Here is a 70,691-nt window from a genome sequence, read left to right on the forward strand (position 1 = left end):
CATTAGAGTGTTTTGGGAGTTATTACAACAGTCCATATTGTCACAGCGACCATGTTTCATGGCCAGACATCACAATACCACACCACAAAACAAAGTACTACCGGTATCGTTTCATTAGGAAATACTTGTCAATATTAACATGTAAAATGTGTTGTCACTAACACAACAAATGAGGGACATTCCTGACTAGACGCCTGGTTACCTTGGCAATGAGACAGTGGATGACCTCAAGACCATGTCTGAGCCTGTCAATTCCTGCACGGTGTCCTGCCCATGACCCTTACGTGCACACACAGAGGGATAGATAGATATGTGCATGGACACATGCAACCACAAGCACAAGCACACAGACAAGGTCGTGCACAAGCGCGCACTTCACAAATCAAGGTCTGGTAGATTAAGGATGTTCTCTTTAAAGCGGCTTAGCACTGGATGTTATTCACCTGTCCTGGTGCCTAACAGCTGGATATGGAGGACAGAGGCTGGGATGTTATTCACCTGAACTGTCCTGGTGCCTAACAGCTGGATATGGAGGACAGAGGCTGGGATGTTATTCACCGGAACTGTCCTGGTGCCTAACAGCTGGATATGGAGGACAGAGGCTGGGATGTTATTCACCTGAACTGTCCTGGTGCCTAACAGCTGGATATGGAGGACAGAGGCTGGGATGTTTTCACCTAGAGAGAGGAAGAAGGCCAGATTTACTAGAACAAACTGTGAGAGAGAGCAAGAAACAGAAAGAGAGCGAGATATAGTGGAGAAAGATTGAGGAACAAAGGTCGAGAGAGGTATCAGGAGACCAGGAAGATGAGATGAGTAACCCAGACAGTTACCTGTCTGGGGGTGCAGGCTGCCAGAGCTCAGAGGGAGGGCCGGGGGAGGAGGCTGAAGGTGACATCTGTCTGCCTGGCTGGGTTGGTGGCTGGGAAATGGAGAAGGCCCTATGGCCCCATTATTTTATTTTACCTTTATTTAACTAGGCAAGTCAGCTAAGAACAAATTATTATGATGGCCTAGGAACAGTGGGTTAACTGCCTGTTCAGGGGCAGAACGACAGATTTGTACCTTGTCAGCTCGGGGGTTGGAACTTGCAACCTTCCGGTTACTAGTCCGATGCTCTAACCACTAGGCTACCCTGCCACCCTGACTATGAGAGGACAGTAGCAGCCAGGGCTACTTCTGCCATAAGAGAAAACACAAACAAACGCAGTACTGCATTCTCTAACAGCCACACCGCCAATACATGAGGTGAGCCAGCTGTAAGGTTTTATCTTACTGTACTCTGACTCACTACGAGTCCTCTGTGACGGTTATCTTACTGTACTCTGACTCACTATGAGTCTTCTGACGGTTATGTAGCTATATACAGAGAGTACCAGATCAATGTGCAGGGGTAATAGCTATATACAGAGAGTACCAGATCAATGTGCAGGGGTAATAGCTATATATAGGGAGTACCAGATCAATGTGAAGGGGTAATAGCTATATACAGGGAGTACCAGTACCAGATCAATGTGCAGGGGTAATAGCTATATACATAGAGTACCAGATCAATGTGCAAGGGTAATAGCTATAAACAGAGAGTACCAGATCAATGTGCAGGGGTAATAGCTATAAACAGAGAGTACCAGATCAATGTGCAAGGGTAATAGCTATAAACAGAGAGTACCAGATCAATGTGCAGGGGTAATAGCTATAAACAGAGAGTACCAGATCAATGTGCAGGGGTAATAGCTATATACAGGGAGTACCAGATCAATGTGCAGGGGTATGAGGTAGACATGTACATGAAGGGTAAAGTGATTTGGGGACAGCCCTTGCTTATTCTCAATAGAGTTTCAAATGAACGCGTTGTCAAGGACAATTCTGTAACAAAGTGTGAGCACCAATAAAATCCCTCTCTCACAAACCCTATGATTGTCAGACAACGTAAACCTTCAGAGCACGGGTCACCTGTTTAAATCAAGACATCAACAACCGGCTAATCCCTAACGTGGACATGAACCCTCCATGTCATCACTATATCACCTGTCCTCAATGTGACCCACCATCTTTGACCTCTGTGAAGTGGCTTGTTTGTGACGTTATATTACAGTTCATATATTGTGGTGGTGTGTCTCTGTCGGTCCTCGATACCGTTGTAAGATGTGGACACAGGAACTGTACTGCCGAGACGGGTTAGAGAACCCTAGACACAGATAGATAAAACACACACACATAAAATCTCTCTCGCTCAAACAAATTCCTCTTTTTTTTGTTCCCCTCTTCACAAAGTTAATCTGGACCGTGTAAGAGGGGCCTCAGATAACTGTCTGCTCCTCTAATAGCTCTTTCTAGGTTAAGTTTCTCTGTTCTGATGTCACAGAGGATAAGATAAGAAATGTTTGGAGTAAATCCCCCCCCCCCCCCCAAAAAAAATGTGAACTATTAAACGATTGGATTTTTTGACACAGAGATTGAATATGTATTTGAGCATTCTGCCTACACAGCAATCTGTCTAGCCATTTTCACCTGTATACTATCACTGGAAAAGACTGCTTGGAGCCCTGTGTTTTGGATTGAGGGCATGTGTGTGAGACATCCTTTAGTCTGTAGCCAGATGGCCTTCATAGAAAGCAGGAAGATAATAAGAAGTCTCAAATAAGGAAAATGTCTGTCTTTTCATTTCTGCTGATTCAAAAGCATTGCTCCGCTATTAAAATTGTCTCAGTGCTAGAGGCGTCACTACAGACAACCTGGTTCGAATCCAGGCTGTATCACAACCACCATGATTGGGAGTCCCATAGGGCGGCGCTCAATTGGCCCAGTGTCGTCCAGGTTTGAAATAAAAACAAAATAAATAGGGCTTCAAGAGACAATTCTGTTTACATTCCACTGTTTTGAGGGGGGCAAGTCTAGGGCGAGTGTCACTCTATTACCATCCCTTAACTACAGTCACCACTGCACAGCTGCGCCCCACAGTGGTACACTGGAGAATTACACACACTTTTTCTGACTAACAAGATATCGTGATTCATTTAATACAGTACATTTACAATTGTCATTTAGTAGGCACTCTTATCCAGAGCAATTAGGGTTAAGTGCCTTGCTCATGGGCACATAGATTTTTCACCTCGTTGTATCACTGTAGCAGTCAGTGATGACAATATCACCGTAGCAGTCAGTGATGACAATATCACCGTAGCAGTCAGTGATGACAATATCACCAAAAGCTTAAATGCTCTCCCTGGTTGTTCATTAGGTACCAAAATAAATAAAATGGGGTTAAACAGGAAAGAACCGCTTATTTTTGTTTTCTGATGAAAAACAATTTGCCACATTGTGTCCAAATGAATACAACCCCTGTGTACCTGGCCACTAGTCATGACTCGTGACCCAGCGGTCTGAGTCAGAGTTAAGCCAGACTTAAACCAAGGGTCCCTGAGATGTTAACATCCAAGGAGGAATAGGCATGGTCCATATAAGACCCATGCAAAGTCACTGTGTCTCCATGGACACCAAGTCACGACCGGCCCTTCTTGCTGATGTCTACTTTAGGCATCAGGAAATCTCCTTCGTCGATACGACAATACTGACACTTCCTGGTGTGACCACGAAGGTTAAATACACATTGATGAGCCACAATGTGATACTGATGAGTAAATCATCAATTAAATTATGGTACTAAAGGAGCAGCTATGTAGTTTATTTACATTTTGTAAATAGAGGAAGTCAGGAGCCTTGGCTTATACGAGCCAGAAGCACTCTTGGGTCCGAAGGCAATCTGTTTGGTCCTGGACAGGACACTAGTCTATCGCAGGGCCTGTAAATATAGTACCACAAACAAACTCCTATCACACCACATACAATTAATGATATGATCCACAATCTATATCTCAGTCGTCTCTGACGGAGTGTCTGTTCTGCCCTGTGTGAGCACAGGCGTTGGCATTTATAAGACAAATAAACGTGTCCTCATACATTATATCATAGCGAATTTGAGGGGTAGCCCCGACTGGGACTCAAACCAGGTCCAGCGACTGTCAACTCAACAACAACTGATACACCAAGAGGTCTGAACCTCGAGGTCTCTTGGTGTTGGCTTAAGGTCACTACAGTATAGCTGCATCAATACTGTAAGTACTGTATTCTCCAGAGACCAGAGCTGTTTTCATCTGATCTATAGATGCTGACCAAGCTACCTGGATATACAATACAGTAAAATATAGACAGGTGCATGAATTCAATATTTTCCAATTGATTACAGAATAGTTTCCCCATTTCAGTCACTTAGCAGACACTCTTATCCAGAGCAACTTACAGGAGCAATTAGGGTTAAGTGCCTTGCTCAAGTGCACCTCGACAGATTTTTCACCTAGTCTGCTCAGGAATTCAAACCAGCGACCTCTCAAATACTGCCCCAATGCTCATAACCACCAGGCTACCTGCCTGTTAATGGTTTGGACAGTGGTTTGACACAGAATTATGACGGGATTGAGAAATGGGCAGTAACGATCAGGATCTCAAAATATTCCAAGCAAACATTTCCTTTTATTCAACAGTCATTGGTGAACATTCACAACAAACCATTCTGACCACAAGCAATCTACATGATCTATAAGAACACACAGATGTGTTGTATTATATGCACCCTAACGACATTTTTAATAATAACCCATCATCACAAATGACCTTAAGTAATAATGTCACTTGTGATGGCCAGTGGGTCAGATTTAACTGCTGTTTGAGCACCCTCTAGTGTTCAGAAATAAGGCAAACAAAATGAAGGTACTGTACGTCTCTCTATCCAGGCTACTCAATCCAACCCCTGTTGTATCTAACCTGATTCCACCTATCAACCATGTAATTATTAGAATCGGGTGTGCTAGAATAGATTCAGAGTGAAAACCTACAGGATGGTAGCTCTCCAGGAAGAGTGTTAGAGAGCCCTGCAGTAGGCCCTGATAAAATGAAAACACAGAACGTCAGACAGGTCCCATTTCATTTATTGGGTCAAAAAGAGGAGTGTTAAGGTCATTGAAGTTCTCATTAAAAACAGTACAAATCTCATGTGAACATTGACACTAAACAGAGCTTCAAGAACTGTTCTAAGACTATGTTAAATAGTCAGCATTTCTAGGAATAACATCAGTTCATGGTTTCAACTCCATGATCAGAATATTTTAAAAAAAAGGTAGTTTAGGCACTTATCAACTCATCTAGATTCTAGCCAATCGTTCATCAGATCACCAACAGTAATATAGCAACAGAAAGCATGCAGTGCCATTTTAGGATTTGTCTCCTTAGTTAACTGCCACAATTAAGTATCATTCAGATACGAGTAGTTGAAAGACAGATTTGTCCCAGCTGATAAATTGATATGCTTTATTTATTTATTAGTGTACAATAAAAACACTATTAGGTATCGAAAGAAATTCAACAACCACAGGCCTACGCAAGAGCACTCAACCTTACAACAAGCCTTTGTGACCCTCATCACTCACCAACTCAGAAGTCTCTTCTCGACAGTGGCCTTCTGAACCGTCATCACATGAACCTCGTCCCCAGGCTCAATTGCTACCACATAGAGAGCCGGCTGTGTGGACGAGATTATGCTCACACACGCAATCCTTCAGTCAACATTCCATATCTTGCTTACAACCTCACCTAGAAGAGTCCTGGTCTACATACACAAACCCACCATTATACCGGCTGCACTCAAGTCTCCGACACGGAACCAGCAATTAAAGATTAAAAGGTCATGAGACATGTAATTACGATACACATGGTGCAACAGACAAAAACACACGACACATACGTGACAAGACCGGGGATCAATGACTCACACATGATTAGACAAAGACAATAGACAAGGATCAGATAGATTATCAACTTGAATTTGGAATAGTGATTAGTGACTAATCAATGGTTTGAATAATGATTAGTGACTAATCAATGGATGATGCAAGCAGGGAGAGGGTAGTGGAGGAATTTAGCAGTGAAAAATAGAAAAAAATTAAAGCAAAACCAATTATTGTGCAATATAGGAATCCATACAATAGTCATATTTAGAAAGTGCCAAGAAATCAAGACTATACTTACTAAAGCATCACCATGCAAAGAAAACAAAAAAAACATTTCACCAGGTGTTCCTCATACCCCTGCACCAGCTAACACAAAACTAAGGCAAAAACCTGAAACAGCCACTTACATACATACATTCAACACCATTCAAACATTAAATGACTATGTAATTGGTAACCCCTCCCATGGGTAAAATGGATTCTCCAGTATCAATCTAAGTCAAACATTCACCAGCTGCTCTATATGCCTGTGCCTGTTTACGGTCATAAATGATCAATTATTTATGTAACGAGCAAAACCACCATTGAAATATACTTCCATAGCGGAGAAGACACGTTAATCCTGAAAAGCTTTTTACGGAGAATTCATATGCCAATATTAAAATATCTAAAAACATGTGAAACCCCCAAAATGTAAAGTCCTCGTCATCAGAGCACAGGCTACTGAAGCAGGGAAGACAAGTACACTCATGCAGTGGGAGCATTGTGACAACGTGGCCATCCAGTAAACCAGCTAGCTATGCCATGAAACGACACCGTCATGTGATCCACAGGTCCCATTCTGGAGGTTAAAGGTCATTCTTAAACTCTGAGGTCCATAACTAACTCCATAACGTCCTCCCCACTGCCCGTCTGTAAAGGTTTCCATGTCCTTTTGACATAGTCAATGTCCTAAGAGCAAGTACCACAACCCTCCACTCCTCTCAGAACATAAGATTCTTCACAGAGGAATTGCAGCGTCCACTGGGTTTCAACTAAACTATGCCTCAGCACAACATTAGTATAGAAGTTACAATCCATAGAATCAACAGGTGAAATAGGGCCACGGACTCCAGGAGCAGACCCACAGGAAGAGATGCCTCTAGTTTGAATACTTCAGAGCCAGCTAGAGGAGAAAGAAAGTCTCATCATTTTCATATTCTAGCTCATTTCCCCTGAAATAAAAAGGTATTTTCTCTTTGATGGGCCACTTTAAAGCATTCTAGGGCCTAATAGTTTTAGATGACCAATGTCATCCAATTACATAAACATTTAATGAGTTAATTACCTGTGTATGTTCTCATCAATGAGAGTGTTACGCTGGTACACTTATAATGCCTCCTCTCCAAATGAAGAGTTTATTATGAGGATTGATTGGCTCACAATTACTGTAAAACCTAACGGTATGGGGGTGTTGGTAGCCCTCTGGCTCTCTCATTGGGTAGGTGTTCTAGACAAGGTCAACTACACAGCATAGTGTGGAATGATACACACTTCATAATACATGTTAAGTTGCTCATACGTCACGAGCATGGCTGGACCAAACGCAGAGGCTGAAATCAAACTTTCGCCCAACTGTGTGGTGTGTTAGCGTGTGTCTGTGGTGTTGATATTTAACAGCGCAACGTCTCACCTTGTGGGCAGTGTCTGCAAACTGCTGGGCTTTGTGCATCAGGTCTACTGTCTTGTCCTCGGCACGGCCCAGTCTCTCCCCACGCTCCTGCAGGGCCTGGCTTGCCCTCTTGACTACACTAGCCATACTGCCCCCTGGGGGGCGCTGTCCACTGGGACTTGCTCTGTGACCTGCTGCACAACACACACAGAGAAACAGAGAGAGAGAGACAGACAGACAGAGAGACAAAAACTGGTCATGACCACACACACCAAAGATAGGATAACAAACAGGTATAACATTATGTTACAACATCCAAGAGCCAGAATCAAAATGTCAATCTAGCCATCTTTGCTTTCTTTTACTCTAAACTAATGTTTGTCGAGAGAGAGGTAACAATCTGTAGGGGGGGCTAGATCATGCCACCTGGACTGGTCAACTTAGGAGAGAGACTGCCCTACATTTTCTGTTGGTCTGCATCTCTATGCCCTGCTACTGCCTGGCACCTCTCCCTGTGCCACACACACCACACACACACACACACACACGTCAGTTGGTTCCATGAGGAGCCGCGTTTCTTCTCAGTCTCCCTACCCCGCAGACTCAAGGCTAGCCTTTGTTATTTTAGCAGGAGGTTTGGACACAAAGTCGCCAGTCAGCTAGCCGCAACCTCATAGAAGAGCCATTCTCTACTGTAGCGGAGAGAGGTGTTACAGAGGACAATTGACAATCGCCTGAGAGAGGATTATAAAGGAGAATGTAAAGGATACAACCATAGGCCTGCCACTAAGGGTTGTCCTTATATTATTGAAGGTTGTTTTGTCCCCTTACCTCCAGCCTGAGGACTGCTTTGTTTTGAAGCCATCACCTTCTTCACGCGGTTGAAGAAGACCTTGCAACGGTAGATGACCAGATTCACAGTGCAGGCATCTGTTAGAATGACACCCAATGAGACTGATAAAAGCTGTATCATAATCATGATCAATAGGGCAAATAGACAGTACAGAATCAAACAGGAAATTGGAGTCCATGCCATATCATGAGGATAAACCACTCCTACGGTCTCAGAATAATGCAAACTGATAGCTGGTCAATATTGCGCCCTAACACTTCCCCTAGGTCAATGCACGTCGATCTGCAAACATGGAAGTGTTAGGACCAAGGGGAAGGGAGTGAATTGGGACTGACTGTTGACAGACTACGCTTCTCCTTTCACACCCCTTTACCTCCTGTGAGTTTGGACTGACAGTTGACAAATTCAGTCTGGCGGGGCCTGGGACCCACTGTGCTCTTCCGTCTAGCCTGGGCCCCTGGACTTCCTCTTTGGCCCCCTTGGGATCCTGGGCTAACCGGTGCCCCTGGACTAGCTCTCTGGTCCTTCTGCTGGTCTCCAGCTGGGCTACCCAGGCCACCAGGGACCCGCTCCTTGCCCTCCCAGTAAGTCTGACAGGCGTGGTACATGATCTGGATGAAGATGCACTTCTCTGCCGCTGAGCTGGCCACCCATTGGTCAAATGCGTTGTCAAATACCAGGTCAAACTCTGGGCAGTCCTGTGGGAGATTACAGAAGGGTATACAGATGAGGGATACGATAGAGAGGTCACAAGACAGTAGAGGAGAATAGTGGACCAAACCAATCGCCCAGAAACACATGGGTCAGAATCCTGGTGCTCCAATCCCAATTCAACCCTTTATCCATCAAGACCTGATTGGCTCTACTAGTCTAATTAGCCCCCAAACCGCACTGATTCTCATCCATTCTGCTTTGGGAAACTGAACATGGCAGAGGGGGCTAAGGCGAGAGGAAGGAAATGGATGATGAATGGATACAGGGCTTCCAGAGAATCTAGGCAGTACAGTACCACACAGAATATCACATCTATACCATCTCTATGATGACGTCACCTTGTTGGGGTCGATGCCATCGACCTGGCGGAGCTGCTCCACGCTCCACTGTGACCTCCTGGTGAAGGGGGCAGAGCCTCCAAACTGCTTGACCTTGGTGATGAGGAGCTGGGCTGGTCTCTTATTGGTCACTGGGGGATTAGGAGGGGTCATCGGTTAGAAATATGAAACCAAAGCACAGTCATATAATGTAAAAATAGCAAAGTAAATCTACACAGTACTACAATGAAGACAGGATATAAAGAAGAGATTTAGGATTCACTTTCCACAACTAAACGTGTGTTTATTTTATTTTTTACAAACATTGGACACACACCGGACCAGTCACCATCACAGATCAACAAACAGACCGCCAATGCCCATTCTTCTTCAGTGGATTCTCTTGTTCAAACGATATGAGGGGTTGTAATGGGGGAGACTGGCAGTGCCAGCTGAGGACACTAGTCACTCTTCTGTCTGTGGTGTAATTGGGACGGGGTGAGGAGTCCCTCGAGGGACACTGGGGCAGTGAATGCCCATGACTCTGGGTGACTTCATCACAGTAACAATAGCTACTATGGATGGAGAGTGAGTGACACTGAACATCTAAATAATATGCAAGTGATCCTTCCTGCTCAATTATAGGATCCATGTCCTCTGACAACGTCAGACTCAGTGGTATTAGATAGCCAGCATCACAATGTCCTGACTGCAACACAATGAATACCTCTGCATCCTTCCAGTCAGATAATTCCACCATGAGATGGTTAAACAATGTAGCCTTTTAATCCTGAACAAGAGAGTTGTATATACACACAGCAGATCAACAAGTCCTGGATTTAAAATTCAAGTCACAATGGTCCCAGCTGAGAGAAATATGTTACAGGAGCCTACCTGACAGACAGATGTACGTCATAGAGAAATATGTTACAGGAGCCTACCTGACAGACAGATGTATGTCATATATTCTCCCTTGCCTCCAGTGGGCAGAAAGGGAACCTTTTTCCTTTTTCTCCTCTTAACCTCCACAGCCACTAGTATCCTCTCATCCCGGGGGGCAAACACTTCCCTGTTGATAACTGACTGGATATTCATAGTGATCTGGGAGTAGGATAGCCAATAGACAAAACAGATTCATGAACGAAAATATTGAGTATGTTACTCTTGTGAGTCACATGCTTAGTGTATTGTCTTCCAAATGAATAACATCGTATGTGAAAGGTTAGCTACAGATTGTTACACCAGATAATGTTATTTAACCAAAGATTTGTTTGTATTCAATTACTGGGAGTTACAGGGTAGGTAGTGTTTAGTGTAGCGCAGAGATTTCTTCATGGAGCAAAACAAGAATTTATTAAAATAACATTTTCTACATTCAAAACCGACACCTGCAATGGGCCACTTACGAGACCCGTGTTTCCATAAATCAAGGACAAAGACAGTGTCGCCAAAGTGTTACACCAAAAAATACCGATCCTGTATCCCCCAGTAATGGATACCAAAACTCTTCGGTTAAACCACATTATATCTGGTGCAACAATCTGTATTGTAGCTAGTTAAAGGTAAACTTCACACCTGTTAGAGTGGGAGACGCATTAAACTGATTAAAATGAATGTGTCATGGGTCCTTTTTATTCGTTTAAATTTGATTACATTTATCATCATCATCAAAATCCCCAAATGCTTTATCGATTATTCTTTAGTAACCCTCGACATACAACTAAGAGAGAAGAAAGTTGTATGGTATACAATACCTTTTTTGTTGTTTTACTCCACCAAGATGCAGAAACAGCTAGGCTGATTACCAAACGACTCGACTGGCTTGTATAACTGTCAGGCTACCACCTCTAATCAACCGCCACAAGGTTTACAATCCGAGTTAAATTTCTACTCTAGAGCATTGCGGAGAAGGTGACTCTGTCTGGAGACCATCCCATTTGAACAAGTTAGAAGTCACGTGGGGAAAATGATTTATTGGGTTGAATCTCATACAATAATTATTTTAATCTTGGTTTACCATCATTCTTCATAGGCTTACTCTTTGCAGGTTGCTCTCTCAGGAATACATTAAACAGGAAATCAGCAGCAAAAACAATAGCAACGGCACCCTCACTCCTGTTTTGGTAAAAATATGAGGGATTGTGCTGGATAAATTAATTCACTCTCCAATCCATAGACAGCTATGCATGTAAGGATCCATCAAAAGTGTTGTTTTAACCATGTTTTGAGGCTATATAGTGTTTGTTTCCATTTTTTGTTTCCAAACATTGGAGTAACACAAGCTTATATTTTAGTGTGACAGTTGAACTAAGCTCATGAGACTTGTATAAGTTATATTCTTCAAGAATCCGTGGGTACATATCATTCATTTAAAAGTCTAAAAAAGGATGTAGTTACCGCTGATTGCCTCTTTAAAAAGTTGAATTTGCCACGACACTATTTCCAAAGCTCACTGATATGGCTCGTCTTTATTTACTCAAAAGTAGGCCTAATGTTGAATGCACGGAGACCACAGACAGACAGCTGTAGAGATATAGTTTAATGTAAAACAAATGGTTTACCAAGGTTAAGCACCACGTCATTCATTTGAAGAGGGAACGAAAAAAAATTTCCACTAGTTACCACAGCCCAAAAGTCGAAATTGGCTATCGTAAAAATGTATGAAAACAAAAATGTGCTTAATTTAAGGTTAGGTTTGGGCATAAGTTTAGCAGGGTGGTTCGGGTTAGGTTTTGAATCACATTTTAAGAAGATACATTTTTAGAAAAATGCCTTTTTTTACTTTGTGGCTGTGGTAACAAGTGGCGACCGTTAAAAAAGAGTGAGCATGAGTGGATCAGACAGTGAGTGGAGAGGAGACATGACAGAAAAATAGTGTCCTCTGGTGGAAGGCAAAAGGGAATATGGCTGAAGGGTGGACGACCCACAACACAATCACAATTACATTTCCTTAGCACAGGAGGTTGGTGGCACCTTAATTGGGGAGGACGGGCTCGTGGTAATGGGTGAAGGAGGACGGGCTCGTGGTAGTGGGTGAAGGGGGACGGGCTCGTGGTAATGGGTGAAGGGGGACGGGCCCGTGGTAATGGGTGAAGGGGGACGGGCCCGTGGTAATGGGTGAAGGGGGACGGGCTCGTGGTAATGGGTGAAGGGGGACGGGCTCGTGGTAATGGATGAAGAGGGACGGGCTCGTGGTAATGGATGAAGAGGGACGGGCTCGTGGTAATGGATGAAGGGGGACGGGCCCGTGGTAATGGATGAAGGGGGACGGGCCCGTGGTAATGGATGAAGGGGGACGGGCCCGTGGTAATGGGTGAAGGGGGACGGGCTCGTGGTAATGGATGAAGGGGGACGGGCTCGTGGTAATGGATGAAGGCGGACAGGCTCGTGGTAATGGATGAAGGGGGACGGGCCCGTGGTAATGGGTGAAGGGGGACGGGCTCGTGGTAATGGATGAAGGGGGACGGGCTCGTGGTAATGGATGAAGGGGGACGGGCTCGTGGTAATGGATGAAGGGGGACGGGCTCGTGGTAATGGATGAAGGGGGACGGGCTCGTGGTAATGGATGAAGGGGGACAGGCTCGTGGTAATGGATGAAGGGGGACGGGCTCGTGGTAATGGATGAAGGCGGACAGGCTCGTGGTAATGGATGAAGGGGGACAGGCTCGTGGTAATGGATGAAGGGGGACGGGCTCGTGGTAATGGATGAAGGGGGACGGGCTCGTGGTAATGGATGAAGGGGGACGGGCTCGTGGTAATGGATGAAGGGGGACGGGCTCGTGGTAATGGATGAAGGGGGACGGGCTCGTGGTAATGGATGAAGGGGGACGGGCTCGTGGTAATGGATGAAGGGGGACGGGCTCGTGGTAATGGATGAAGGGGGACGGGCTCGTGGTAATGGATGAAGGGGGACGGGCTCGTGGTAATGGGTGAAGGGGGACGGGCTCGTGGTAATGGGTGAAGGGGGACGGGCTCGTGGTAATGGATGAAGGGGGACAGGCTCGTGGTAATGGCTGTAGCGGAATTGGTGGAATGGTATCAAATGGTTTCCATGTGATTAAGCCATTCCATTTGCTCCGTTCCATCCGTTATAAGCCGTCCCCTCAGCAGCCGCCACTGTTCCCTAGGGTACAGTACTTCATTTTGTCTTCAATTACAACTCTATGCGAAATTAAGAGAAGACATCGATGTCACTTACACGTTATGGCACATGAATGGGTGAATTGTATCCTAAGGACGATGAACCTATCATCTCTATAAGTGTAACAGTGACAACATCCCACTGGGCACACACTGGTTGAATCAATGTTGTTACCATGGCATTTCAATGAAATTACGTTGAACCAACGTGGAATAGACGTTGAATTGACGTCTGTGCCCAGTGGGACAACATGTAAACAAGGCTATGCCGAACCAAGGAGAGAACCATGGGTAAGACTCACTAAGAGGTTTCTCAATACCCTTTCATACTACAGAACTAAACTATGCTGTGTTGTACTGGCCTGGTCTGGTTATGCATCCGCCATAGCTGTTAGAACCATGCTAGAAAGGACAATGTGAAAATAAAATATCTGTGCCAGCACAGTTTGATTTGGATCGGCCCTATAGTGGGAACCAGGTGTTAGAGCAAAGGCATGGGGGTGACAGAGTAGAATACCAAGGAATCTGACAGTCTGATCTAACAAGGGAGGCGTTCAAACACATCTGAGGAGAAATGAAATAGCTAACATTCACAAGACAGTAAAAAGTCATCCTAACAGATACTGTGTTTAAAAAAAAAAAACTCTGCTGTGTTTACACAAATCATATAAAAAAAAAAAACTCCTGATGGCAAGCTTTATTCTGGCAGAGATCTGATGTAAGTGATGTCATTCGATGTTAGTGTAATTACTTTGCTAAAAGCTTTTAACAAATGAGCCTGCGTGCTGTAATCCCTCACTAACAGCAAGACATGTTTTAAACCTTTATTTAACTAGGCAAGTCAGTTAATAACAAATTCTTATTTACAATGACGGCCAAACCCGGACAACGCTGGGCCAATTGTGCGGCACCCTATGGGGACTCAATCACGGCCGGATGTGATTCAGCCTGGATTCAAACCAGGGACTGTAGTGTCAGGTCTTGAGATGCATTGCCTTAGAACGCTGCTCCACTCTGGAGCCCAAGCAAAGCATATTCCTCCCTGTCTATGTACATACCGCATGCTATGTTTTCATTTTGACCCACATCATTATTGATTCTAATAAAGTATATTGTATTAGTACAGTTTATTGTCCTGTCCTCTCCAATGCAACTCTCTTTAGTTACTTGGATGTAAATAAAACATGTTGCATGGGTCCTTCATGCCTGTGTTCCTCTTGTTTTACTGATATGTTGTCTGTTTGTTGCCTGACTAGAAAGTTACTGCGTTATGTGCAACATGTCAGCGTTAGTAGTACAAACGGATATAGTAGTGCTCTGTTGGATCAAGACAATTCACAGCAGAACTAAAACAATTCTGTGGTCTTCTGATGGATGGATCAGCCAAGCGACCGAACCTGCCATTAGGTTATGAGACATAAGCAAATAACTGTATTTGGCAACTTTGCTCAAGTTGTCTACTCAACATAAGCATCTTTCCATCATCCCTTATAGAAATGTTCAGTTAGTTAGTTAGTGTAAACATGGTACCTCAACATATCATCATCCTAGCAGTACAGGTAGTCTATAGAGCTACATTCTATTTACTCTACCACATGCTCGGGTCCAATGACCTCATCCAAGCAGCATTAACCCTAGCCTGGTCAAACCAGACTGAACGGAAAAAAACTATGTTTAACCAGGCTACTTCAAACCTTCTGCAACAATCCACTTTGATCCACCTAACGGGTTGAAATCAAATGAAACCAAATGGGTTTCAATGTTCTGAGGGATGGATTTGGATGTAACGCTCTCAACAGGCTAAACATCTAAATGAGTGTTGATGCTGGGAGTTGTGAGAGGAGAGGTTGGGCTAGAGGCATGGCTACAGTTTCAGGAGTCACACAAACCCACTCAAAGCTGTGTCCGACACCAACACAGTCAATGCCAAGTCCAAGATAATGAACACTGACAGATGCTTGGTCCTAGAGGCATCATTTAGTCACAGGAAAGAGGAACAGTCTTCGCTGAGGTTGGTGCGTGCCTGGGGGGTAAAGTCTTCAATAAACCCACAGGGTGGGTATATGAGGAACAGTCACTATTAGGACCATAGGGTAAAGGGTACGGTCATTGACGGGATGACCACAGGCTGGCCACAGGCTGTGAAGTGGTCTCTGATACACAGTTATGTCTAATCGGTCTGGTCGCAAATCTTTGTGTGTACACTGGGATACTATTACATGTGTTGAGGGAAAGGGAAAAATAGTGTGTGTGTCTCCCTCTGTGTGTGTGCGTGTCTCTGTGTGTGTGTGTCTCTCTCTCTCTGTGTGTGTGTGTGTGTGTCTATGTCTCTGTGTGTGTGTGTGTGTGTGTGTGTCTCTCTCTCTCTGTGTGTGTGTGTGTGTGTGTTTTGGCTGTGGGTTAGGATAACTCTGGGTTATCCTCAGAGAGCTGAGTGGGATACCCCTGTCTATACATGAAGGTGAGAAGAAACAGTGCCACGTCGTGTGAACACCAATAGGCTGTGTGCGAGGTCACCGCCGACCAATAGCGGCTCTCCACCATGCCTTCTCGCAGCTCAAAGTCAATGCGCCTCTCCAACTCCACTGTAACACAAAGAAAGACAGAGTTAAAACACACACTTGTAATACTAGCCATAGATACTGTAACCAAACAGAATTAGAAAAGAGAATAGGAAAAGGACATAGATCATAGTAAAGTTCACTGCTGGTTTCCCATAACAATATGACAGAGCATACCTGGGTTTTTCAAACACTTTATATACTAACACTTGATTTAGCTTGAGTTTGTACTTTTGGTTGTGTTACAGGGCAGAGTTTCTACATTTCCTCATGATGATACAGGTTTGGTTATGTTACAGGGCAGAGTTTCTACATTTCCTCATGATGATACAGGTTTGGTTATGTTACAGGGCAGAGTTTCTACATTTCCTCATGATGATACAGGTTTGGTTATGTTACAGGGCAGAGTTTCTACATTTCCTCATGATGATACAGGTTTGGTTATGTTACAGGGCAGAGTTTCTACATTTCCTCATTATGATACAGGTTTGGTTATGTTACAGGGCAGAGTTTCTACATTTCCTCATGATGATACAGGTTTGGTTATGTTACAGGGCAGAGTTTCTACATTTCCTCATGATGATACAGGTTTGGTTATGTTACAGGGCAGAGTTTCTACATTTCCTCATGATGATACAGGTTTGGTTATGTTACAGGGCAGAGTTTCTACATTTCCTCATTATGATACAGGTTTGGTTATGTTACAGGGCAGAGTTTCTACATTTCCTCATGATGATACAGGTTTGGTTATGTTACAGGGCAGAGTTTCTACATTTCCTCATTATGATACAGGTTTGGTTATGTTACAGGGCAGAGTTTCTACATTTCCTCATGATGATACAGGTTTGGTTATGTTACAGGGCAGAGTTTCTACATTTCCTCATGATGATACAGGTTTGGTTATGTTACAGGGCAGAGTTTCTACATTTCCTCATTATGATACAGGTTTGGTTATGTTACAGGGCAGAGTTTCTAGATGTCTTCATTCCAAGGAGGTTTTCCGGGCCACTGTGCTCTGGCTTCTTGGTTGTATTGCCGGGTTACTGTTAAAGCACTTTGTGGCTAATTGAGGTAAGACAGTAATTCTGCTCATAGATGATGCATGTACAGTATGAACTACACATTGACACATCCAGCCCAAAGCAGGACGTTTAAAAAATACTTAGTAGTTGCCAAAGTGTGTCTTTAAGGACCTTGGGCACTGACCAGCCAGGCTAATAGACTGCAATTTTTACCAGCCCAGGTCCAAAATCTGTGCCATGCGATAATTGAAAAGACAACATTTCATTAACCGTTGGGCTAGTTGGACACATTTTCTACTAGCCTGCTCTGAAAAGTACTAGCCACGGGCTAGCTTGATTTCCATCCCTGATACGTACATGTGGTGTTGTCCAGGATAGCCGAGGTGGACCGAGATATGGAGGACTCTATTTCCCTTGTCTCCTCTACTACAGGTAACTTCTCTAACTCCGTAGCCACACCCTCCTCTCCTGATATGGCATTATCCACCTCCAAGACCCCGCCCTCTGAATCGGAAGGCTCCTCCTCCACGTTGCCCACCTGACCACTTGAGCGTGAGAAGCGGGAGAAGAAGATCCCGCCAATGCCTTTCCCGAGACTGGCCGCACCTGCCGACATGGAGAACACAGCGAAACTCAAAGACAGACAGACACACACACATACAAACACACGAACACGCACACACAATCACATTGAGCAGCACAGCACAGGACAGCACATATCAATCAACTAATGTGTCCTCACAGATATAGGCAGGAAAACACAACATTTAAATTGTCCATAGCACACCCACGCATTTACAAATAATTACCTTAGATTTGGTCCTACACTGCAAAGTGTTCTTTAAAAAAATATGATCTAATACTGAATAAAGGAAATATAAGGAATCAGAGGTCTTCTAGTGTCAATCCCTGTGATAAGACTTAATTGCTCTCCCTTGACTTGTTGAGGCTGTGTTTTCTGGACAGTGATTCAGCTATGCAAGCTACTTCTGTTTCAGCGAGATCAAATTACATCTTTCCACAAAATGACATATATACACCTGCTCGTCGAACATCTCATTCTGAACTCCTGGGCATTAATATGGAGTCTGTCCCCCGCTTGACTGCTATAAAAGCCTTGACTCTTCTGGGGAGGCTTTCCACTAGATGTTGGAACATTTCTGTGAGGACTTGCTTCCATTCAGCCACAAGAGCATTAGTGAGGTCGGGCACTGATGTTGGGCGAATAGGCCTGGTTTGCAGTCGGCATTCCAATTCATCCCAAAGGTGTTCAATGGGGTTGAGGTGAGGGCTCTGTGCAGGCCAGTCTAGTTGTTCCACACCGATGGACAAACCATTTCTGTAAGGACCTCGCTTTGTGCACAGGGGCTTTGTCATGCTGAAAAGGAAAAGGCCTTACCCAAACTGTTGCCACAAAGTTGGAAGCACAGAAATGGTCTGGCATCCGCCAAACCTAGATTAGTCCGTCGGACTGCCAGATGGTAAAGCGTGATTCATCACTCCAGAGAACGCGTTTCCACTGCTCCAGAGTTCAATGGTGGCAGGCTTTGCACCCGAGGACAGACAATTTTTACGCACTACGCTCTTCAACACTCAGTGGGCCCGAGGCGGAGCCTTTGTTGCTCCTAGACATTTCCACTTCACAATGACAGCATTTACAGTTGACTGGGGCAGCTCTAGCAGGGCAGAAATTTGACGAACTGACTTGTTGGAAAGGTGGCATCCTATGACGGTGCCACGATGAAAGTCACTGAGCTCTTCAGTAAGGCCATTCTACTGCCAGTGTTTGTCTATGGAGATTGCATGGATGTGTGCGCGATATAATACACCTGTCAACAACGGGTGTGGCTGAAATAGCCGAATCCATTAATTTGAAGGTGTGTTCACATACTTTTGTGTATGTGGGTGGGTCTGTCCTTGACTGAACCCAAACAGCCTACTCTCTCCACTACACAACAGCCCACTCTCTCCACTACAACCTAACAGCCCACTCTCTCCACTACAACCTAACAGCCCACTCTCTCCACTACAACCTAACAGCCCACTCTCTCCACTACGACCTAACAGCCCACTCTCTCCACTACGACCTAACAGCCCACTCTCTCCACTACGACCTAACAGCCCACTCTCTCCACTATCACCTAACAGCCCACTCTCTCCACTATCACCTAACAGCCCACTCTCTCCACTATCACCTAACAGCCCACTCTCTCCACTATGACCTAACAAAAGAAGGCGATTTCAGGAGTCCAAAATAAAAAACAACAACGAGGTAAACAAACAGTAAAGTCTAAATAGCAAGGAGATAAAAATAAAGAACCTGTCACAGAAAGTCCTCATGTCTCTCCCTTCCTCCCCCCTCTCTCTCCAGCCCCCTCTCTCACCCATAATGCTGGCTTTCCCCAGATTTGTGATGGACTCTCCGTAGTGTCTTCGGGTCTGAGGGGGGGAGGTACAGGGGCTGGGGAGGCTCTCCGTGTCCGAGATGGATGCTCTCTCCTTCAGTGCAGGGTTGAGCAGCGTGGGACGGATCTGGTCGTACGGTGTCGGACTACATGTGTTATACCTGTACAACCCGGTCACAATATATACATGTCATTCACAAACATGGAAATTCCTGATTCATACAACACTGCTCCAGGGGTGCTGCTCTGCCACCGATTATTTGCTGTTCCCAATCTGTGTGTGTGTGTGTGTGCTGACTGTGAACTAGTATATTCAAAATAACATATTAAATCCACTACTCACCAGTGTATTTGGACAGGTGAAATGTTACTGTAGTTCTTTAAGATCAGCGGCTCCAATCGGTAAGCCTGAAAATACAGCCATAGGCATCATTAAGCACATCCATCATGCCGTCAGCAATCTCGATACTGGAACCCAGAACCAAATCTTGCTGCGCTAGCTAGCTAGCCGCTTGATGTGATTCTGGAGGCGGAAATGGCAGCTGAGCCTCTACCAAGCTCTTCCCCTTTCACCTTCCAATCCTTTATAGGTACAGTATATTACAGTACCCCATCAGTGACTGACTGCATGACTGAATGACTCTACTGTCTGGTTCAGTTGGTTGGCTCACCACAGGGTCGGTAGGATGAAAGACGTTGAAGAGACGTTGGCAGATGGATTTGGGTAAGATGTGATCCTGAGTCACGTTGTTCCCCGGTCGGATCCCTCGTAACGCCAAGAACACGGCAAGGGGAGAACCCATGCAGAAAAAGTTCTCCACCTAGAGGCAAATAAACGGCGCAGAGAACATCAGAGGATGACAAAGGGTTCCTTCCCAGCTCAGGAGGTCTGTCACGACAATGAGAAGGAATGGAATAAAGAATATGTCACCTTAAATTTCAAGGCTGAAGAAGAACCTTCAGATGACGGGGATTGCAACCCAGCAAACTGATTTTCCAAATCTCGTAACCTTTTAGACATGAATGCAACACAACATTATCACACAACTATAAATTAACATAAACATTTAACACTGGGGACAACTTACAGTGGTCGACTGGGTGACCACGGTGTCGTGTTCATCCATTTGGTGCCTAATGAATATGACCCTGGCTAGTGAGTGTCTACCGACCTGAGTCGTGTGAGTCTCATCTCCTCTTGTAGTTGACGCCCCTGACAGCTTGGCCAGCGCTCTTGCATCTCCTCGGGGTCGGCCCATAGTTCTTCATGATGGAAGCGTACCGGATCCCAGCCTGTCATGATGTCGAAGGTTATGACACAACCCAGGGAGTGGGACACGATGGACACCTTGCCACTCTCCCCAAACTCAGGGTTCCGCATGCAGAAGAGGCTGTAGAGACGATTCAGCTCCTGAGTTAAACCCTTAGTGATCTACAGAGACAAACAGTGGGACCAATTACATTTTGTGTGTGGCTGAGAGTGCTTTCTGTGTGGGACTGTTCAATGCAACACATGATAAGTGTGTGTGTTTGTGTGTATATGTGTGTGTGAGGATCTCACCTCGTCTCTGTACAGAGGGCTGGTGTAGTACATGATGTCCATGGCACTGCTGTTGAGCATATCCCTGAGTCCACGAACCTTGTCTGGAGTGATGGAGTCCACTGTGTCTACAACCATCACACACACACACACACACACACACACACACAAAGTCATCAACAAAGAACACATTTCAACCCGTCTGGTGAAAAGCCCAGTCCAATACAGCATGTACAGTAAACAACTGTTTTATTGTTGTCATAAGGCTAAAGCACAAACAGACCAGTGGGTTCACAGGTTAAGTTGTTTGTCTTCATTACACAACAACAGCTGTTACTGCATTTACCTCTTAGAACAAATTGCAAGTGAGGTCTAAAGTAGATGTGGAAAAATATTACACAAGCACATACAATGTTACTCACATGATAAAAACAGACACCACACCCTGCAATCTATGCTACCACAGACAACGTTTCCACCACTTAGGTGTTCAATCTATGCTACCACAGACGTTTCCACCACTTAGGTGTTCAATCTATGCTACCACAGACAACGTTTCCACCACTTAGGTGTTCAATCTATGCTACCACAGACAACGTTTCCACCACTTAGGTGTTCAATCTATGCTACCACAGACAACATTTCCACCACTTAGGTGTTCATTTTTTTTTTCATTTCTCCTTTATTTAACCAGGTAAGCTAGTTGAGAACATGTTCTCATTTGCAACTGCGACCTGGCCAAGATAAAGCATAGCAGTGTGAACAGACAACACAGAGTTACACATGGAGTAAACAACAAACAAGTCAATAACACAGTAGAAAAAAAAAAAAGAAAAAAAAAATCTATGCTACCACAGACAATGTTTCCAAAACGTAGGTGTTCAATCTATGCTACCACAGACAATGTTTCCAAAACGTAGGTGTTCAATCTATGCTACCACAGACAACGTTTCCAAAACGTAGGTGTTCAATCTATGCTACCACAGACAACGTTTCCAAAACGTAGGTGTTCAATCTATGCTACCACAGACAACGTTTCCAAAACGTAGGTGTTCAATCTATGCTACCACAGACAATGTTTCCAAAACGTAGGTGTTCAATCTATGCTACCACAGACAACGTTTCCAAAACGTAGGTGTTCAATCTATGCTACCACAGACAACGTTTCCAAAACGTAGGTGTTCAATCTATGCTACCACAGACAACGTTTCCAAAACGTAGGTGTTCAATCTATGCTACCACAGACAACGTTTCCAAAACGTAGGTGTTCAATCTATGCTACCACAGACAACGTTTCCAAAACGTAGGTGTTCAATCTATGCTACCACAGACAATGTTTCCAAAACGTAGGTGTTCAATCTATGCTACCACAGACAACGTTTCCAAAACGTAGGTGTTCAATCTATGCTACCACAGACAACGTTTCCAAAACGTAGGTGTTCAATCTATGCTACCACAGACAACGTTTCCAAAACGTAGGTGTTCAATCTATGCTACCACAGACAACGTTTCCAAAACGTAGGTGTTCAATCTATGCTACCACAGACAACGTTTCCAAAACGTAGGTGTTCAATCTATGCTACCACAGACAACGTTTCCGAAACGTAGGTGTTCAATCTATGCTACCACAGACAACGTTTCCAAAACGTAGGTGTTCAATCTATGCTACCACAGACAATGTTTCCGAAACGTAGGTGTTCAATCTATGCTACCACAAACAACGTTTCCACCACTTAGGAGTTCAATCTATGCTACCACAGACAACATTTCCACCACTTAGGTGTTCAATCTATGCTACCACAGACAACATTTCCACCACTTAGGTGTTCAATCTATGCTACCACAGACAACGTTTCCACCACTTAGGTGTTCAATCTATGCTACCACAGACAACGTTTTGACCACATAGGAGTTCAATCTATGCTACCACAGACAACGTTTTGACCACATAGAAGTTCAATAGGTCACAAAGTGGGTGTGGCCACACATACCTCCATCCAGGCACAGTTTGGACCTCCACTCCACAGGAAGGAACTCCACGTGTCCTGTGGAACGATCTGAGAAATGCTTCTCCTCCATCTTTCTAGCAGCCTCCCTCATCCTATAGAAGAGTAATGGCACAGACACAGATCCACATTAAGAAAACATACATCTCCAAGAATATTTGGTAATATTTCCTATGAATACCCACTTTGTGAAGCATTATACATGCATTACTAATGCATCAAAATGCTAAACATACAGTTTGTGACTACCACATGAAGCAGGTTGACAGAATGCCAAGAGTGTGCAAAGCTGTCATCAAGGAAAAGGATGGCTACTTTGAAGAATCTCAAATATAAAATATATTTTGATTTGTTGAACACTTTTTCGGTTACTACATGATTCCATATGTGTTATTTCACAGTTTTGATGTCTTCACTATTATTCTACAATGTAGAAAATAGTCAAAATTAAGAAAAGCCTTGAATGAGTAGGTGTGTCCAAATGTTTGACTGGTGCTGTAGGTGATAATAGTTGCTCATTAACAATGGTTCTGTGAGAACCTTAGATTTAGTCCTCCAATGTTTGGTATACTTTCTCATACTCTGCTCACTTTCCCCATAATATGACTATATTATAAACATATTAGATTGTATAACACCCGTTGACAGGGTCTGAGAGAGTTTTATACCATATCGTCACTGAGTTCCTTGTTCCTGTAACTCACATGCTTGTGTTCCTGATGATGCGGCCCTGGTCCATCTTCTGGCCAATCCCGTGCACCACAAAGACGATGTGTGTTGTTTCGGGCGGGGTGTCCTCGGGCGCTGCCTCTTCCACATAGCCCCGATGGAGACGCGTCCCACTACTGCCAGCTGAGGAGGAATTAAACCAGCTCTTTTACCATATACAGTGCCTTGCGAAAGTATTCGGTCCCCTTGAACTTTGCGACCTTTTGCCACATTTCAGGCTTCAAACATAAAGATATAAACTGTATTTTTTTGTGAAGAATCAACAACAAGTGGGACACAATCATGAAGTGGAACAACATTTATTGGATATTTCAAACTTTTTTAACAAATCAAAAACTGAAAAATTGGGCGTGCAAAATTATTCAGCCCCTTTACTTTCAGTGCAGCAAACTCTCTCCAGAAGTTCAGTGAGGATCTCTGAATGATCCAATGTTGACCTAAATGACTAATGATGATAAATACAATCCACCTGTGTGTAATCAAGTCTCCGTATAAATGCACCTGCACTGTGATAGTCTCAGAGGTCCGTTAAAAGCGCAGAGAGCATCATGAAGAACAAGGAACACACCAGGCAGGTCCGAGATACTGTTGTGAAGAAGTTTAAAGCCGGATTTGGATACAAAAAGATTTCCCAAGCTTTGAACATCCCAAGGAGCACTGTGCAAGCGATAATATTGAAATGGAAGGAGTATCAGACCACTGCAAATCTACCAAGACCTGGCCGTCCCTCTAAACTTTCAGCTCATACAAGGAGAAGACTGATCAGAGATGCAGCCAAGAGGCCCATGATCACTCTGGATGAACTGCAGAGATCTACAGCTGAGGTGGGAGACTCTGTCCATAGGACAACAATCAGTCGTATATTGCACAAATCTGGCCTTTATGGAAGAGTGGCAAGAAGAAAGCCATTTCTTAAAGATATCCATAAAAAGTGTTGTTTAAAGTTTGCCACAAGCCACCTGGGAGACACACCAAACATGTGGAAGAAGGTGCTCTGGTCAGATTAAACCAAAATTGAACTTTTTGGCAACAATGCAAAACGTTATGTTTGGCGTAAAAGCAACACAGCTCATCACCCTGAACACACCATCCCTACTGTCAAACATGGTGGTGGCAGCATCATGGTTTGGGCCTGCTTTTCTTCAGCAGGGACAGGGAAGATGGTTAAAATTGATGGGAAGATGGATGGAGCCAAATACAGGACCATTCTGGAAGAAAACCTGATGGAGTCTGCAAAAGACCTGAGACTGGGACGGAGATTTGTCTTCCAACAAGACAATGTTCCAAAACATAAAGCAAAATCTACAATGGAATGGTTCAAAAATAAACATATCCAGGTGTTAGAATGGCCAAGTCAAAGTCCAGACCTGAATCCAATCGAGAATCTGTGGAAAGAACTGAAAACTGCTGTTCACAAATGCTCTCCATCCAACCTCACTGAGCTCGAGCTGTTTTGCAAGGAGGAATGGGAAAAAATGTCAGTCTCTCGATGTGCAAAACTGATAGAGACATACCCCAAGCGACTTACAGCTGTAATCGCAGCAAAAGGTGGCGCTACAAAGTATTAACTTAAGGGGGCTGAATAATTTTGCACGCCCAATTTTTCAGTTTTTGATTTGTTAAAAAAGTTTGAAATATCCAATAAATGTCGTTCCACTTCATGATTGTGTCCCACTTGTTGTTGATTCTTCACAAAAAAATACAGTTTTATATCTTTATGTTTGAAGCCTGAAATGTGTCAAAAGGTCGCAAAGTTCAAGGGGACCGAATACTTTCGCAAGGCACTGTACAAGAGTACAGGGAAACAGGGAAGGGCAGGAAGACCCGCTGGAGAAAACTAACTGACAACATTATACCAGAGTTGACAACTGAATGGTACAAAAGATCACCCATTCTCTGCTCATTAATGAGTCATTCAATAAATTGCTGGATGTTTTTACACGTTTTGTTGTTGTCATCCTATCTATTTCAGATGTTGTTGTTGTTGTTGCGCATGGATGTCACTTTGTATTGAACGCCATATTAGTATAAATAAAAACTTGAGCTTGATTAGCCTACTGTAACTGTACAGTTATGTAGAGTACCAAAACAAAGTATTTGAGCAAATCCCACAAAAGACTGCTAGTTCTTAGTCGGGATCATTATGAGATGATGAGACATTACAAGGGGTTCATACATGCTTATGAAAAGTCTTACAATACATTAGAACCATAATAGGATGCATCGTACCTGCAGCTTTTAAGTAAGGTGTTACACACCATATTGTAGGCAGTGACACACAGAGGATTCCTAATTCATGTAAGTGGGGATACAAACCTTTGGAGAAGCCCAGTCTCTGGGTGACAGTGCGTGCGATCTTGGAGGTGGTGGCATCACTGTAGAGATACACCTCGTCCACACTGTGCCAGTCCACATGGCTTCGGCTCAGTTTCAAACTGTGGATTGCTGGAGGAAGACGAGGAACAGTAATTAACACAGACCTATTGACTTCATTCCGTTCATGTGAATTAAGTCTCCGGTGACGTTTGGAGAAGTCCCACTTGCACGCACTTAAACAGTAGTCGTGTTCAGTAGTTACTACATGGGAGAAAATGGTCCCAAACAGATATGAACTTGTCCAATAAGAATTGCTTGATTTTCTTTTCTGCTTTAAAACATGTTCCTACGGCGTATCCTAATGAACGTCGTCAATCTGCCATGTTCCTACGGCGTATCCTAATGAACGTCGTCAATCTGCCATGTTCCTACGGCGTATCCTAATGAACGTCGTCAATCTGCCATGTTCCTACGGCGTATCCTAATGAACGTTGTCAATCTGCCATGTTCCTACGGCGTATCCTAATGAACGTCGTCAATCTGCCATGTTCCTACGGCGTATCCTAATGAACGTCGTCAATCTGCCATGTTCCTACGGCGTATCCTAATGAACGTCGTCAATCTGCCATGTTCCTACGGCGTATCCTAATGAACGTCGTAAATCTGCCATGTTCCTACGGCGTATCCTAATGAACGTCGTCAATCTGCCATGTTCCTACGGCGTATCCTAATGAACGTCGTCAATCTGCCATGTTCCTACGGCGTATCCTAATGAACGTTGTCAATCTGCCATGTTCCTACGGCGTATCCTAATGAACGTTGTCAATCTGCCATGTTCCTACGGCGTATCCTAATGAACGTCGTCAATCTGCCATGTTCCTACGGCGTATCCTAATGAACGTCGTCAATCTGCCATGTTCCTACGGCGTATCCTAATGAACGTTGTCAATCTGCCATGTTCCTACGGCGTATCCTAATGAACGTTGTCAATCTGCCATGTTCCTACGGCGTATCCTAATGAACGTCGTCAATCTGCCATGTTCCTACGGCGTATCCTAATGAACGTCGTCAATCTGCCATGTTCCTACGGCGTATCCTAATGAACGTCGTCAATCTGCCATGTTCCTACGGCGTATCCTAATGAACGTCGTCAATCTGCCATGTTCCTACGGCGTATCCTAATGAACGTCGTCAATCTGCCATGTTCCTACGGCGTATCCTAATGAACGTCGTCAATCTGCCATGTTCCTACGGCGTATCCTAATGAACGTCGTCAATCTGCCATGTCCTACGGCGTATCCTAATGAACGTCGTCAATCTGCCATGTTCCTACGGCGTATCCTAATGAACGTCGTCAATCTGCCATGTTCCTACGGCGTATCCTAATGAACGTCGTTAATCTGCCATTTTTCCTTCCATTTTTACTATGACAGTTTGTATTCACGTTCAGGTGAACCTCTGAATGTCCACCTGGTTTCGACGGAGCTGGGCTAAAACGAGGTCAGCTGACCAGAGCTTTCTTTGTGACGCTGGCCTAAATGGTTTGACAGTACAGAAAGACAGCCTACACACAGTAGAGTGACTCACTTACTGTAGTGCTGAACAGTAGCCAGTGTTGTCTGTCGTCAGGTACAGGGACAATGAAAGCACTTGGGAGCAGAATATATTTTGCGTAGCCATGTGCAATGTTCTAGCTATGTTTTGTTCTTTCTTTATTCAAAGTGTTTGTTTTTGGGTGCAGAACCAGTGGGGTGTGTGTTCATTCATATCCTTCACATACACCCTTCATCGACACGGTCACAACCGACGCCCCACACGGCGGCATGCCCATGTCCCACTTGCCATTGAGTCCATCCACTTTACCATCCTTGTTGTCCACTGTGGTGGTCACCACTTCAATGGTGGCCTCGTAGGTCTCCCTCGTCTGGTGCCCCCTGAAACGAGCAAGGTGCTCCAGCTCGATGAGGTCACTCTCGTCTTCCTCAAGGGGAAGCCACGTGCCGTCGACAAACCACTGACCCCTCATCACGGCAATACGGTCCTGCTCTGTGGACATACAGAGGGATTACACTGTGGTTATGGTGATGTCAGTGCAACTCTATTGAATGGGCAGTATCAGTTGCTCAATCTGTGCTCTGACAGGTTTGGGACTGTAATGGCAGCCTTGTGATATAATCAGGATTAACATGACAAACAGTGAGGGAGAGAAGTATCGTCTATAGTGATAAGAATGGGCTACTCACGGTTCCAGTAGACGGGGTAACATTCTTTGTCTTTGACGTCCACTTCGTAGAGACCACCTCTGACGCAAACAGCCTCAACGTTTACACTTATGGAATCCAGGTCGAGTTCATCTTTCTCCCATTCTCTGTCCCCTCCAACCTCTGCGTCCCCTGTCGCCGTCTCTGCTTGAACAGCTCCCCCGTGTGCCACATCTTCCAGTTGGGGTTCGGAACCCGTGGCCGAATCACTGGCTTCCTCTTGTTCGGTGGTGGGACTCCGACATTTGACCTTGCAGGGATTTAGTTCACATAATTTGCGGTAAATTACTTCAATTTTCAAAGAGTCGTGTCCAACAAATGGCTTCCATGTTCTCTTGTCCTCTTTGTAGAACCATCGCACTTCCTCTGGTCCCAGCTCGGTGACGACCTCCCCGCGGTGCCTGGAACTGGTGGAGCGGTTACGTTTCTTTGTAGTCACATTCCCATCACTTTCGGTGTAGTTCAGGTCGTTTGTGATATCCAAATAGTCTGTCCCCGAGTCGGGGAGAGGATGATAGCCCGAGTAAGCTTCCTCCACTAGGCCCAATAGCATGCTGTCCTGAGATAAACGGTGATCGCCTAGCAGCAGCGGAGGCAGGTGTATTTCCAAGCCGGACTGGACCGAGTCCATCTCCCCATGTATATTCTCTCCCATCGGGTCCTCGTAGCAGGTCACAAACACATCATTGGCCATATCCCAGTCATTGTTGCTCACGGAATTATTATCCGAGCTCAGTTGACAGGAGGTCGACTTTATGTCCTTAAAATTGCTCATGACTTGACAAAAAAACAGCCTATTGTCCAAATAAACAATATAGTCTAGCCTACGTCCTCAACCTTATTTCTGTGCCTTTTGCTTACCTAATGGTTTGTCATAGATAGGTCCAGGACTAACGGTTTCAAAACCTTCTCCTTGCTTATTACCACAAATGCCACCATCTGTGCGCCGGTTCATCCACTCTCCCAGAAATGGGCTACCGAAATTGAGACTTTTTGAAATGATTGAAAGATAGATCTACTGGCAGGAACAAAGTGGGACTCTGGGGAGGCTATCCGTTCACCTATTGTATTCGCCCTCCTATCTGCGGTTTGCTTACTACAGATGGTAGGCTAAGTGCTCCTCCCAAATGCGCGAAATAATGCGCATGAGGGTATGTGCACAGGACACCGTAGTGACGGAAGTGCCTGCTATGGAGGATACGAATGTATTTTTTATCCACGGGTTTGATCATAAATCGGTTTATTTATCGTTAGCCAGATTAAAAATGGCAGCAGTGTTTCTAGTTATGTTGTATGAATATTCTCCTTTATTTTACATTAGTGTCATATCCTTATGTTTCGTTGTTACCGCCGCCATGGTCCTCGGCTGGTAGGTTTATCAAATTGCCTTGACAACAACATTAGGATATGGTTATTAAATGAAGGGCTTATTTTAGCCTACATATAACGTTGCTAGCTATCTGTCGTATCTGTGCCGACATTTATAAGTCAGTCATGTTTATATTCTGTTCAGTAAAGTCAAATTCCTCCTCTCTTTCGCTGTAATAAAGATGGCAAAAGGCGTTGATCGTTTGACAGCACACCATTATTGCTACATTGACATCTCACGTGACAAAAATACAGTGACGCAATGTTCGGCACGCGAGAAAATGAAACATTGTGGCGTTGGATAAACATGGGACTCCGGAAACTGGAACATGGTGACATTGCCTCTGAAGTGAACTGTAATGTTCACTTTTCTGCACTGTTGTCACCTTTATTTATTACAACATTAAAGTGGTTGGCAGAATTTTAAAATAAATGTATAATGTTCTACACAAATTGTCATACTTTTCATGAGGTTGGCTATTAGAGAGCGTTTTTTTATTATTATATATCATCCCCAGAAATGAGATGATATAAACTTTTATTTAAAAAAAATGGTGTGCGTGCAATATCAATTTGTCAAGTTGTTATGTACTACTTCGAAAATCTCGTCTGATCTCTTATACACACAACATAATGGAATATCTCCATTCAAATCTTCTGTGCTGTTCCACCTCGTCCCCCCATAGGTTTGGTTTCGATGTCCCAGTGATTCTTCGTAGCTCTGATGAGACTGAGTCAGTCTTGCCTGTCCCAGAGAAGAGGATGGTTCAGGTGACCAACCCCTTTGCCCTGGAGATGGGGACCTCTGGGGTGGCCTCTGTGACTGGTAAGAGAGCATACAAGGACAGTTATAATGCAACACACAACACATCGGGCCAGATTCCTGGACCCAGATGAACCCTCCAGGTCCAAAAAGCTATTTCAATGTACATTCGGGGGAATCGGGCCCATATAGTATAGTGTTATATTAGGTCCATGCCCCATACTATGTTATAGGTGTGCCACCATCAATTATATATAAATGTAGATTTTATTGCATATTTTAAACTGGGTAGTTTGGGTCCTGGATGCTGATTGGATGAAACAAAAATACTTGTGTACTGTACTATTTCTGGTTGTAACAAGTTCATAATAGCAATAAGGCACCTCAGGGTTTTGTGATATATGGTCAATATACCACGGCTAAGGGCTGTTCTTAGGCACAACGCAACAGGGAGTGCTAGGACACAGCCCTTAGCCTTGGTATATTGGTCATATACCACAAACCCCAGAGGAGCCTTATTGCTATTATAAACTGGTTACCAACGTAATTAGAGAAGAAAAAATAAATGTTTTGTAATACTTTGGTATACGGTCTGATAGACCACGTCTGTCAGCCAATCAGCATTCAGGGCTCGAACCACCTAATTTATAATGGCATTGCATCGCACTTAAGAACATCCCTTACCACACCCCCTCAGGCCTTATTGCTAAATTATAAACTGGGTGGTTTGAACCCTGAATGCTGATTGGCTGACAGTTGTGGTATAACAGTCCGTATATCACAGGTATGACAAAACATATACTTTTACTGATCTAATTTTGTTGGTAACCAGTTTATAATAGCAATAAGGCACCTCGGGGTTTGTGGTATATGACCAATATACCATGGCTACGGGCTGTATCCAGACACTCAGTGTTGCGTCAGTCTTAAGAACATCCCTTAGCCGTGGTATATTGGCCATATACCACATCCCATCGGGACTTAATCATTCAATCAACAATGAATCATTCATTATTTTCCTCCTTTCAGAGGGTGTGTCCCTGCGTCCATGCTGCCTGGAGCCCTGTGTTCTGAGCTGTTACTGGGGTTGTGGTGTCCATGCCCTCCAGGGGGCGCTACAGACCCACCAACATGGCCCCAGCAGGCTCAGCACACCACAACAGTTCCAGGAAGCCCTGCACTTCCAGTACCACCACTGCCAAAGTTTCCAGTATCCTTCCCAGGGGCTATAATGTGATAATCTGTGTCATTGTTGCTTCCTTAGTTTAGTATTATTAGTACGTTTTCTACATGTGATGGTCCGATTTGATATTCAGGTTCTAGAAGATATTATTTTCTCATGTTATGTTTATCCTTTATGATATATCGCAAGTTTCATTGATGTATTATGATATATCATGATATTTAATCATTGTGATATGTAGATGTTACACTAAGATTGAGGATGGATGGAATACATGCAAGGCAAATTCATGTCTTTCAGTTCAGTTTCATCACGTATTTCACCCCTTAACCAAAGCCTCAGTATCAGTGGAGAGAACAGAGAGGAGCACTACAGCGAGATGCCAGCTGAACTGAGGATCACTGATTTTGGTCATTTGCCACGGGAACGTTATCCCCTGGTGGCTCTCCTCACCCTGGCTGAGCCTGAAGCCAGGGACACATACAACATTGTGAGTATGACTGTCATGGTAACACTTGAACATGGGTAAGCTGGAAGTAGAAGCCTAAATGTTGTTGTCCATTAGTTTACTCCAATTCGGAGAGGGGTGGTAGGGTTAGGGGAACATAATGAAGGAAATATGAATACAATAAACACCCCGGTAGAAGGTGTGCTCAGTAAGTTTAACGGTATCTTCTCTGTGTGGGTGTTGTCCTAGATGTGACACTCATTATCCCTCTCTCTGGTTCAGGCCGCCAGTGTCACCGTAGTCCATGTTCCAGATGACAAATACAGCCTGTCGGCACGGATCCTGTTTCAATACCTCCTCACGGCACAAGGGAACATGTATGAGTTAAAGGTATAGCTTTGTTTCTTTATTCATCATTTATTCATCCAGTCCCATTGAAACAGGAATATATGTTTCTATGAAGTGGGCAAGGGCTCAGTGAGAATACAGTAGCCTGTCATTACCTTCTTCTGATATTTCATTGTGTTCCATTATCCATACTAGCTTTCCACTTAGAATGTAGGCCAATACATTGCTTTCTTCTTAGTGGTATGCTATTGTAGATATTGAAATAAATTTTTGGCTGTTAAGAGCAAGTCTGATGCTGGCAGTTGACGTTCTCATAAATGCCATGGTAACTGTTGTCTGTTTCCTCCTCCAGTCACTCTTTATGTCAGCTGAGAGCATGGGGTTGTCAGGGGCGACTGACCCCGCCCCTAGCACAGAGATACCACCAGAACGACAGGAAAGAGAACATGGAAAGGAGGAAGAGAAGACACCAGGAATGGAAGATGAAGAGGAGTGGTCACAGGAGGGAAAAGCCAAAGACTGTGTTGTGTGTCAGAATGCACCTGTTAACCGTGTTCTGCTACCCTGCAGGCACGCCTGTGTGTGTGACGGCTGTGTCCATCACTTCCAACACTGCCCCATATGCAGAGCTTTCGTATTGGAGTCGTTTGCCCTGTTCCACAATTCCCCTATGGGGGAGGAAGATGAGGAAGAATGAACTGTGATGCAGCAGGTCAATGTCATTAGAGTAGCTGTATGGTGGCCAGGATGTGCATGATCATTATCACTATAGGTACTGGTCCAATACAGATATAATAGTACCGTTTCATGGGAATCAGTGTCTATCATAGAATGGATGTGATATGGTTTTACGCCAAAGTCATCTATTGGACATTTCAAACTGTTGTAGGGCTGTGAGCATATACATTTTATCACGTTGATAGTTGTGTTGTAAACTATTCCTTAATCGGTTTGTAAACAATGTAAGTAGATATGGAGAACCTACTATTTGTTTTTATGTAATGTATAGATGTATTTTATTTATTATCAATATACCATACATTAAGTTGTTTTTCTTCTTCTCCTGAGCATTGATCGGACATTTTTTGGAAATTGGCAAAGAAGCCAAACCCGACACATCACAGCTTTATCGAGGTAAAAAACAGCATAACAGTGATCAGTATGATAAAGTTTTTAATATGGCATACACCTTTTGTATGCTTTTACAGATACAGCCGCTTCAATGGCAACAGTATTTATTGGCTCGTTAATATAATCCTAAATACTGGGCAGAAATGTAACACTACGAGAGGGTAGAGACAATGTATGCTGGTCCCATATCTGTAGCTGTTCTGAGGTCACTTCTTGGCAACTCTATAGAAATGGTTATCTGATAACAGATCCCTAATCCACTTTTCCCCCCCAAGAAACTTTTCTGCATCATACAACTTGGCAAAAAAAATGGTTTTACTGGTGAGAACACCCCAACAGCAAACCTCCCCACGTTCACATATAGAAATAAAGATATAGGAATTTATATGGGCTTGTAGTCCAGCTTGGATTCAAGCTTCTTCGAATCGGCCACCTTGCGAACCGCCTTCATGAAATCCTCTTGAGTGACGTACTCGTGATCGGTACGGATCGCAAACATACCTGGTAGACCAAAAGAGACCCGACTTAGGCAGATCAAAATGCGGTTGGATTCAAGAAAAATCACTGTTTTTGTCAAGCTAAACTGATAATGTACGAGTTAGTCATGACAGCTACCTGCTTCAGTGCAGACATTTCTCAAATCGGCTCCGTTGAAGCCATCCGAAAGCTTCACGATCGCTTCGTAATCTGAGAAGAAAAAAAGCCAACATTTGTTAAAAGGAAACCGTACCAGAAGTCTAAAACATGACTTAAACCTAATATGTCCCAACTGTGTTCAAATCAACACACCTATCTCTCCGTGTTTGGTGATGGGGCCAGAGTGGATCTTCAGGATGTCCAAACGGGCCTGTTCATTGGGCAGCTCAACATCTGTTGGAACAGTAGAAATAACCATGTCACTTTTCATACCATAGAGATTTACACATGTGTTCCTACCTGGTTGTAAAAAGAAGGAAGTGGAGGGAGATCATTGTGACCCTATGTCCCAAAGGGGATACGGTACTGTATGGCTCAGTTGGTTCAGCATGGCCCATGCAACGTCAGGATTGTGGGTTTGCGTCCCAGCGGCACCCATGTGAAAAATGTATGAAGCATGACTAAGTCTACTTAACGGCATATATTATAATATGATGAGTAAGTATGAAGCACACTGGGTAATGATGATGGACAGAGAGATGAGGAAGAACCTACGGATCTTTCGGTCCAGTCTGCCGGGACGCAGCAGCGCGGGGTCCAGGGTGTCAGGCCGGTTGGTGGCCATGATCATCTTGACTCTGTGCAGGGTGTCAAAGCCGTCCATTTGGTTCAGCAGCTGGGTGCACACAGAGATAAGACGGTGAAAATCCAATTCAGCGAGGATTATCTGCCATGGATCCTAATAATGTTAAACACCTTACAGTAATACCCTTCGCTTATTGAAATGCCAGTCAAGCTTACTGCAAGCTACACGTCATCGAGTTGTCTTATCTTCAACATCCCCACAATATATACTGTACGGACCAAGCCACAGAACCAGGTCTTTCACCAAATAAATGTTTTATTGAACCATCATTCTCATAGAAAGCAACGTTTGTTGAACAATATCAATTCTATGTAACATATCTAAGTGTTATGGTCGCTCATTTTACCTCCATCAGAGTCCTCTGGATCTCTCTGTCAGCTGACGTGCCCTCTGAGAACCTTCGGCCACCTTGGAGAGAAAAACAAGTATTTAACTTACAACACATTCCCAGTTCCCAGACACTGCACACAATGCTGAGCAAAGAGAGAAGGAATAGATATGGCATCAGGGTTCAGAATGCTTAGCCTGGTCCCAGAATTGTTTGTGCTGTATAGCCAACTTGGTTGACAATGACCATAGCAGTTGGCTATACAGTGCAAACTGATCTGGGGCCAGGCTATAGCTCAGGATGCTCACCGATGGCGTCTATCTCATCCATAAAGATGATGCAGGGCTGGTGGTCCCTGGCATAGTTGAACATCTCCCTGATGAGCCTGGCGCTCTCTCCAATGTACTTATCCACAATGGAGCTGGACACAACCTGCCACAGGGGGACACAGTGTCAGCCAAATTTTTCAAAGAATGGTGAAGAGTCAGAAAGGCCAGTGGAGTTAAAGTGTAGCCTACAAGTCACCTTGAGGAAGTTACAGTCCATCTGACTGGCCACCGCTCTGGCCAGAAGAGTCTTTCCGGTGCCTAATCAAAAGTGCACAAAGAAAATCTATGAATAAACCCTCAGGACCTCAGTGACGTAACTTATTTGCATTATTCAGGGTGAATCTCAAAAGTCTTTCCGTGATTCACCGCACCCTTTATTCCTTGACCTCCTTCTCAAAACACATTGGAGGAGAAGGTGCGAGGGGCGGGACCTTAGATCTTCTCATCCAATGTGTTTTGAGAGGTAGGTGAAGGAATCAAAGACATGAGAAATCAAGGAAACACTTGAGATTCAGCCTCGGTCTAGAGTGAAATCCTGCTAGATAGCGACTTACCTGGAGGTCCGTAGAGCAGGCAGCCCTTTGGAGGGATAATCCCCACCCTCAGGAATAGCTCAGGGTTGGTCAGGGGCAGCTCAATCACCTGGAACACAGGGGGAAGGTCATATAGAAAACCTGACTGGCTCAGGAAAAACACGTACCCCCATTTTCTAAGAATATCATAAGTATACTGTAGGATGTAGTAGAAGTACCTCTCTCAGTTCACGGATCTGCTCGGCCAAGCCCCCGATCTCTGAGTAAGAGATGCTGCCTGGGTCTTCATGGGACATGTTGTACACCAAGGGGTCCACCTCTCTGGGCAGATATCTGAGGTGGGGAAGGGACATGTTAACTGCCATCACCAGCAACATTTAAGGCTGACATACCTTTTACTTGGAACATTTTGTTTCAGTAGACTGAATTGACAGTTGCTCACACGCTGTGTGTGTGTTGTGGTTTTGAGCATGCGTGCGTGTACAGTGCCTACCTCATAATGGTGAGGGTGGTCATGTCCAGGGCCACTCTTGTGCCTGGTTTGAGCTGCGATTTATCCAGCTGTGTGAAAATGACAGATAGATGAGCTCCATTACAATCATGGAGAGGTGATACTGACACTCACTGAAAGTAAATAAATGCTGATGATACAAGGGTACGTCATGGCTCAAGACTTACTTGTCTGCGGCAGCCAACAACATAGCGAGGGCCATTGGTTGCCTTGACAATGACTGAAGACAGGAAGAGGATGAACATGACATAATATGTAATGCCGAAGGGTCAGACGTATATGACCTAGGTATATAATGAGTCGTGGGACGATTGCAATGTTACAACTTACATTTCTCCTCTGTCAGCTGTTTGAGCACTTCACCGACAATCTGCATAAGTATGACAAGAAGTTGCAGTTAAAATCCGTTCTTTATGATACGGAGACAATTTTAGTACACTATTGCCCATCAATAAATCATGGTGTGTGAATTCACAATTTTACCTGACCAACACTTTGTAAGGCCTTCAGGTCATTTTCAGATTTTTCATATTGTTTTGTTTGTTCCTTGAGCTGTTCCCTCACTGAAAACACAGGATACAAGTATGAAATCAAGCTATGTAACGTTAGCAAGCTAGTTAACTTTAGCTAGAAGGTAGGGCTGTGCTAACTAGTTAGTTAACGTTAGCTGATCCTTTGTTATTGTTTTAATGTTCAAGATAAATTCTAACTACTATTGTTTTCTAGCGGTCTTGGCAAATAGCTGGTTAAATAGCTTGCTAAGCACAGTTAACTGCAGCTGTTTTGGTAGCTAGCATTTTGCTAACGCGTTAGCCGGTTGTCAAGACCATTCATTTCTATGACCGACTCTACTGCATGACAATGCGAGTTAGCCAACAACCGATTAGCTAACTGGTCATGTTGGTTATTTTAGTTCGATAACCCCTTTTATGAGTATTACTCTGAAATATTGACAAAGGCAAGCAAATATATCACTTACACTCTTTTAAACGTCCATCAATCTCTTTATGTTCAAGTAATCTTTTTCTGTAATCTTGAAGTCCCTTTTCTCTGGTGTCAGCCATTTTGCCTCTATGAATTATGGGAATTGTTAACTACTTCTTCTTCTTCTTCTTCTTCTACTTCTTCTTCTTCTTCTACTTCTGTGGATTTTCTATGGCGGTTGGCAACCAACTTTATGGTGCATTACCGCCTCCAACTGGACTGGAGTGTGAACCAGAGACTGGCCTTCTGTGTCCCAGTCTCAGCCTTGTGATGACACTTTCTTGGCCTTCTCTCTCAACCTGAGGACCTCCCTGCCCCCACCTTTTCCTGGATTTTATACAGTTTTCTTCCCTTACTCTCCCTGTTCCACAACTCTTGCCACTTATTTTTAACCACTGTTATTATTAATTCCTTGGCTTCTGTTTTACTGATGGACAATTCAGTCTCAACATTAGGATGTTTAAGAGCCTGCTTGGCAATAATATCCACTTCCTCATTCCCCTCTACTCCCACATGAGCTGGTACCCAGAGGAACATCACAAATATCCCCATCTGTTTCACCCTGTACAAGCACTGCAAAACCTCATACAATAGATCCTGTCTGCTCTGTGACACAAATGAATGTAAGCTGTACAAATGAATCAGTGCAGCACATAAGTCAGAGCAGATGACTACCCTGTCTGGCCTCACCTCCTCCACACACACTGCAGCCAATAGTATGGCCAACAACTCCATTGTGTAAACAGATAAATTATACGTTGCTCTTTTTGTCACTGCCACCTTAAACTCAGGAACACTAAAAGCTGCTCATGTCCTCTCTATTTAGGGATCCTTTTCATTATTATTTTTATTTATTTATTTCACATTTATTTAACCAGCTAGGTTAGTTGAGAACAAGTTCTCATTTGCAACTGCGACCTGGCCAAGATAAAGTAAAGCAGATTGACATATACAACATCACAGAGTTACACATGGAATAAACAAACATACAATCAATAATACAGTAGAAAAGTCTATTCACAGCATGTGCAAATGAGGTAGGATAAGGGAGGTAAAGGCAATAAATAGGCCATGATGGTGAAGTAATTACAATATAGCAATTAGACACTGGAATGGTAGAATGTGCAGAAGATGAATGTGCAAGTAGAGATACTGGGGTGCAAAGGAGCAAGATAAATAAATAAATACAGTATGGGGATGAGGTAGATTGGATGGGCTATTTACAGATGGGCTATGTACAGGTGCAGTGATCTGTGAGCTACTCTGACAGCTGGTGCAAGTGAGGGAGGTAAGAGTCTCCAGCTTTAGTGATTTTTGCAGAACGTTCCAGTCATCGGCAGCAGAGAACTGGAAGGAAAGGCGGCCAAAGTAAGAATTGGCTTTGGGGGTGACCAGTGAGATATACCTGCTGGAACGCGTGCTATGGGTGGGTGCTGCTATGGTGACTAGTGAGCTGAGATAAGGCGGGGCTTTACCTAGCAGAGACTTGTAGATGACCTGGAGCCAGTGGGTTTGGATTCGAATATGATGCGAGGGCCAGCCAACAACAGCATACAGGTCGCAGTGGTGGGTAGTATATGGGGATTTAGTGACAAAATTTGTTGAGTAGAGTGTTGGAGACTATTTTGTAAATGACATCGCCGAAATCGAGGATCAGTAGGATTGTCAGTTTTACGAGGGTATGTTTTCCAGCATGAGTGAAGGATGCTTTGTTGTGAAATAGGAAGCAGATTCTAGATTTAATTTTGGATTGGAGATGTTTAATGTGAGTCTGGACGGAGAGTTTACTGTCTAACCAGACACCTAGGTATTTGTAGTTGTCCACATATTCTAAGTCAGAACCGTTCAGAGTTGTGATGCTGGGTGGAAGGGCAGGTGCGGGCAGCGATCGGTTGAAGAGCATGCATTTAGTGGATTGAGAGTTGTATGACATTGAAGCTCGTCTAGAGGTTAGTTGACACAGTGTCCAAAGAAGGGCCAGAGGTATACAGAATGGTGTCGTCTGCGTAGAGGTGGATCAAAGAATCACCAGCAACAAGAGCGACATCATTGATGTATACGGAGAAGAGGGTCGGCCCGAGAATTGAACCCTGTGGCACTCCCATAGAGGCTGCCAGAGGTCCGGACAACAGGCCCTCCGATTTGACACACTGAACTCTATCAGAGAAGTAGTTGGTGAACCAGGCGAGGCAATCATTTGAGAAACCAAGGCTTTTGAGTCGGCCAATAAGAATGTGGTGATTGACAGAGTCGAAAGCCTTAGCCAGGTCGATGAATACAGCTGCACAGTAATGTCTCTTATAGATGGCGGTTATGATATTGTTTAGTATCTTGAGCGTGGCTGAGGTGCACCCATGACCAGCTCTGAAACCAGATTGCATAGCAGAGAAGGTACGGTGGGATTTGAAATGGTCGGTAATTTGTTAACTTGGCTTTCAAAGAACTTAGAAAGGCAGGGTAGAATAGATATAGGTCTGCAGCAGTTTGGGTCTAGAGTGTCTCCCCCTTTGAAGAGGGGGATGACTGCGGCAGCTTTCCAATCTTTGGGAATCTCATGCGATACGAAAGAGAGGTTGAACAGGCTAGTAATAGAAGTTGCAACAATTTTGGCAGATAATTTTAGAAAGAGAGGGTCCAGATTGTCTAGCCCGGCTGATTTGTAGGGGTCCAGATTTTGCAGATCTTTCAGAACAACAGCTATCTGGATTTGGGGAGGCTTGGGCGAGTTGCTGTGGGGGGTGGAGGGCTGTTGATCGGGGTAGGGGTAGCCAGGTGGAAAGCATGGCCAGACGTCGATTTATCGGTGGTGACAGTGTTTCCTAGCCTCAGTGGAGTGGGAAGCTGGGAGGAGGTGCTCTTCTTCTCCATGGACTTTACAGTGTCCCAGAATGTTTTTGAGTTTGTGCTAGAGGATGCAAATTTCTGCTTGAAAAAGCTAGCCTTAGCTTTCCTAACTGCCTGAGTATATTGGTTTCTAACTTCCCTGAAAAGTTGCATATCACAGGGGCTGTTTGATGCTAATGCAGAACGCCACAGGATGTTTTTGTGCTGTTCAAGGACAGTCGGGTCTGGAGAGAACCAAGGGCAATATCTGATCCTGGTTCTACATTTTTTGAACAAGGCATGCTTATTTAAGATGATGAGGAAGGCACTTTTAAAGAATAACCAGGCATCCTCTTCTGACGGGATAAGGTCACTATCCTTCCAGGTCGATTAGAAAGGCCTGCTTGCTGAAGTGCTTTAGGGAGCATTTGACAGTGATGAGGGGTGGTCGTTTGACTGCAGACCCATTACGGATGCAGGCAATGAGGCAGTGACCGCTGAGATCTTGGTTGAAAACAGAGGAGGTGTATTTGGAGGGCAAGTTGGTTAGGATGATATCTATGAGGGTGTCCGTGTTTACGGATTTGGGGTTGTACCTGGTGTGTTCATTGATAATTTGTGTGAGATTGAGGGTATCAAGCTTAGATTGTAGGATGGCCGGGGTGTTAAGCATGTCACAGTTTAGGTTACCTAGCAGCACGACCTCTGAAGATAGATGGGGGGCAATCAATTCACCTATGGTGTCCAGGGCACAGCTGGGGGCAGTTTATTGCAAGCGGCAACAGTGAGAGACTTGTTTCTGGAAAGGTGGATTTTAAAAGTAGAAGCTCTAATTGTTTGGGTACAGACCTGGATAGTAAGACAGAACTCTGCAGGCTATCTCTGCAGTAGATTGCAACACCGCCCCCTTTGGCAGTTCTATCTTGTCGGAAAATGTTTTAGTTATGGATGGAAATTTCAGGGTTTTTGGTGGTCTTCCTAAGCCAGGATTCAGACACGGCTAGGACATCAGGGTTGGCAGAGTGTGCTAAAGCAGTGCATAAAACATACTTAGGGAGGAGGCTTCTAATGTTAACATGCATGAAATCAAGGCTTTAACGGTTACAGAAGTCAATAAATGAGAGCACCTGGGGACTAGGAGTGGAGCTAGGCACTGCAGGGCCTGGATTAACCTCTACATCACCAGAGGAACAGAGGAGGAGTAGGATAAGGGCACTGCTAACGGCTATCAGGACTGGTCGTCTAGTGCGTTCAGAGCAGAGAGTAAAAGGAGCAGGTTTCTGGGCGAGAGAATAGATTCGAGGCATAATGTATGTTAGGATGTGAGTTCATTGGAGGTAAACCTAGGCATTGAGTAATGACGAGAGAGATATAGATCCTTAAAAAAAAGCATAGTATTGTGTTCTTAAATGTTCACTTACAACTGAATCTACTCCTTCCTCAACATCCCTTACCCTCTCAAGCAACCAAAGATCTATCAGTGGTTGAGGGAAAAACCAAGGTTACAGCAGGAAGAAGCACAGAGGGACTAAACTCCCTCCCAAACAACCCCATCTCTCTCGCCATGCAATTTGCCTATTCACCCAAAGCTTGTATTCAGATTTTGTCCATGTTCCCAACACTCTAGGAGCACCTTTTTTTCAGATGTGTGACCTTATGTCTTTTAAGATTTACCCAATATGTCATGGCTAGCTGTTGTCTTCTTAACTTAACCGGCATCTCTCCCAACACTACCTGCATCGCTGCCACCGGGAGGTCCTGAGTGCTCCACAACATATTCTTAAGGCTTGGGACTGGATAACATCTAGCTTTATGATCCATATGCTATACTTCCATAATCCATTGATGACATTAACAGCGCTATATATGACATTTTTAACACCTCTCCATTCCTGACAAGCAAAGCATTACATCCAATATTTTCCTTCCTTACCCATTCAAGTGTCAAACAAGACCCCCAGGAACCTAAACCCCTCCCACCCTCTCCAGATTCCTTCCATACCGCTTCAGGTATATTTCCTCCCCAACCTTCCTTCTAGAAAAAAATACAGTCTGTCTTTTCTCAACCGCAAACTGGAAGCCCCACCTGAGGGACCACTGCTCTACTTCCCTAATCGCTTCTTGAACTCTTCTGGCTGTATAGGCAATATTTCTCCCACAGCACTCCATAATCCGCAAACAATGACCTCCCAATATCAGGTCTCACCTGAGAGAATACATCGTCAATCATAATGGAGAACAGCAAAGGACTAATGACACTTCCCAGGGGGCCAATTGATGCCATTATCCACCTCATAGCTTTTTTTTCTTTTTTTTTTGAATTTTACCCCCTTTTCTCCCCAATTTCGTGGTATCCAATTGTTGTAGTAGCTACTATCTTGTCTCATTGCTGCAACTCCCGTACGGGCTCGGGAGAGACGAAGGCTGAATGTCATGCGTCCTCCGATACACAACCCAACCAGCCATACTGCTTCTTAACACAGCGCGCCTCCAACCCGGAAGCCAGCCGCACCAATGTGTCGGAGGCTACACCGTGCACCTGGCAACCTTGGCTAGCGCGCACTGCGCCCGGCCCGCCACAGGAGTCGCTGGTGCTCGATGAGGCAAGGAGATCCCTACCGACCAATCCCTCCCTAACCCGGACGACGCTAGGCCAATTGTGCGTCGCCCCACGGACCTCCCGGTCGCGGCCAGTTACGACAGAGCCTGAGCGCGAACCCAGGGACTCTGATGGCACAGCTGGCGCTGCAGTACAGCGCCCTTAACCACTGCGCCACCCGGGAGGCCCACCTCATAGCTTTCTAACATAGAGCTCCCCACCCTCACTTGTACTGATGGCCCAAAAATAAAATCCTTTATCCAGTTAAAAACCCTTCCTCCAACCCCCATGTTATCCAGCTTGATAAGTAGGCCTTCGTTCCACATCATATCATAAGCCATCTCTACATCAAAGAAAACGGCTACCACCATCTCCTCATCTGCCTGTGCCTTCCGTTTGACTGACTCAAGGCACAGTACAGGAACCATCTTTCCTAAACCCACTTTAATCTGGTGACATTAGTCCTCTACTCTCCAGAAAGTAAGTCAGCCTTTCCATTATCATTATTTCCATAAGTTTACATACGTGAGATGTCAACGCTATCACCCTATAGCTTGAAGGACTAGTAGGGTCTTTCCCTGGTTTCTGTATTGGCACAACTACCGCCTGCTTCAACTTCCAGGCAGTTTCCCTTTCTGCCTCACCTTATTATAAAGGCCCAATATTTTCCCCATTGCTGTGTCACTGAGATGAACAATCATAATGTAACACATCTCATCCTTCCCAAGAGATGTTACCCCAGCTTTAGCTAATGCACTCTTCATCTCAGCCAATGTAAAAGGGCCAATTCAATGTATCCCCCACCATCTCTTTCTGATCCAGGATCCCCAGATGTTCTCCTCTGACCCTCTCTCTCCCCCACCATCTCTTTCTGATCCAGCAACCCCAGATGTTCTCCTCTGACCCTCTCTCTCCCCCACCATCTCTTTCTGATCCAGCAACCCTGGATGTTCTCCTCTGACCCTCTCTCTCCCCCATGCTGCACCTCTTCTGTCAGATTATTATAGCTGTGCACCTTCACAAATACCTGGGCTGACATCTCTGCCTTCTCCACATCTCTCACTGCAACAATCCCCCTACTTTTCAGCACAGGGAGATCCCAATCTCTTCTGACCCCACTCATCCTTTTAATCATCCCCCATACCTCTCCCACAGGAGTGGTCCTGCCTATGTTTCCACAGAACCAGTGCCAATACTCCCTCTTAGCTGTCCTAATGATCCTCCTTACTACTGCTTGTGCTTGTTTATACTGAATCAGGTGTCAAAGGCTTTCATTGACAATTACATGAAGTTGATGCAAAGAGTCAATATTTGCAGTGTTGACCCTTCTTTTTCAAGACCTTTGTAATCTGCCCTGGCATGCTGTCAATTAACTTCTGGGCCACATCCTGACTGATGCCAGCCCATTCTTGCATAATCAATGCTTGGAGTTTGTCAGAATTTGTGGGTTTTTGTTCTTCCTGTAGATTGCTCCAAAACCTCCCAACTACATCTGCCTTCCATTGAATTTGAGATCCAGAGCAGATTCATTTCCAGTTACTGGGTCAATCCTGGTTCCCCTGCCATCATTAAGACTCACAAGCCCTTTCTCGGGAATTGTAAACTTCAGAGAGGATGTGTTTAGTTTCTGTGCCATTGTGCAATTTGTCAACTTTGCCTCATGGTGCTGTGTCTCCTCATTCTTCTCATTATTATGAGGACCAAAGGATGCTCGAAAGCAGTGTTTACCAACCAGGGGTACTTGGCCTATCCACAGGGGGTACATGAGAAGACTCATGAGACAATAGGCTTACTGGTGAAGTGCACATGAGGGGTACATCAGGGGGACACTGGGCAGAGCAAAATTCAGTTGATGGTACAGTAACCCAAAAGGTTGCAAACCACTGCTCCAAAGGATGCCGCTCGAACCCAAAATAAGTTTCATTAGGAAATATAATATTTTGCCCTTCTTTCAAATCACAAAAACACATTATACTAACTCAGTATGAATCTGGTAATGTTTGGCTTGTGTGACTTTCCCATGAAGAGTCACAGATGAATAATACAAATATTTGACAACACTCTTCTAGTCTGGATATAATCTTACCATATTTGACAGAGCACATAATTTTGTTGTGAGCAAGCAGAGGTTTTTCATAGCATGATGAATCCTTGAACTTCCTGAAAAGAGAAGTGTGTGAGGGTGTGGGTGAGAGGGTGTGGGTGCAGGCTGATTGTGAGTTGGTGGTTTAGACTATCAGTTTGATTGAAGCACTTCTCATGTGTTCTTTGTGAGCATAGAAGTCAGCGGAGGCGGCTAAAGTGAGTAAGCAAAGCTATAGAACAGCTGTGTGTATCTTATATAACCCTACCACCAACGCTTGCGCCCATAAACACAGGAAAAGTTCAAACAATGACAAAAGACGGTCATAAAATATATCTTTTGTCTATTCATTCAGCCTTTTAATCTTTTTTTCACCATCACTTTGTTTCACTTTCATAGCATCTCTTTTTTTTGTCCATGTGTGTAATAGGGTAGGGAGCCAAAAGCAGGCCTGTTTGAATCATTCTAACATGTAAACACTTAACTTAATGGATTATTTCAGAAGGACGCCTTACGCAAGACCACTCAGGCCTTGCTATCATCATGCACTATGTCTTATTCCTGTCACTAACTAGCCTGAGAATAGAAGACACCCAGTGTCATCATCCTGACAAGACAGGACACAGCTGGAAGTCCATCTGCATTTCCTGTATTCACAGAAATGACTGGATGTTTGTTGAAGGGTATAAGAAAAGTCACAGTGTGACGTCAGTGGGACAGCAGAGTTGTGTAGGATGTTCTTGGGGTGGCAGGTAGCCTAGTGGTTAGAGCGTTGGGTTGGAAGGTTGCTGGATTGAGTCCCCGAGCTGACATGGTAAAAATCTGTTGTTCTCCCCCTGAACAAGGCACTGTTCCCTGGTAGGCCATCATTGTAAATAAGAATTTGTTCTTAACTATAAAAAGATTTATAGGGTACAGAGTGCTCAGTGTGATCTGATATAGGTGATACTTTCTGTTGTCGAATAGATCAGAACTCTAGGATGTGGTATAGGCCTACTGATAAATGGGACCTTTTACTATGATGAGAACCTGTTGTTTTGGCCGAGCAAACAACCTCTGGGCTGTCACACTGCATTAGTGCTCTGCAGGGGAGGTTTCAATGGAAAACGCAGCAAGCAGCAGTTTATGGGAATTTCTTTGTTTTAAAAGCTTACAGATTATACTGAGTAATCAGAGGCGTCATGCCCATAGGGGGCACAGGGACACATGCCCCCTCAGATTTGTCCTGTTAAAATCTTTTTGAAAAAAATAAACAAAATTCTCTGTAATACTACGAGCCACTTAGCAATTTTATGAAGTTGTCTTTAGCTGTCCCAGATAGGTTCCCAATCTCCTAACCTCATATCTAGCTACCAATAAGCCCTTTCAGGCTATCAATCAAGTTAGATCAGCTTGCTAGTCTAACTATTTTAACCCACATGTCTGCTGGAAAGTTTGGTATACTTTTAGAAAAGCAAGCAATAACTAAATGTACTGAATAAGACACATTCCTTTCAATCTTTTACACAGATTTTAGCAGAGAAGGTCGGTCCCTGAATGGGAGACCAGATGCTGCTGGATGTGGTGTTGGAGGCACTTTTTCCTCTGGTCAAAATAACTATCCCAGTGCCCCAGGGCAGTGATTGGGGATATTGCCCAGTGTAAAGTGTTGTCTTTCAGATGGGATGTTAAATGGGTGCCCTGACTCTCTGTGGTCATTGAAGATCCCATGGCACTTATTGTAAGAGTAGGGGTGTTAACCCCGGAGTCCTGGCTAAATTCCCAATCACACCATCATGGCCACCTCATCATCCCCATCAGCTTCCAATTGGCTCATTCATCCCCCCTCCTCTTTCTGTAAATATTCCCCAGGTTGTTGCTGTAAATGAGAATATGTTCTCAGTCTACTTACCTGGTAAAATAAGGGTTCAATTTGAAAAAGAATGCAATGTGAATGAGACAGACAGTGAAGCAAGCACCACAGCAGCTTCAGCTTCAGCAACCCCCCTGCAAATCAAACATGTGTTGTTAATTCTCTACAGATATTTGGTCTCTGGATGCTGTTAACATTCTCAACTAGGAAGCATAAAAAAACTTTCCTGTGGGAAATATCTCGTGGGGCCATGGACATGGCACTTGATCAACTTAAAAATACACATGTCAACTTAAAAACACACTCCTACAGTATGTTAGCCCTAGGTCAAATCTTTAGGCTAAATCTCAGGGACCGTATTTATAGTCTCCCAGTCAAAGAGCTGTATTATCCATATTATCTTCATTTTACCACTGTTACTCTTTGTGAATAAGGGCCCTTAACTGTGATCCGACGTACAATATCATGTAGTGGGTTGTATTTCGCATGTACAGTAATGTTTTGGGCTGTTGTTGTTTGTTCATACTATTGGTTGTATGTTCCTTGTTTTCTTCATAAGATGTGTGACATTCTGTGAGCTGTCCAATCTAACTGATTTGAACATAAAATGAAATCTCAGATCCCTTCGAAAATAAACATCTGAGTTCCTGTTTGTGTTTCGAAATCCTATGTCCTTGTTGTCACTTTGAAATGAAGTTTTTGTGTACATGCGGTCTGTGTTTGGTAGTGTAAGTGCGATCTGTGTCCAATTCTATGTTTATCTATGTTGTATCAGTCCAACCAGAAACCATCTGGTTGTGAGATGACCGTGCATCCTTCCCTGTAAGTGTACTGTTAGTATATAGTACAATATACTGCTGCACTTGGAGACATTATTGATTTTTTTCTTCATTCTGTAGTTCAATAAAGGACCATTTGGAGAGATTCAGTACAATACTTATGGAGCATTGGAGCTAGGCCACCGTATATTAGCTCAATTTCTCCCTCACTTCAATTGTTGACTGAAATTCACACTAACAAATTGAAACGGTAAACTCACACACAGTGGCACATAAATAAAAACAGTTTAAAAATGTCCACTTTTACAAAGAGCAGCTTTACCATTTACTGACCTAGCAAAGATGTGCCAAAGTGTCAGCTCAATGCAATAGTCAAACTATCCAAGGTAAGTGTTTCCTTCCTAGATTCGTAAGGGACTGAAAGTCCAGCAGTAAACACACTTTTCTGCGAGTGGAGATCTTATCTGAAGGACATGGGACATACCATCAATGATGGGAACGGAGCTTAAAGTAAATACAGAAGCAGTGCTTTATGGGAAACACATGGAGTGCATCTGATCAAACTAATCTGAATACAGTGAGCGTGTTCCAAATGGCACCCAATTTACTACACATTTCCCTATGGGCCCTGGTCAAAAGTAGTGCACTATAAAGGGATTAGGATGCATTTTAGGATGCACACACTGTCTCCCTCTGACTTCCTGCCTTAAGGGCAATGACACTTTTGTTTAATAAACAACACAGCTATTTCAGTCTTAAACAGTCACTCAACCAGATCTCTGCCAATGGAAGCCCTGCTGGCCTTTTACTTAATTAACGATCAACATAGATGCAGGGCTTCAGACTGACTGAAAATGAATAGAACCACGGAAGGGTAGGCAACACTTTTGAAGAAAATAACATGAATCGTTTTCTAAAAAAAGCCATGTCAGGAAATGAAAAGAGAAATACAGGAACACTTGAGTGGCCGTATAGTCGCAGCAGTACTTAGGATGACATACTGTACACAGCACAAAGATGAGGACACACAAGTCAAAACCAGTCTGTTCTGTGTGCATTATGAATAAGACAAGCCAACGCCTTTGTTTGGAATGGAAAGTTACTGGTATGAGTAAGAACCTCAAGCTGAAACCCATCTTATCGTCACACATCACAGCTAAATCAAGGATTGAGTATCTGTTGAGGAGTGGCTTAATGCAAAGGGACAGATTAAAAATTCCAATAAATGTTAAAAACGGCACATTGGTCACCAAATGTCTAAACATGTTGTACCGTGCTGAACAGGCAGCTATGTTTACCTTCTCAGGATTGGGACTGTGTAGCTTTCAGCCTTAACAGTTGGTCTGTCGGCTTATTTCGAGTCCCATGTAGGTGACCTGGCCGTCTTGTCTATGTAATCTTATTCATTATGATCTAATTCCTCCTTTGTTGTGAGACATCATATTAATACGGGCTCCAACGACAGCTGGGTTTGGGTTCTGATACTGAAACATTTAATGTAAACATTCAATATATTACAAGGACATTATATTTGGTTTTCCAATCATAAAATGGTTAAAGATTAGATCATGTTTATTGACTTTTATTAATATAGTAAATACTGGACCCATTCGTCCAGGAGGAGTTCGGTCAAATGAACATTTCAGTCCTATACATTTCTGATCATAAAGTTTGTATATAAATATAATGAAGCAATGAAATAAGTAGACACATCAAAATGCTAAGTCCGGTTCCAAATCCCAAATCCATATTGTGTGGGTATAACATGTCAGCACCACAGCCTTCCACATCTCTGATATCTTCCTCAATCTATTCCAACCTCCTGTCATGAGGTCAGTAAGTGAAAATGCTGCACCTCACTAAATGTTTAGTTGCAAGTACACACTGTGTAAGGGGGTCCCTTCAACCAGTGGATGTCTAGTCTGTCAAATCACTTCCTGTGTCCACTTAGGCTCCTGCTGATATCAAATGGTCCTGTTACTGTAATCCTTCTAGAGTGGGTCATTGGCCTCTGATTCCATATGCATGAAATTATGTCTTGTCCACTCTCTGCACTTCCTCATTCTGGAGCTCCATGGGTGGGTTTGGCAGTGAGAGTTTTGGCCCAACGGGGAAAGGCTTTTCCCGTGAGAATGTGGGGGCCTCAGGGGGCCTCTGGGGCTTACACAGTGTCAGCTTCCTCCAGAGGAAGCGCAGCACCGAGGGGCTGAGGATGATGAAGAGCCAGGGGTCAATGATGGAGTTGAAGGACAGCAGGCGGAGAGCAGCGAGATCAGTGCCATAGCTCTCATTTGACCTGCCCATGAAGTTGATGAACACACGGAGCTATGGGGGACACACACACAGACAGACACACACACAAAGAGAAAATGCATCACAGTCAGTTATTCAGAATTTCAATATCAACAAAATATGGTTATCAAGTAAGACAGTATCCTTATGATCTATTAAAGGCTAGGAAGTATTGGTTGCAGCTAGTAGGCTTGAGCAATAACAGGTGCAAGAACACTGCAATAAGTACATGGAAATACAATACATAAACAATCACAATATGTCAATGGTCTTGCTCCTTGTAAGCCTTTCATTATTGACATGTTAAATGTTTAAATTGGGTTGTTGTTTATGATGATGTAACAGGACATGGCTTGGGACATGTTAAAGAGCACCATTTTGAACTGTAACATATGTGAAGAAGAGATGCTTGGGTTGAGAGAAGGGAGGACACACACACACACACACACACACACACACACACACACACACACTGCACATTAGACAGTGTCTCAATATTTTCAACACTTTGACCTGCAACATCGAAACGAATGCTCTTACCACTAAAGGAAACGAACAGATGACAAAGGTCACCGTTATGAACACCAAAAGCAGAAGATGCTCCACTTCCTCTGTCATAGAGAGGGATCTTTGGTAGAACCGTATCCGTCGCGTTAAAACACGCGCTTTGCACCTCCTATACATCATAATTAAGTGGTAGACGACAGATAAGTTACAGACCACTGTGGTAGAAATCATGAGGAGAGTCAATGACGCATACACACCGACGTGTACTTTTGGTTTGGTTTCTAATGGGACCATGTCAAAGAAGCACCAAGTCCCCGGGCAATATTGAACGTATTTTCCAAAGCCCACGAAAGGTGCTAGGCAGAAAAGGATGCAGATCAGGTAGATGAGTGTAATGGTGATGTATCCGCAGCGTTTTCTCAAGTGCCGTTCGTAAAAATACGGGTGTCCAAAGGAGAGGTAGCGCTCCAAAGCCATGGCACACAGAATGGCCAAAGTGGCGAGGCTGAAAAAAGTCATGCTGAACCCAAAATAGTTGCATACTGCTCCGTTTTCACCCATACCCATCAAGGTCCTGTTTTGTGTATAGGAGGCTAGTACGAGAGGACTGACGGAGAAGGTACCCAGTAGGTCCGTAATCACCAGCGCGGTCACCAGCACCTGGAAAAGGGATGGACTTTGCCTCCGGCGCCGCATCTCCAAAAGGACCAAGGCGATTACATTTCCGAGAACTCCCGCCGAGAACATTGCCGCGGACATATAGAGATTTCCGGACGAGACATTGTCTCTGTCACCGCAGGTTAATTTAGCTTTGTAATCCATAAAAAAAGTAGTAACCTACTCCACTAAGCGGTAAGCGCATGGCCTGATCAATGTGACTTTTATGTTATACTGTTACACAGATCAGTTCACACAAAAGAACAACGTCCGCATCCAACTGACATAAGAAAAGCGGCTCATCTCGTGTCAACAAAAACTCGGATTTCTTTTCAGTCCCACCCACCACCCACCACCCACACACGCAACCATGTGGTTCCGTGTGCTGAGAGTGTAGTGTGAGCCCACACTGTGCGGGTTCCTCTGCCCAGGCGTTGCTGACGCATTTCAGATCTTACAACGCATGGATAGGTATAAACTAATGCCGTGTTCAAAACAACTGGGAGCTCGGAACTCAGAATTCGCAATTCCTCGACTTCCGACTTCGGTGTTCCCAGTTGTTTTGACCACGGCATATGACTACTGTCAGCCTGCTCAGGTGGAGAAGTGCGCACTACCCACTATTCATTTATTTTTGAAGGTTGTATTACTTACCCTCGGATTTAATTTGTTTTCAGTTTCTGTTTAGGCCTACTGTTATAAGTCTGCCTGATAAATTCCACTTTAATATGTAGCCTTCTTTTGTATAGGTCTACAGGTCGAGAGTGGTGGCTGATGGCAGGGGCTAATAGAAACACATGGAAATAATTTATGGAACTGTATCCAACATCAAACAAATCATTTCCATGTGTTTCATACCATTGCACGTATCCCATTCTAGCCATTACTATGAGCCGACATCCCCTCACCAGTCTCCTCTTCTTTCAGGGATGTGCTTGTCGTGACTTCTGATGAATAAAGATATTGTACAAAGATATTGTGGAAAATAAGGAAGAAAATCATGTATTTTATTTATTTGTATTTATACAAAGCCACACTGGGACACTTTGGACTAACTCCTTGAGATCCACAACTAGTGACTTCTCAGGCCTTCAAAGGCTTACCTTAATGAATTGAACCTGGAGTTCCTATCAGCTCAAAATGATTTGTTTTCATATCGTATAAAGCTGTTCTTTCTTTTTAAACAGAGCTGTCTTTATTAAGAGCTGTCATTTTATTGTGAGGAACTGTAGTTTTATCAGATATTTATTCTGTTTTGTGAGTGATATTTCTTGTTGAAGATAAAGTAAAAGATAAGGTAGAAGACATTGTAGAAGATAAGGTAGAATATATTGTAGAAGATAAGGTAGAAGATATTATAGGAGCTAAGGTAGAAGATATTGTAGAAGATAAGGTAGAGTATATTGTAGGAGAAAAGGTAGAATATAAGGTAGAAGATATTGTAGGAGATCCATACAAGTGAATTGATCTGGGGCCGTTTGTATCAAGTGCTAATCTAAGATCAGTTCTAAGACACATTATGAATACAGGTCCAGATAGTTAAAATATATCTGAGGCCTGTTTTTAGGGACTAAATCTATGATGCATGAATAATTTATCCCAAGGGCAGAATTCAGCTCAGCAGTTGACTGTTGTTCTAGACTCTCTCCACTAGATGGCGGTCTTAGTAGGGTCTACTGTCTACTTCGAGAAACGCTAATGGCTGTTCATCTTGAGTTTACACAAGACAACAAACAGTAAAAACATAAAAATACCTTGGATAACTGAGATAAGAAAGGTTATACTTCATTGGATATTGATATAGCCTCCAAAATGGTCTTGCAGTGCTACAGGGTTATATTAAATGTGTTTTGTGTGAGAGTATCACTATGGATCAGGGATTGAACCCTCTTTGACCTTAGTCATGGTCATTGGATTTCTTTATTTGTATTTATTCTTTATTTATTTAGGCAGGGAGTTCCATTGAGTCCAAGGCCTCTGTTGGAAGATGATGTAAAACGTTACAGTATATTCATACCTCTTCCCTCAGTTGGTGTGATGAACCAATGGGACATGTTGACTACCTGACTGAGACTATGAGACATACAATAAACATGGTAGCATTTAATAACTACCTTTCATTCAGATCTCTCTCTAAGTGCTTTCTCACTCGCCCAGAAACAGAAGACGCATAATTCCAAGAAATTAAAGAACCACAGTGGGAGAGGAGGGAGGGAGAGAGAGAGGGGAAGGAGTCTCTCTCTCTCTCGGCCTTGAAAGAGAGGTGTAAATGGGTACGACACATGCATGACACACACACACGCACACACGTAATACTACTAGCCACTTAACTGGCAGGGTTGGTGGACTTTAGAAAAGCAAGCGATAACTATGTTTTTTTACATTCACTTTGGCAGTAATTTCAGAACCTTGTGGTCATTTTCAAAACTAGACACAAAACTCAAAGCGGTCATCACTTGTAACTGTCACGCCCTGGCCATAGAGAGGCTTTTTTTTCTCTATTTTGGTTAGGCCAGAGTGTGACTAGGGTGGGCATTCTATGTCCTTTTTTCTATGTTTTGTATTTCTATGTCTTGGCCTGGTATGGTTCTCAATCAGGGACAGCTGTCTATCGTTGTCTCTGATTGAGAACCATACTTAGGTACCCTTTTCCCCCACCTGTTTTGTGGGAAGTTAACTTTGTTCAGGGCACATAGCCCAAAGCTTCACGGTTTGGTTTTGTTCTTTGTTTTGTCGGCGTCATTTTTAATAAAAAGAAAATGTACGCTTACCATGCTGCACCTTGGTCCTTCAGCCAGCCGTGACATGTAACACAGGCTGTCCAATGTTCAAAACATTGCATTGTGCATTCATATCTTTAAGGAAACCTTGCACTTGCAGAATCATTGGTTCAAATAACTAATTTATCATGAAATACCATAGGAACATTCATTTAGGTCACACACACACAAGATACCGATAGTTTCCCTGTGTAGTTGTTTGTACAATCATTAAATATTGTAATACATCACTGTAAAAGGACTAGTAGAGAGAATACTACAGACAGTGGAATCATTGAACAAAATCTGAAATGTATTTTGAAATACAATAAAATCACAACATAGGTTTCTTTGAATCGAAGCAGAAATAATTAGCAATCATAAAAGAAAACAATAAAAGGTCAACTGTAGTGTTCCTCACCTGTCTTACTGTAAAACATCACTGTAGTGTTCCTCACCTGTCTTACTGTAAAACATCACTGCAGTGTTCCTCACCTGTCTTACTGTAAAACATCACTGTAGTGTTCCTCACCTGTCTTACTGTAAAACATCACTGTAGTGTTCCTCACCTGTCTTACTGTAAAACATCACTGTAGTGTTCCTCACCTGTCTTACTGTAAAACATCACTGTAGTGTTCCTCACCTGTCTTACTGTAAAAAGCAGAACAAAGGGTTGATTACTGTACTTCTATATTTCCAACAACCCTGTCTTGTGGATTTGGCCACAGGTTGTCATCCACATCACAATGGATGTTTTCATTAGCCAAACATCTTGGGAAGAATCTTCGGGCGAATCCAGGCCTGACACTAGTCTGCTGTGATGTCATTGCATGCGTCATCCATGGCCTGGAGAAGGGTGGCTTGTTCGTGAGGGCGCCTATCATATACCTTCCACCTCCTCAATAAAATCCTCAATCGGGTTAAGGAAAGGAGAGTATGGGGGTAAGTACAGGGTGGTAAATTGTGGATGGGCCTGAAACCATGCTTGCACCATTTGAGCCTGGTGGGTGGAACATGACATTATCCCACACAATGACATAGGTCACGCCATCAGCTCTACAGACCTGATTAAGCTCATCAAGAAAGGTTACAAGGAGAGCTGCATTATATGATCCAATATGAGGTCTGCATCCCACCACACCATCTTCTGATATAGCCACACATGGTGATGTTGGCCCCACATTGTCCAGGTACTTGGATGGTTGCCCGCTGGCCAATGAAATTCTGACCTCTCCTCCTTGTCTTGGCCAGGTTGAAGCCTACCTCATCCAAAAAAGAGGAATTTGCAATGGTTTTCGTCAGCATCCAGCTCCATCACCCTCTAAAAATACATTTTGGAAAGAGAATTACTGATTACAATGATGTAGAATTTTGGGCAATTTTTCACAACAGGCATCTTGAAACTAAACATACCTGAACATACTTGAACATACTCAGTCCTCAGTTGTTTCAATCTGTCCTCATTTCTTTCAAAAGGCACATGGTATAGCTGTTTTAGAGACACCTGGTGACTTTTCAGCATGCGTGCAACAGTCAGCAAACTGATGGCTTCCACATTGTTGAACATGTCGTTATTGTCCAAGATGAGCTGCCGAATTTCTGTAAGGCGAATATCATTTCTGGCCCGAACCAGATTGACTACAGCCCGCTCTTTGCTCTTGCTGCCGCTGTCTTGGTCCGTGGCCTTGTCAAATCAAATCAAATCAAATGTATTTAGAAATCCCTTCTTACATCAGCTGATATCTCAAAGTGCTGTACAGAAACCCAGCCTAAAACCCCAAACAGCAAGCAATGCAGTTGGAGAAGCATGTCCTCTACCACATTCCCCCACACCTCTCAAACGAGGCCCACGACCACCTCTCAGAAGGATTGTTTGTCCCCTGCCATTCCTTTGACCACCACGTCTTCCTCGTCTTCCTCCTCCCACTGCTTGGCCTCTATTGTGACCTGGATCACCTGCAGGCTCCACGTTATCACTATGTTGTTGTAGGTGGATACCACTCATTTCACTATTTACTCCTACCACAATGTGAAATCAATCATCAGTAACGAGTTGGCAGTATTGGAAAAGCAATTACAAGGGCCTGCATACATACACTCACCGGCCACTTTATTAGGTACACCTGCGTGTTAACGCTAATAGCCTGCTCCTTCAAACAGCGAATCATGTGGCTGCCTGCAACTCAATATATAGAGTAAATAGAGTAGAGAGCTTAAGATGTTGTTCAACCAAACATTAGAACAGGCAAGATGAGTAATCTAAGCAACTTTGACCGTGGTACGATTGTTGGTGTCACACATGCTGCCCTCCTGGGATTTTTACAGACTACAGCCTCTAGAGTTTACAGAGAACGGTGCAATACACAAAACACATTCAGTGAGGGAAAGTTCTGTGGGCAAAAATATCTTGGTAAGTGAGAGAGGTCAGAGGAGAATGTCCAGACTCATTGAAGCTAACAGAAAGGCCACAAATGCTCAAATAACAGCTGTTTAAAACAGTGGTGTGCAGAATGGCATCTCTTAACATACAACACCGTGAATAATTCAGGCTGTTGTGGAGGCAAAAGGGGGGTCCTACCCAGTACTAGATAGGTGTACCTAATAAAGTAGGTGTACAGTAATGTCAAATCTGAAAACATGGTCTGGAAAAGTGGTACATGGGACCATAGAAACAGTGTCTGATAAAGAATGATGATGAAATATTACATTCATAGATAATGTAGTCCAATGTGTTCATGTTCCAAAGTAATTGGTGTCAATGGATCTCGTTATCCTGAAACTTTCATGATCTAAACATGGAATATTGTTTGTCAGTTTCCGTAAAACTATGCATTAAGAGCAATGCAACGGTTACTTATCATTTTGATCAGTTGTATCAATGGCTAGTTAGATCATTGTAATGAAATGAATAGACAGTCATCTCAGATGTAATGTCTGAATTGCGTTTTGCTATTTTGTCATTTTGAACAGGTGATTTTAGTTCAATGAACAAATGATCTTAGCTTTATGTGTATTGCATCCAAGCAATTGGAAAAAGTGTTAGAATTTTGAAAAATGTGCATTTTGATCATCGGTTGTGAATTTTGTGTCGAGAGTTCTGAAAAATGACATTAAGGTTCTGAAATTTGTGCCAAAGTGATTGTAAAAAACTGTAAATATGCTGAATAAGACTCACATTGCTTTCAATTTTTACCCATCAGTCAGGAGGATACAGACAGCTCAAGAGGTATGCTTAGATATGCAGAGAAATATACACATAATCAAAAATATACATAGAATTCAGCATAATGATTATGGCTCTAGATTGCAGGAAAAAGCTGTTTCAGGTGTTTGAAAAATACAAAATTCTCCTTCACACACACCGTGGCCTTAAACAGTCTCTCTCTCTCTCTTTTCCGCTTGCATATACAAACACATGTGACCAGGTTTGAGGTTTTCAATGGGGGGGGTGTTGGATTACCTGTGAGTGTAACTGGGGACAACTGAGTGGGAACACGAACAAGTAGCATATACTGTATTGCATAGTAAAAATCTTAGTAAAAAGTACAAATAATTGGAGCATTTAAATAAAAATTGGCCAAAAACGCAAACTCAGCTCCATCCTTCATTGAATGAGACGGCTCAGTAATTACAAAAACATCTCATATTGCCAGCTACTTTAATTTGTTTTTCATTGGCAAGATTAGCAAATGTAGGCATGACATGGCAACAACAAATTCTGAACATCCATATCCATGCATAACAGACCAAATGATGAAAGACAAGGATTGAAATGTTGAATTCCATGAAGTGAGTGGAAGAGGTGATTTTTTTTGGGGGGGGGGGTCTATCAACAATGATAAACCACCTCGTACTGACAACTTGGCTGGAAAATGTCTGAGGATTGTAGTGGACTATATTGACACTCTTATTTGTCACCTCTTCAATCTTAGCCTACAATGCTATTTCACAGTAAACAAATTAACAACTGATGTTCAGCATGCTTCTAGGGAAGGACACTCAACAAGCACAGCACTTACACAAATGACTGATGATTGGCTGAAATAAAATGAATAATTAGAAGACTGTGGCAGCTGTTTTGTTAGATGTAAGTGCGGTTTAAGACATTATCGATAATAGTCTACTACTGAAAGAAACGTAGGTGTTCTGGCTTCACGTCCTCTGCTATATCATTGATTGAGAGTTACTATCTAAGAGAATGGAAGCCTCTCTAACGTAAACCAGGTAGAGTTTGGCATACCTCAAGGTAGCTTTTTTCTACATTGATGACTCAACTTTATACACGTCAACTGCCACAGCAAGTGAAACCACTGCAGCCCTTAACAAAGAGCTGCAGTCAGTCTTAGAATGGGTGACTAGTAATAAGCTAGTCATACATATACTGAGTGTTCAAAACATGCTCTTTCCATGACACAGACTGACCAGGTGAATCCAGGTGAAAGCTATGATCCCTTATTGATGTCACCTATTAAATCCACTTCAATCATTGTAGATGAAGGGGTGTAGACAGGTTAAAGAAGGATTTTTAAGCCTTGAAATAATTGAGACATGCATTGTGTATGTGTGCCATTCAGAGGTTGTGTGTATGTGTGCCATTCAGAGGTTGTGTGTATGTGTGCCATTCAGAGGTTGTGTGTGTGTGTGTGCCATTCAGAGGTTGTGTGTGTGTGTGTGTGCCATTCAGAGGTTGTGTGTGTGTGTGTGCCATTCAGAGGTTGTGTGTATGTGTGCCATTCAGAGGTTGTGTGTATGTGTGCCATTCAGAGGTTGTGTGTATGTGCGCCATTCAGAGGTTGTGTGTGTGTGTGTGTGTGCCATTCAGAGGTTGTGTGTGTATGTGTGCCATTCAGAGGTTGTGTGTGTGTGTGTGTGCCATTCAGAGGTTGTGTGTGTGTGTGCCATTCAGAGGTTGTGTGTATGAGTGCCATTCAGAGGTTGTGTGTGTGTGTGTGCCATTCAGAGGTTGTGTGTGTGTGTGTGCCATTCAGAGGTTGTGTGTGTGTGTGTGCCATTCAGAGGTTGTGTGTGTGTGTGTGCCATTCAGAGGTTGTGTGTATGTGTGCCATTCAGAGGTTGTGTGTATGTGTGCCATTCAGAGGTTGTGTGTATGTGCGCCATTCAGAGGTTGTGTGTGTGTGTGTGTGCCATTCAGAGGTTGTGTGTGTGTGTGTGCCATTCAGAGGTTGTGTGTATGTGTGCCATTCAGAGGTTGTGTGTATGTGTGCCATTCAGAGGTTGTGTGTATGTGCGCCATTCAGAGGTTGTGTGTGTGTGTGTGCCATTCAGAGGTTGTGTGTGTGTGTGTGCCATTCAGAGGTTGTGTGTATGTGTGCCATTCAGAGGTTGTGTGTATGTGTGCCATTCAGAGGTTGTGTGTGTGTGTGTGCCATTCAGAGGTTGTGTGTGTGTGTGTCATTCAGAGGTTGTGTGTATGTGTGCCATTCCGAGGTTGTGTGTATGTGCGCCATTCAGAGGTTGTGTGTATGTGTGCCATTCAGAGGTTGTGTGTGTGTGTGTGCCATTCAGAGGTTGTGTGTGTGTGTGCCATTCAGAGGTTGTGTGTATGTGTGCCATTCAGAGGTTGTGTGTATGTGTGCCATTCAGAGGTTGTGTGTGTGTGTGCCATTCAGAGGTTGTGTGTATGTGTGCCATTCAGAGGTTGTGTGTATGTGCGCCATTCACACTGATACCACAGTAGCTAAGATGGGGAGAAGTCTGTCCATAATAAAGCGCTACTCTGCCATCTTGACATCACAATCAACTAAACAAGTCCTACAGGCCCTAGTTTCATCACACCTGGACTACTGCCCAGTATTATGGTTAAGAGCCATGAAGTAGAACACAGTCAAATTCCAGTTGTCCCAGGACAGGGCAGCACGGCTGGCCCTTAAATGTACACGGAGAGCTAACATCAATAACATGCATGTCAATCTCTCCTGGCTCAAAGAAGAGGACAGATTGACTGCATCACTACTTGTCTTTGTGAGAAGTATTGACGTGTTGAAAGCACCAAATTTGTAATAATGCATTTGATGATGTATTGTGTTATTTATGATGTAGGCTGTTTGTTGTGTTTTGCTGTGATTTAATTGTTTTAATACTGTTTGGACCCCAGGAAAAGTAGCTGCTGCCTTGGCATGGTGATCCTAACAAATACTAAATACTATTATTTACCCAAGATAACCTGGTGCACCCTCCTCCTCCATACTAGGTCATCCAACTGAGTGTGAGTGTGTGTGTGTGTGTGTGTGTGTGTGTGTGTGTGTGTGTGTGTGCGCGCGCGGGTGGACGAGAGGCATGTTGTTCCATTGCAATAACTACATGTGGTTATGTAATTACGCTGTGCTATGCTAAGTAGGGGAGAGAATAACCCACAAACCGTGTCTGTGAATGGAAAACTAGGGCTTTTCCTGGCCAAAATGACTGGTATTTACATATTTTATGCTAAGTATGCTTCCAGTTCCAGTATTAGTAGGTCTCAGTCTCTTTACATGACAATGCTGAATATAGGACTATGTTAAGCTTTACTAAGGTATGAACATGAATTTGAATCTGGGAAAAAAACAGAATTTGTTTTCTGTCAGAACAGTATTCCTCTGATGTATTTTCTGTTTGCTTTCTTACTTAAGAGGGCACTGGGGTAGTCTGTATGTCTATCCATCCAGCCCACCTCTACTTTCTTACTTAAGAGGGCACTGGGGTAGTCTGTATGTCTATCCATCCAGCCCACCTCTGCTATCTCCCTACCCCAAAATAGATATGCAAGTAAACATATCTATCCTACAGTGTTGCATACAATTATAGAATTTCTCAAGTCTGGCATCAGTGAGGGGGTAGGGATTTGGGAACGCTATCGGACCACAGGCTGGGTTCCTGTAAATGAGAAGCCTGATGATATCCTAAAACAAACATGTTGGCTTTGCTAAAGACATGACGGCTGCCAAGGCACAGAGGTCCAGCCACTGACCGCGAGACCAGACCTCCCAGTCTCTCAGTCTCTCTCTCCCTCCACTACCTCCCCCCAGACCTGAGAGGGAAAGAGAGACAGACAGATAAATAGAGAGAGAGAATGAGTGAGAGAGTGAGAGAGAGAGAGAGAGAGAGAGAGAGAGGGAGTGAGAGAGAGAGAGTGCGAGAGAGAGACAGAGAGAGAGAAACAGAGAGTGAGAGAGAATAAGAGAGAGAGAGAATGAGTGAGAGAGAGCGAGAGAGGGGGGGGGGTGCTGCCATTACCCAGGGTGCTCTGCAGTGGTAGTGTGTGATGACCACAGGAGAGGAGAATTCCACTCCGACCGCAAACGGTTCAGCAAGTTCAGCCAAGGTTGCTCAACACAGCGGCCACTCTCTGGAGCAGGGTTTGGCTTGAACCCTTGCCCAGTCACGGTCACAGAGGTTAAACACTAAGTGACCGCTGGCTGGTCATGTGACCAGGGTGATCACTGAACGCTTCCTTTCCATTGTGCTCTTCATCACTTTTAACCTTATAAGTTCTGGATAAGAATGGGCAAATCAAATCCTAGAACATTGTTTTATGCTGACCCAACATGCATGAACACTGACCAAGTGTAGTAGCTTTGCTTAAGGAGCCTAGCTACTCCTCCTGGAACAGGTGGACCTCCACACCATCACATTATATATTTATTTCACTTTTATTGAAGCAGCGTGATGAGACATAAATGAACACATCAATACACAACAATTACACTATGCATATCTACATACAGTGCCTTGCGAAAGTATTCGGCCCCCTTGAACTTTGCGACCTTTTGCCAGATTTCAGGCTTCAAACATAAAGATATAAAACTGTATTTTTTTGTGAAGAATCAACAACAAGTGGGACACAATCATGAAGTGGAACGACATTTATTGGATATTTCAAACTTTTTTAACAAATCAAAAACTGAAAAATTGGGCGTGCAAAATTATTCAGCCCCTTTACTTTCAGTGCAGCAAACTCTCTCCAGAAGTTCAGTGAGGATCTCTGAATGATCCAATGTTGACCTAAATGACTAATGATGATAAATACAATCCACCTGTGTGTAATCAAGTCTCCGTATAAATGCACCTGCACTGTGATAGTCTCAGGGGTCCGTTAAAAGCGCAGAGAGCATCCTGAAGAACAAGGAACACACCAGGCAGGTCCGAGATACTGTTGTGAAGAAGTTTAAAGCCGGATTTGGATACAAAAATATTTCCCAAGCTTTAAACATCCCAAGGAGCACTGTGCAAGCGATAATATTGAAATGGAAGGAGTATCAGACCACTGCAAATCTACCAAGACCTGGCCGTCCCTCTAAACTTTCAGCTCATACAAGGAGAAGACTGATCAGAGATGCAGCCAAGAGGCCCATAATCACTCTGGATGAACTGCAGAGATCTACAGCTGAGGTGGGAGACTATGTCCATAGGACAACAATCAGTCGTATATTGCACAAATCTGGCCTTTATGGAAGAGTGGCAAGAAGAAAGCCATTTCTTAAAGATATCCATAAAAAGTGTCGTTTAAAGTTTGCCACAAGCCACCTGGGAGACACACCAAACATGTGGAAGAAGGTGCTCTGGTCAGATGAAACTTTTTGGCAACAATGCAAAATGTTATGTTTGGCGTAAAAGCAACACAGCTCATCACCCTGAACACACCATCCCCACTGTCAAACATGGTGGTGGCAGCATCATGGTTTGGGCCTGCTTTTCTTCAGCAGGGACAGGGAAGATTTTTAAAATTGATGGGAAGATGGATGGAGCCAAATACAGGACCATTCTGGAAGAAAACCTGATGGAGTCTGCAAAAGACCTGAGACTGGGACGGAGATTTGTCTTCCAACAAGACAATGATCCAAAACATAAAGCAAAATCTACAATGGAATAGTTCAAAAATAAACATATCCAGGTGTTAGAATGGCCAAGTCAAAGTCCAGACCTGAATCCAATCGAGAATCTGTGGAAAGAACTGAAAACGGCTGTTCACAAATGCTCTCCATCCAACCTCACTGAGCTCAAGCTGTTTTGCAAGGAGGAATGGGAAAAAAATTCAGTCTCTCGATGTGCAAAACTGATAGAGACATACCCCAAGCGACTTACAGCTGTAATCGCAGCAAAAGGTGGCGCTACAAAGTATTAACTTAAGGGGGCTGAATAATTTTGCACGCCCAATTTTTCAGTTTTTGATTTGTTAAAAAAGTTTGAAATATCCAATAAATGTCGTTCCACTTCATGATTGTGTCCCGCTTGTTGTTGATTCTTCACAAAAAAATACAGTTTTATATCTTTATGTTTGAAGCCTGAAATGTGGCAAAAGGTCGCAAAGTTCAAGGGGGCCGAATACTTTCGCAAGGCACTGTATATACACATCAATTACACTATGCACATCTACATATATACACATCAATTACACTATGCATATCTACATATATACACATCAATTACACTATGCATATCTACATATATACACATCAATTACACTATGCATATCTACATATATACACATCAATTACACTATGCATATCTACATATATACACATCAATTACACTATGCATATCTACCTATATACACATCAATTACACTATGCATATCTACATATATACACATCAATTACACTATGCATATCTACCTATATACACATCAATTACACTATGCATATCTACCTATATACACATCAATTACACTATGCATATCTACATATATACACATCAATTACACTATGCATATCTACCTATATACACATCAATTACACTATGCATATCTACCTATATACACATCAATTACACTGTGCATATCTACATACAGTATATACATATCAATTACACTATGCATATCTACATACAGTATATACATATCAATTACACAAAACACAAGAAGCAAAATACAAACACGTTCATCAGTAAATAAGGCCCTGTAACATCGAGAGCAGGGGCCTCCAACCCGGTTCCTGGAGAGCTACCCTCCTGTAGGTTTTAACTCCAACCCTGTTCCTGGAGAGCTACCCTCCTGTAGGTGTTTAACTCCAACCCTGTTCCTGGAGAGCTACCCTCCTGTAGGTTTTAACTCCAACCCTGTTCCTGGAGAGCTGTTCTCTCCAACCCTGTTCCTGGAGGATTACCCTCCTGTAGGTTTTAACTCCAACCCTGTTCCTGGAGAGCTACCCTTCTGTAGGTGTTCTCTCCAACCCTGTTCCTGGAGAGCTACCCTCCTGTAGGTTTTCCCTCCAACTCTGTTCCTGGAGGAATACCCTCCCTGTAGGTTTTAACTCCAATCCTGTTCCTGTAGAGCTACCTTCCTGTAGGTGTTCTCTCCAACCCTGTTCCTGGAGAGCTACCGTCCTGTAGGTGTTCTCTCCAACCTTTTTCCTGGAGAGCTACCCTCCTCTAGGTGTTCTCTCCAACCCTGTTTCTGGAGAGCTACCCTCCTGTAGGTGTTCTCTCCAACCCTGTTCCTGGAGAGCTACCCTCCTGTAGGTGTTCTCTCCAACCCTGTTCCTGGAGAGCTACCCTCCTGTAGGTGTTCTCTCCAACCCTGTTCCTGGAGAGCTACCCTCCTGTAGGTGTTCTCTCCAACCCTGTTCCTGGAGAGCTACCCTCCTGTAGGTGTTCTCTCCAACCCTGTTCCTGGAGAGCTACCCTCCTGTAGGTGTTCTCTCCAAACCTGTTCCTGGAGGATTACCGTCCTGTAGGTTTCCAGGGTTAGCCATCCCTGAGTCCATGTCTGGTAACTGGGTGGGTTAGTGACGGGATCTCCAGGGTTAGCCATCCCTGAGTCCATGTCTGGTAACTGGGTGGGTTAGTGACGGGATCTCCAGGGTTAGCCATCCCTAATTATCAAAAAAACAGAGCAAACTAGAATGCTATTTGTCCCTAAACAGAGAGTATACAGTGGCAGAATACCTGACCACTGTGATTGACCCAAAATGAAGGAAATCTTTGACTATGTACAGTGAGACTTGCTATTGAGAAAGGCAGCCTCTCGTAGGCTCTCAAGAGCAGACAGGATATGTGCACACTGCCCAAAAAATGAGGTGGAAACTGAGCAGCACTTCCTAAACTCCTGCCAAATGTGTGACCATATTAGAGACACATATTTACCTCAGATTACACAGACCCACAAAGAATTCCAAAACAAACCCAATTTTGATAATCTCCCTATTGGGAGATGTGTGAAAATAAGACAATGGCAAACAGTGAGGAACAAACACAATTGTAAATACAACCCATATATATGTTTATTTATTTGCCCTTTTGTATGGTAACCATTTGCACGTAATATAACATTTTAAATGTCCTTAATCTTTTGGAACTTTTGTGAATGTAATGTTTACTGTAATTATGTGTATTGTTTTTTTTTCACTTTTGTTTATTATCTATTTAAATTAAATTGAACATTGAATTGAGAGAGAGAGAGAGTGGGGGGCAGAGGGAGATGGGGGGTGAGAGAGAGAGAGAGAGAGAGACAGGGGAGGGAGAGAGAGAGAGGGGAGAGAAGGGGGAGAGAGAGAGACAGGGGTGTGTGTGAGAGAGAGAGACCCATGTTTATGTATTGTGAGAGGGTAGAGAACTGCAAGAGTCTGGGAATGTGAACATAAACAGCGTGTGCATGAGTTTGTGTGTGTGGCGTGTGTGTGTCTGACAGTGGGAAAGAATCTCAGTCAGGAGCCCTCACAATGACCCTGCAGCCACAGTATTCACATGTCACCCATCCACCCTGTTACAAAAGGCAGGAGGAGAGGCTCCTATACCACTATTCGTCTCCTGTACCCTGCAGTGCCTCTCCTCTCCTCACCTCCTCCTTCCTCAATTCCCCTCCTCTCCTCCTCTCCTTTCTCCTGCCCTCCACTCTTCCCCTCCTCTCCTTTCCTCTCCTCCTTTCCAGTCATCACCTCCTCTCTTCCCCTCCTCTCATCCTCCCTTCCCCTCTCCTCCTCTCTTGCTCTCCTCTCTTCCTCTCCTCCCCTCCTCTCCTCCTCTCCCCTCCTCCCTTCCTCTCCTCCACTCTTCCCCTCCTCTCCTCCCCTCCTCTCCTCAATTCTCTTCCCCTCCTCTCCTCAATTCTCCTCCTCTCCTCTCCTCTCCTCTCCTCTCCTCTCCTCTCCTCTCCTCTCCTCTCCTCTCCTCTCCTCTCCTCTCCTCCTTTCCAGTCATCACCTCAATTCCCCTCCTCCCCTCCTCTCCTCCCCTCTTCCCCTCCTCTCCCCCTCTCTTCCTCTCCTCCCCTCCTCTCCTCTCCTTTTCTCCTCCTCCCTTCCTCTCCTTCTCTCCCCTCCTTTACTTTCCTCTCCTCTCCTCTCCTCTCCTCTCCTCTCCTCTCGAATGGTTCTTCATGGTTTACTGACCTTTCACCCACACACTCACATACACAGATTGCAAAGCACAGAACCACATTAGTGAAGTGAGGAAAGTGAACTAATGAGTTTGGCTGGAGTGTGTGACCTCCTAGATGAATTGACTGTGACTGTGATATGTGGTTGTCTTACCTAACTACCTTAAGATGAATGCACTAACTGTCAGTCACTTTGGATAAGAGTGTCTGCTAAATGACTCAAATGTAATGTTAATGTAATTAAGGAGAATCCTATTATCCACCCCAGATGTTACAGAATCCTTCTGGACTTTCTCTCTGACCGTGTCATGGCTGACGAACTGTCTATCTCTGCTGGAGCAACGGTTGGATTACCACATGAGAGTTCATCATACCTCTCCTCTCCTCTCCTCTCCTCTCCTCTCCTCTCCTCTCCTCTCCTCTCCCCCCTCCCCTCCTCTCTCCCACCTCCTCCTCTCCGGTCCACCCTCCTCTCCACCATCCCCCCTCCTCCTCTGCCTTCCACCCTTCAACCCTCTACAGCCTACATAGAGGACAAGATGGAGGACAGGAAAGGAAGAGGAGGACAAGAGGAGGAGGGGGGAGAATCGGACAGCATGTTGAAGAGTAATGGGAACACTAGGCTTGAGGGTCAATCCAGCCACACAAGTTATACAACCAACCTGTCCACCCTCCTCTCCTCATCTCCTCTCCACCCTCTTCTCCAACCTCCTCTCATCTCCTTATCTCCTCCTCTCTGGTATCTGAGAACACTGGGCCTTAGAGTTAATCCAGCCACACAAGTTATACAACACACCTGTTTCCTGTTTCCCAACTCAACCAGATATTATGGTTAAGTCTCAAAAGGCATCCTATTCCCTATATAGTGCACTGCCTTTGGGAGAGGGTTCATAGGGCTCCTGTTGATACCTGGAGTGTTGACACTTAATACTGTAAACGCTAAGAAATGTAACACTGAGAGTGATTGTCTATTTACTTTGGTCCTTATGTGGACACTCCTCAGTGACATTGTGTTTGAACTTTAATAAAATCTCTGAATCGGCTTCGCACACATCTATTTTGTTTGAGTCCAAACTTCTGTTCTATTCTGTCTGAGTACGCAGACCAGTTGAAGAGTTATCTATATCCTACAGTATGGGGACTTTGGACAGAGTTATCTACTTCCTACTGTATGGGGACTTTGGACAGAGTTTTCTACTTCCTACAGTATGGGGACTTTGGACAGAGTTTTCTACTTCCTACAGTATGGGGACTTTGGACAGAGTTATCTACTTCCTACAGTATGGGGACTTTGGACAGAGTTTTCTACTTCCTACAGTATGGGGACTTTGGACAGAGTTATCTACTTCCTACTGTATGGGGACTTTGTACAGAGTTATCTACTTCCTACAGTATGGGGACTTTGGACAGAGTTATCTACTTCCTACAGTATGGGGACTCTGGACAGAGTTATCTACTTCCTACAGCATGGGGACTTTGTACAGAGTTATCTACTTCCTACTGTATGGGGACTATGGACAGAGTTATCTACTTCCTACAGTATGGGGACTCTGGACAGAGTTATCTACTTCCTACAGTATGGGGACTCTGGACAGAGTTTTCTACTTCCTACAGTATGGGGACTTTGGACAGAGTTATCTACTTCCTACAGTATGGGGACTTTGTACAGAGTTATCTACTTCCTTCAGTATGGGGACTATGGACAGAGTTATCTACTTCCTACTGTATGGGGACTTGGACAGAGTTATCTACTTCCTACTGTATGGGGACTTTGGACAGAGTTATCTACTTCCTACAGTATGGGGACTTTGTACAGAGTTATCTACTTCCTACAGTATGGGGACTTTGTACAGAGTTATCTACTTCCTACTGTATGGGGACTTTGGACAGAGTTATCTACTTCCTACAGTATGGGGACTATGGACAGAGTTATCTACTTCCTACAGTATGGGGACTTTGGACAGAGTTATCTACTTCCTACTGTATGGGGACTATGGACAGAGTTATCTACTTCCTACAGTATGGGGACTTTGTACAGGAGGACAGGAGCTGAGACATGAAGGGAGGAGGGGAGGAGGAGAGCAAGAGAAGAGAGGGAGATAGGACTTTAGAGGTGAGTGGGTTTATCCTGCTAAACTCATCAGGGGTCCTGTAGGTTGGGGAGATGTTCACATAGGGGCCCATTTTACATGACTTCACAGAGGCTCCATGGATTCTGTCCTGATTATATCGACGCTATGAGAGCCCACCTGTGAAATGTTAAAAACACTGTAGAGTTCTGTCTTTTTACTAGCAATTGGTGCACTTTCCCCAGTGGTTTAGGAACAATTGACAAAATGACTTGTCTTTTATTGGTTGCAATGAGATCAAACTATTTCAGTTCCTCTACCTTTCCTTATCCTGAAATCATATTGACCATTGATTGGAATAAAACTGGAAAGGCTATTGACTCATTTAGTTGTATTAATCTGTGAGTATTTGCACCTGTTTACCACTTGTAATGCACTTTGTCCCAGTACTAAACACTCTGTGAGTGTGTGTATTACGTAAGGCGGGTGCTGTAAAAGACATATGAAATAGCTCAAAGTTGAAAGCAGAGCGCTGTTTATAAGGAGTAGTGTGCCAATGATTGTCTACTCCTATCTATGCCAAACAAGGTTAAAGGGTGACTGCACTTCCTGTTATGGCCTTGTTTTAGATTTGGATCATTAAGAAATGCCAGCGGCCATGACCGAATTTAAATGCGAGTTGGTTTCGGGGTGTGGTTTGATGTGGATGTCTCTTGTGTGTGTTTACAGGTGGGAAGTGTTATCCAAATTATTTTGCCAATTAACTTCAGCCGGCTGGTGTGCGACTGTGGCAAATTTGGTTTGACATTGGATAACCTATCTCCTATAGTTAGGAACCGTCAATACATTACAATGTAAATTAGACAATATTTTCATGTTGTACACCTTTTAGTTGTATCAGTAAACACTTTCAATATTTATATATTAATTTCTACAATTTATAGTTGGTTTGGGGGTTTTAAGTGATTGACATTTGGAGCTATTGTAAATGCTTACCGATTGCCCTTAACTAGCCCGATAGGGATATCCAAAGTCAACCCAAATATTACCATGGGCATTACGAGTTGTGTGCTGCTGCACTCTGAATTGATGATTACTTGTGTGCTGCCAGCTGTGGGCATGTGGGCAGGGTTGAAACAAACCCAACCTTCATTTACATTGTGATACAGTCACTCTTTTTGTCACGAGACTGACTTCATGTCCAGAATGATCCTATTTGGTCCTAGTGTGGACACTCCTTAATGACATTGTGCTTGAACTATTTAATAAAATCTCTGAATCGGCTTTGCACACATACATTTTGTTTGAGTCCAAACTCCTGGCCTATTCTGTCTGAGTATGCAGACCAGTTGTAGAGTTATCTACTTCCTACAGTATGGGGACTTTGGACAGAGTTATCTACTTCCTACAGTATGGGGAATTTGGACAGAGTTATCTACTTCCTACAGTATGGGGACTTTGGACAGAGTTATCTACTTCCTACTGTATGGGGAATTTGGACAGAGTTATCTACTTCCTACAGTATGGGGAATTTGGACAGAGTTATCTACTTCCTACTGTATGGGGAATTTGGACAGAGTTATCTACTTCCTACTGTATGGGGAATTTGGACAGAGTTATCTACTTCCTACAGTATGGGGACTTTGTACAGAGTTTTCTACTTCCTACTGTATGGGGACTTTGGACAGAGTTATCTACTTCCTACAGTATGGGGACTCTGGACAGAGTTATCTACTTCCTACAGTATGGGGACTCTGGACAGAGTTATCTACTTCCTACAGTATGGGGACTTTGGACAGAGTTATCTACTTCCTACAGTATGGGGACTCTGGACAGAGTTATCTACTTCCTACAGTATGGGGACTTTGTACAGAGTTATCTACTTCCTACAGTATGGGGACTTTGTACAGAGTTATCTACTTCCTACAGTATGGGGACTCTGGACAGGAGGACAGGAGCTGAGACATGAAGGGAGGAGGGGAGGAGGAGGGCAAGAGAAAGAGGGGGAGGTAGGACTTTAGAGGTGAGTGGGTCTATCCTGCTAAACTCATCAGGGGTCCTGCAGTACGTTCTGACAGTAGAATAAATGTTTCTGACTCATATCGATGACACATAGGCTGTTTTCTAAATTAGACAGTTAAGCTTTATCATTGTCATGCTGTGTATGAGAATATAACAGAGGAGGAGGCAGAGAGAGTGTATGGAGGAGAGAGAGTATTTGGAGGAGGAGAGAGGGTGTATGGGGGAGGAGAGACGGTGTATGTATTGTATGTCTGTGTACAACTTCCTTTTTATCATCCCACTCTCTGTTATTGGAACCAGGCCTTAGCCATCTCCTGGAGAGGCGCCGTCTACATGAGCCCACTCCCCCCAAATCCTCTACACAGCCCTCCCCAAACCCTCTACACAGCCCCCCAAATCCTCTACACAGCCCCCCAAACCCTCTACACAGCCC

The 70,691-nt window shown here is 43.8% G+C and overlaps 5 protein-coding genes across 7 annotated transcripts; 1 reads left to right on the forward strand and 4 right to left on the reverse strand.

Annotated features, from left to right (window-relative positions):
• Nucleotides 1–4,967: 4,967 nt before the first annotated feature.
• On the reverse strand, nt 4,968–11,872 carry LOC110522538 (syntaxin-binding protein 6). Of its 2 annotated transcripts, none has more exons than XM_021600988.3 (7): nt 11,073–11,872; nt 10,260–10,419; nt 9,340–9,470; nt 8,661–8,985; nt 8,266–8,364; nt 7,456–7,628; nt 4,968–6,948 (listed from the first exon to the last, which is right to left on the reverse strand). In XM_021600988.3, exons 2-7 carry the CDS (start codon nt 10,411–10,413, stop codon nt 6,925–6,927), a joined length of 906 nt encoding a protein of 301 aa, XP_021456663.3. In that variant the 5' UTR covers nt 10,414–10,419; nt 11,073–11,872; the 3' UTR covers nt 4,968–6,924. The 2 variants fall into 2 exon arrangements, with proteins under 2 accessions (XP_021456663.3, XP_021456665.3); XM_021600990.3 differs by having other exon boundaries at nt 7,456–7,625; nt 11,073–11,839.
• Nucleotides 11,843–29,441, reverse strand: LOC110521086 (phospholipase DDHD1). 2 transcript variants are annotated; one of them, XM_036976144.2, is made up of 13 exons: nt 28,281–29,441; nt 27,880–28,083; nt 26,038–26,166; nt 23,697–23,844; nt 22,978–23,087; nt 21,008–21,114; nt 20,619–20,878; nt 20,378–20,456; nt 20,118–20,267; nt 19,790–19,854; nt 19,426–19,607; nt 17,399–17,647; nt 11,843–16,043 (listed from the first exon to the last, which is right to left on the reverse strand). In XM_036976144.2, the coding sequence occupies exons 1-13, from the start codon at nt 29,071–29,073 to the stop codon at nt 15,859–15,861; spliced, it is 2,661 nt and encodes an 886-aa protein (XP_036832039.1). In that variant the 5' UTR covers nt 29,074–29,441; the 3' UTR covers nt 11,843–15,858. The 2 variants fall into 2 exon arrangements, with proteins under 2 accessions (XP_036832039.1, XP_036832040.1); XM_036976145.2 differs by having other exon boundaries at nt 27,901–28,083; nt 28,281–29,423.
• LOC110522540 (cell growth regulator with RING finger domain protein 1) lies at nt 29,334–33,459 on the forward strand. Its single transcript, XM_021600992.3, has 6 exons — nt 29,334–29,667; nt 30,353–30,492; nt 31,459–31,639; nt 31,955–32,102; nt 32,343–32,450; nt 32,761–33,459. The coding sequence occupies exons 1-6, from the start codon at nt 29,426–29,428 to the stop codon at nt 33,103–33,105; spliced, it is 1,164 nt and encodes a 387-aa protein (XP_021456667.3). The 5' UTR covers nt 29,334–29,425; the 3' UTR covers nt 33,106–33,459.
• Nucleotides 33,460–33,564: 105 nt separating this feature from the next.
• On the reverse strand, nt 33,565–38,131 carry LOC110522539 (26S proteasome regulatory subunit 10B). The gene is made up of 14 exons (XM_021600991.3): nt 37,502–38,131; nt 37,006–37,085; nt 36,853–36,892; nt 36,690–36,742; nt 36,505–36,572; nt 36,230–36,344; nt 36,033–36,120; nt 35,675–35,736; nt 35,458–35,581; nt 35,168–35,229; nt 34,731–34,851; nt 34,329–34,409; nt 34,155–34,226; nt 33,565–34,040 (listed from the first exon to the last, which is right to left on the reverse strand). Exons 1-14 carry the CDS (start codon nt 37,584–37,586, stop codon nt 33,922–33,924), a joined length of 1,170 nt encoding a protein of 389 aa, XP_021456666.1. The 5' UTR covers nt 37,587–38,131; the 3' UTR covers nt 33,565–33,921.
• A 10,981-nt stretch (nt 38,132–49,112) lies between these two features.
• LOC110522542 (prostaglandin E2 receptor EP2 subtype) lies at nt 49,113–51,734 on the reverse strand. Its single transcript, XM_021600993.3, has 2 exons — nt 50,475–51,734; nt 49,113–49,967 (listed from the first exon to the last, which is right to left on the reverse strand). The coding sequence occupies exons 1-2, from the start codon at nt 51,261–51,263 to the stop codon at nt 49,674–49,676; spliced, it is 1,083 nt and encodes a 360-aa protein (XP_021456668.1). The 5' UTR covers nt 51,264–51,734; the 3' UTR covers nt 49,113–49,673.
• Nucleotides 51,735–70,691: the final 18,957 nt, after the last annotated feature.

This window comes from Oncorhynchus mykiss, chromosome 4 (genome assembly GCF_057628025.1).
Source record: "Oncorhynchus mykiss isolate SJ-2025 chromosome 4, ASM5762802v1, whole genome shotgun sequence".
Lineage (NCBI taxonomy): Eukaryota > Metazoa > Chordata > Actinopteri > Salmoniformes > Salmonidae > Oncorhynchus > Oncorhynchus mykiss.

Excerpts from the sequence above, each read along its gene's own strand:
- LOC110522539 (XM_021600991.3), bottom strand. The coding sequence starts at position 37,586 with ATGGCTGACACCAGAGAAAAGGGACTTCAAGATTACAGAAAAAGATTA. Across the intron at positions 34,410-34,730 it reads CAGACTGGACCGAAAGATCC|ATGTTGAGCTGCCCAATGAA; the intron begins GTAGGTTCTTCC and ends CTGTTCCAACAG. Across the intron at positions 34,041-34,154 it reads AAATGTCTGCACTGAAGCAG|GTATGTTTGCGATCCGTACC; the intron begins GTAGCTGTCATG and ends TTGGTCTACCAG.
- LOC110522542 (XM_021600993.3), bottom strand. The coding sequence starts at position 51,263 with ATGGATTACAAAGCTAAATTAACCTGCGGTGACAGAGACAATGTCTCG. Across the intron at positions 49,968-50,474 it reads TCTGTTCGTTTCCTTTAGTG|CTCCGTGTGTTCATCAACTT; the intron begins GTAAGAGCATTC and ends TGTCCCCCATAG.
- LOC110522538 (XM_021600988.3), bottom strand. The coding sequence starts at position 10,413 with ATGAATATCCAGTCAGTTATCAACAGGGAAGTGTTTGCCCCCCGGGAT. Across the intron at positions 8,365-8,660 it reads TCAGTCCAAACTCACAGGAG|ATGCCTGCACTGTGAATCTG; the intron begins GTAAAGGGGTGT and ends TCATTCTAACAG. Across the intron at positions 7,629-8,265 it reads AAGCAGTCCTCAGGCTGGAG|CAGGTCACAGAGCAAGTCCC; the intron begins GTAAGGGGACAA and ends TGTGTTGTGCAG.
- LOC110522540 (XM_021600992.3), top strand. The coding sequence starts at position 29,426 with ATGCGCGAAATAATGCGCATGAGGGTATGTGCACAGGACACCGTAGTG. Across the intron at positions 31,640-31,954 it reads CACCACTGCCAAAGTTTCCA|TATCAGTGGAGAGAACAGAG; the intron begins GTATCCTTCCCA and ends CCAAAGCCTCAG. Across the intron at positions 32,451-32,760 it reads GGAACATGTATGAGTTAAAG|TCACTCTTTATGTCAGCTGA; the intron begins GTATAGCTTTGT and ends TTCCTCCTCCAG.
- LOC110521086 (XM_036976144.2), bottom strand. The coding sequence starts at position 29,073 with ATGAGCAATTTTAAGGACATAAAGTCGACCTCCTGTCAACTGAGCTCG. Across the intron at positions 28,084-28,280 it reads TTACCCCGTCTACTGGAACC|AGCAGGACCGTATTGCCGTG; the intron begins GTGAGTAGCCCA and ends GTATGTCCACAG. Across the intron at positions 20,879-21,007 it reads GCCCTCTGTACAGAGACGAG|ATCACTAAGGGTTTAACTCA; the intron begins GTGAGATCCTCA and ends TTGTCTCTGTAG.